The following is a 72,089-nucleotide window of genomic DNA, read 5'->3' on the forward strand; positions in this document are numbered from 1 at the left end:
CCTTCGTCTTGACAAGGAGACAGGCACAGTCTTTCTATTCATTTTTGTTCTAAAAGACATTTCAGAAAAAAAGAAAAGACAGTAAAATGTATCATTGATCATTGTTTCTAATGTTGTATTTAAATAAACACATTGTTGAATGGTGGTGTTGTCTGTTTCTAGACAAGAACATAAAAATAGAGATTTGATTCATGATGTATTAGTCAAGCTTAAGTATATGATTCATCAGATTTCTGGCAATATACATTTTGGGTGGGTTTTTGGTTGATTGAAAGGTTTTTAGTCTATAGTTCAGCTGGAAATTGCCAACAGAACAGCACAACTATTCTATATTTTACCTCAAATGTATTCAAACTTGATCACATTAGCTATTTGTTGCCATTTTCTGCAGGAAATGCATTGTGTAGTTATTATTAGTTGTAGTAGTAGAAGCCGTCGTAGTAGCAGTAGTAGTGTCATTATTTGTTCTATGGCCAAGTGCTCCAACTGCTAGAAAATGTGTAAGCAACATTACATTTTAACAAACCAGAAAGTATCTTACTTGATGAAGCGAACCCAGCAGAGGCAATTGTAGGGGATGGGCAACAGTCAAATCCAGATTCTGCAGAACACACAAAATAGAAGACGGGGACCAAGTTCCATACAGTAGCATAGGAAATCAGAAACAGGCGCGAATACCCATTAGTTGTAGGAAACGAATCCCTTCACTTGATTTTATGAAATTTAACTGCATTTTCTGCAGGAAATGCTCCAACTGCTAGAAAATGTGCAAGCAACATTACATTTTAAGAAACCAGAAAGTATCTTACTTGATTAAGCGAACAGTCAATGGGCAACAGTCAAATCCAGATGCTTCAGAACACACAAAATAGAAGATGGGGAACAAGTTCCATACAGTAGCATAGGAAATCAGAAACAGGCGCAAATACCCATTAGCTGTCTGAACCGACTTAAACAGTGATTAAAATGGCAAATTTTCATTATAAAGAGGATGGCAGATAACCACTACACATTAGACCAAACTTGCCAAAATGTTAACTTGCTGCAATCTATTTGTATGGTACACATGCCTGGAATTTCGTGATATGAGGGGCAAGCCACTTGGCCTGCATCGGGGCAATTTTTTTGAGGGCACAAAGGCCACATGCCAGGGCATCAAGGCCATAACATGATTTTGATTTCACTTAAATAGACAAATGCATTTCTCAAAGCATTAACGCCTTGTTAATAAACAGTGTAACACTTCTGCATCGTGAAGAGCCCTTTTGCGATAACTCTTCAAATCTTTTTCAAAAGGAAAAAGAGTTGAGTGAATTTGTTGAATTTTGTTAAATGTTAAAACTGTATTATTGTCTATAAGATTGGAATTTGTAATATATATCTTTTTTAATTACACATTATAATTAAGATTATTTCAAAATGATTATAACCCTACCTCTGCCGTCATGGGGGTCGCCAGTGTTGCAAGATTCCGGCCCAATCTAGCAACACTGGCGGACAGTTTGATCCTAAGCAGTTTTATTTGTGCAGCAAAAAGGTCCGCTGCGCTTGAACTTCAGAAATGCTTGAGAAAATGTGGAGATACCGAATTACTTGGTCAATAAAAGTGCTAAGCTACTCAAAAGCTATTTTATTCAGAAAAAAAATATTTGTTGATCATTTTTCGAACGCTTACATCATAAGTATAATTGACCGCTGTCCAGGACAGGGGATCTTTTGCCGTCTTTCGGATCACTCCGCAAGTACCGGTAGATTATCAACCCCAGCGTACTCGGTTGCTAGGCGACGCCAAAGACGGACTATTTCTCTGCTGATCAACACTATGCTGGTAAAAGATAAATTGTAAAAATACACACCGTGTGAAGTAATTTTTTTCGTTTTGGCAAGTAGCCATGTAATAAGCGGGATAATGTATAGAACGTCGCCGGTCATTATCGAAAATAAGCCCCTTCAGGGCGAAGCAAGACACCTCCGCTTCGCATGGGTGTCCGGTTCGCCCTGTCAGGGTTTATTTTCCCGATGATGACCTGCGTTTTATACATTATTCCTTACATAACAGCGACACATTAAAACAGACCAGGCCAGACCAAATAATAATGTGTTTTTTTAATCTGTGTGTGAGTGTTCACCGGCCCCCGGATGAGTCAAAAGCAGCGAAAGAATTTACCCCAAAAAGGGACAATGAAGGATAACTTAACTTAACTACCATAACATATTCTGCCGAAATTGCTATTCCATTTTAAATCAAATAGGCTACAGACTGACATGATAATCGCCTCTCAGCTAACTAGCCTGCTAACTAGGTAGCCTACTAGCTAGCTAGCCTGTTGCAAAAAATGATAGCCTAACTGAAAAATGATTTAGGCCTACTGCTAGTCCTAATATCAAACAACGTCATTACAATCATACGTAAATGATGATTAAAAAAACATAAAGGCCAATTTTTATTGTGAATGTCGCAATCATCAATAATAAATCATACTTACGTAACGCAACCGTGTTCCAGCAAAGAAAATCTCAACTGACATGATCGTCTCTGCTAGGCTTTCAACGTGTTGGCGCTTTCCGCGTTCGCGGATCAGACACGGGTTTGCTCAGGGTCCGCAATATATCAATAAATAATCAAATAAATAAATCAAATATAAATAATAATAATGAATCAATAATAAATCATAGCTCAATTTACATGATCGTCTCAGCTCTTGGTGTACTTCCAACAGTTAAAGGCGACACGGGTCCTCTGGGCGGCGCCAAAATGGATATGACAGTAACGCGGGTTTGGTGACTCCTATGCGGATCCGCCTAGGAGTCTCCTGCTTGTGGGAAGCGGGATAATGTATAGAAGGTCGCCGGTCATTATCGAAAATAAGCCCCTTCAGGGCGAAGCAAAACATCTTCGCTGTGCGTCGGTGTCTTGTCGGGGCTAATTTTCCCGATAGTGACCGACGTTCTATACTGTAGCGCCGGTCAGGAAGAGACGGAAGAATGAGACGGGAGACAGGTTTCAACCGCTTAGTACCACTCTCGCGCCCCTTACACCGCACGACTGCGACAGTTGGTTCTTTATTTTAACCACGAACATAACAGAAACACGGGACACCTGACCAACACACACAACACTCTCACTAATGGTCCCGATCACACAACAATGGAACAACACACAATTAATAAAGACCCCAAACCCGTTAACCGCACTTAACCCCAACAACAGAACAAATCAACAAAACCCCTTTTGTCAACTGACAACCCCAACCCCAACTCCCAGAAACCCCCGCGGCTCCGGAACATGGCGCCCACACCCGTGGTCGCCACACAGCCCCCACCTCAGGGGTCAGACGTCCCGACGACCCCATGATCCGTCACATAGTCCCTTAAGTGTTCAGGGGGCCGGCGCCGCCGGTTCGGCCGCTGAAACCCCCCAGAGGCGGCAGCCACAGGGCCAACGGCCCCACCCGGGGAGCCGGCAGGGACAGGGGAACCGCGAGGCGTTCCTCCTTCCTCACCAGCAACAACCGGGGCGAGGGGGCGGTACGGCGAGAGTCTGTCCTGGTGCAACACCACCACCCGCCCCCAAGCGCCCGGCATCCGCAGCCGGTACACCACCTCGGACACTCTGTCGAGGATTTCTCCCGGCCCCTGCCAGTGGCTCCGCAGTTTGGGGCAGACCCCCCTCTTTCTGACGGGGCAGTACACCCACACCCTGTCCCTGGGTGTGAACGCTCGTCCCCGGCAGCGAGTGTCATAGCCCCTCTTCTGCCTCACCCCTGAGGCAGCCTGAGCCTGGCGGGTGTAGTCGTGGACCACCAGCAGGCGATCCCTCAGCCTTCGGAAATAATCCATAGCCGCACCCCCGGCGAGCTCAGGCTCGGGCGGGGACCCGAACACCAAGTCCACCGGTGTCCGGAGCTCCCGCCCGAACATGAGGGCAGCCGGAGTGCAGTGACTGGATTCCTGCACCGCCGTCCGATAGGACCACAGGACCAGGTGAGGGGGGCAGGTGACGGTCCCAGTCCCGCTGGTGCTGGCTGGTGAGGATGGAGAGCTGGGTGGCCAGGGTGCGGTTAAACCGCTCCACCAACCCGTCACTTTGGGGATGGAGCGGCGTCGTCCTCGTCTTGTGCACCCCCAGCCGCCGGCAGACCTCTCCAAAGACCTGGGACTCGAAGTTCCGCCCCTGGTCGCTGTGGAGCTCAGCAGGGACCCCGAAACGGGCAAACGTCTCCTCCACCAGCCTCTCCGCGGTGGTGGCAGCGCTCTGATCCGGCACCGCATACGCCTCTGGCCATTTGGTGAAGTAGTCCATGGCCACGAGGACGTAGCGGTTGCCAGAATCGGTGACTGGAAACGGCCCCAGGACGTCGACCCCCACCCGTTCCATCGGTGCTCCCACCAGGTACTGCTGGAGCGGGGCGTGGGAACGCTGGGCAGGTCCTTTCTGCGCCGTGCAGGTGTCGCAGCAGTGGACGTGCAGCTCAACGTCCCGTCGACAGCCCGGCCAGTAGAACCGCCCCCGCAGGCGATGCAGGGTCTTGGCGTTTCCGTAGTGCCCCGCCCCCACCGAGCCGTGGACCAGCTGCAGCACCTGGGGACGAAGCACACGGGGCACCAACAGCTGCAGGATGTCGCCCTTCCCCCTAGGGTCCCGCCAGCGGCGGTGGACCACCCCGTTGTGGAGCTGGAAGCATCCCCACTGGGAGTGGTAGGCCTTCACCTCAGGCCCTCGTGCCGACACCTCCGGCCAGCTGGGGCGCTGCCCCGCTTCCAGCCAGTCCCTCACCAACGCCAGGGTCTCGTCGGCCCGCTGCTGCTGCTCCAGCTGACTCGCCGTCAGCAGGAGCCACCCCTCCGCCTCCCCGATAGTCTGGTCAGCCTCGGTGGTCTGGAGAGCCGCCACCATTGGAGACTCGTGGGCCCGCTCCTCCTGGCGCAGGCAGTAGCGACACTCCAGGACTGCACAGGGCCGTCGGGAGAGTGCGTCAGCATTGCTGTGGAGCCGCCCCGCCCGATGCTGGATCTCGAAGTCGTACTCCTGCAAAACTTCCAGCCATCGAGCCACCTGGCCCTCAGGGTTCTTAAAACTGAGGAGCCAGGTGAGGGACGCGTGGTCGGTGCGGATCAGGAAGCGCCTGCCATGCAGGTACGGCCTGAAATGCCGCACGGCCAGAACCACAGCCAACAGCTCCCGTCGGGTCACGCAGTAATTGCGCTCCGCCCGACTGAGAGTGCGGCTGAAGTAGGCGACGGGACGTTCCCCCTCCCCCACTCCCTGGGAGAGGACCGCACCGACCCCCACGTTACTGGCATCGGTGTCGAGGACGAAAGGCCGACCAGCGTCGGGGTAAGCCAGGACCGGGGCCTCGGTGAGCACCGCCTGGAGTCGGGCGAAGGCCGTGGCGCAGGCGTTGTCCCAGACGTACGGCCGGCCCGCCTCGGTTAAACGGTGGAGGGGGCTGGCGACCGTAGCAAAGTGCCGGACGAACCGGCGGTAGTACCCCGCCAGGCCCAGAAAACTCTGCAGTTCGCCGGCGTTGGTGGGGGTCGGCCAGTCCCGGACCGCAGCCGCCTTGGCCGGGTTAGTGGCTACGCCATGCTTGTTCACCACGTGCCCCAAGAACAGCGTTTCCCTGGACAGCAGGGAACATTTGGCAGGGTTCAGCCGCAACCCGGCCCGGCGGATGGCCCCAAGAACCTCCCGTAGGTTCGCCAGCGCCCCGACGAAATCGCGTGCGTGCACCAACAGGTCGTCCAGGTACACGACACAACGACTCCGGGGGACGTTCGCCAGGACCCTCTCCATCATCCGCTCGAACGTCGCCGGCGCGTTGCATAGTCCGAACGGCATGACGCGAAACTGCCACAGCCCCTGTCCGATGGTGAACGCAGTCTTAGGTCTGGCCTCGGGCGCCAACTCCACCTGCCAGTAGCCGCTACGCAGATCCAGGGAGCTGAACCAGCTAGACCCCCCGATGTAGTCCAGGGCGTCGTCGATCCGTGGAAGCGGGTACGAGTCCTTCCGAGTGACCTCGTTAAGGCGCCGGTAGTCCACACAGAATCTCCGGTTGCAGGTCGGACAGCTCCCACTCCGCCCGTTCCGCCACCTCAAGAGCCACCTCAAGGTTCGGGGGCCCGGTGAGGCGGACGTGCCGTCCCAGCCGCGGCGGGGCAAGCCCTTGGAGGAACGACTGAAGGGCTAGTTCCTCCTTAGCCGCAGCAGGGAAGTCGGAGTAGCCCCGCTGGGCGTAGAGCAGTACATCGGCTGCGTAGGCCCCCAACCGTTCCCCCTCCCGGCGGCGGCGGCTGGTCAGCAACTCCCGGCTGTGGCCCACGACCCCCCGCTGTCCGAAACGCCTCTCCAAGGCTAGGGTCAGGGCCCGGAGGTCCTGCTGGTCTGCTGGGGCCAGGTCCAGCAGAACCTGCAACGCCGTTCCCTCCAAGGCTAGGGCAAGCTGGGCGGCGGACTCGTACATAGCCCAGCCGTAGTACTGCGCGGCGATCCTCAGCTGCGCCAGGTAAGGCTCCAGCGGTGTCGCCCCGGAAAATTTGGGCAGCCTGGCCACCAGGTGGCGGCCGATCGCCGCCGATCCTGTGGCATCACCAACGGCCGCTGTGTGGCACTGCGCCGCCGTCGAGCCGGGCCATTCCGAGTCTTCCTCCTTCGGACGCTCCAGTATGAATAATGTGTTATTCTCCATAATCCCACTTCTGACACCAATGTAGCGCCGGTCAGGGAGAGACGGAAGAATGAGACGGGAGACAGGTTTCAACCGCTAAGTACCACTCTCGCGCCCCTTACACCGCACGACTGCGACAGTTGGTTCTTTATTTTAACCACGAACATAACAGAAACACGGGAAACCTGACCAACACACACAACACTCTCACTAATGGTCCCGATCACACAACAATGGAACAACACACAATTAATAAAGACCCCAAACCCGTTAACCGCACTTAACCCCAACAACAGAACAAATCAACAAAACCCCTTTTGTCAACTGACAACCCCAACCCCAACTCCCAGAAACCCCCGCGGCTCCGGAACATGGCGCCCACACCCGTGGTCGCCACAATACATTATCCCTTACTTGTTACACGGCTCTCCTCAATGCTATAGATCATGAGCGTCGCTAGCAATTGAAAACATTCGGGGCTAAAGCCCAGAAGTTAGTCTTTTTAAAAGGGGGGTTCGGGGGTTTGTCCCCTGAGAAAATTTGAAAATCGGGCTGATGAAACATGCAATTGTAACGTAGTTTGAGAAGGAAAGGAAAGACCAATCGTCATGTCGCACTCACGCCCACACACAAACACACCCACAAGCACACACACAAAACACTCCTCTGACCCAATGGGCCATAATACTACTTCCGGCCCCCACCCCCAAACCGGATGTAGGCACGGTCGCTGAAACCCCAATCAGGGATATGTGATTAACTTCTTGTAGGAATGTTGGCACAACTGTGTGAAATATTCTTTAAAGTTTGATTTGACATGAAAACCCAATTTATTTAAATTTTTCACAGTGTATGACTGCAATATATTACCTGCTCTTTGCCCTAGATTATAACCAAATCCAGTCCTTTACTTTAAAGCAGTAATTCAACCCATAAAAGGCACCTGGTTTGAGACTGTGGCCAAAGTTGAACAAAGTCATACACTTCACCGAAAGCATTTCACAATCAGGAGAGTTTCACCAATGAAAATAATACATGCCCTAGATAAGGTCACCACTTCCGCTGCCTGACAACCCAAACTCCACCTCTCAGCCCCGACCACATTTCCTTATCCTGAAGGTATGCAAAGAAAAGGAAGAGATGAAACCATAACAGGAAATGTGAAAGGTGAAGTTTGAGTTGTCAGGCCGCAGAAGTGGTGGCCTTAACTTGAAGTGGAAAATGTCTTATTTTCAATGGTGAAACTCTCACAGTATGAAAGGGGCTGTGTGTCAGGAATTAATCATTATTTGGACGTGACAACATGAGGTGTTTCTCCAGTCAACAAAATGTGGTCCTGAACTTGTCTGTATTCTGGCTCTGTTCAACCTTCTTGGTGAATGCGGCCGTAGACGAGCCCACCATGGCATGGTTCAGGGCCCTTCCTAAGAAGACAGACTGGACATATTCCAGAACCCAACGGGCCGAGGGGGTACACTTGGGCCCTCCAGATTGTCTTGTACAAACTGATCACACTGATAACTGATAACATCAGCTCTCGCACAGATGTCTCCACCTATTTCATGTTGTATATCCATGTCGAAAATGTTCATTTAATTGAATGTGCAACATCCCAGCATCTGAGTATGAGTACCAAACTTTGTCCAAATAATATTCCAACGCCACAATAACTTTCCCATGTTTTGAAATGAATCATTGACTTTTGACATTCTATAATTGTAGGTTGTACTACAATGAAATTGCAGACCGCAAGCTAGAACATCTGCAAGGACAAGCTGTCTTCGATGTCTTGATCTGGGAGTCCCATAAAGGGAATCTAAACACGGCCTACATACAGTAAGTTGTATAAAAACACATTTTTATTACAAACAGGAAAATCATACAAATAATTTATATAATTATTGCCACATGCAACATGTGTAAATAGAACAAAGAAAAGTACTAAAATAAAGTAAACTAAATGTTTTAGCTAATCAGGTCGTTCACAAAAAAAAAATATATATATAGATATTTTGCCAATAAAACCGTTCACAAAAATATATATAATTTTTGCCAATCAAATCGTTCACAAAAATATATATTTTTTCATCATATCGATATTTTGAGGCATATGACATGTGACCATACCGAGCAATAACCCGACACATAGGAGACTGCTCCTTCTCAAAATATATGGTGCTTGCAAAATATATTTTTGTCCTTGACTGTCTACATGTCTGTGTAGTGGTATGGTGTCGGCCACATGACCATGGGGTCGCTGGTTCGAATCCGTCCTCGACCAATCATGGCATGAAAGCAAATAATGATTATTATCATGTATTCATTAGGCCATAGCCATCTGTGGGGGGGGACGTGCGACGTCCGGCCTGCAGGGGGAGTATGGGCAGGTTGGGAGCGCACGGGATCGGCTGGGGGGGTTGGACCTGATTGTGAGCAGGTGTCCGCCCTCAGGCCAGTCAAGGAGTGTGTACTTATGTGCCTGCTTTGTGTTGTAGTAAGGAAGGAAAAACCCCGGAGCACGGACCCCCGAGATCCCGAGCAAGAGAAATACACCCGGATCCAAAAGAGACGATTTGGAACGGACCCTTTTTGTTATAGTTTGAGTATTTGTGTTTTCGTTAAAAACGATCTCCCGCTGAAGGACGACACCTCTGCCTGCTTGCACATCATTGGAAACCGTTACACCATCATACTGTAGGATCTATCATTGATGCTTGCAACATTATTTATTATCTTATTCCTGATAAATCATGCAAATTGGTTAATAATCACTTATAGGAGAGAATGCATGAGGTACTGTGAAGCAGAAATTATTCAATTAGAATGAAACAGGTAACTGGAAATTGTAATATAAGAATTTAGTCTTTAGAGTATAAAAAATGAATGGGACACCTGTCGTTTTTGGGGTCGGGGTCCTAATGGGCCCCTTCCCCCCTAATGTTCACTCTGTCTCGTCCCTGCTCGTGTCTCTTCCAATCTCTGCTTCTGTAGCCTCCTCTCCTTCTGTCTGTCCCATCCCTGCCGTGGGTGGAAACCTATCTTTTGGAGAGAAACACTCTTGTCTTTTGCTCAGGAAAGACGCCTCATTGTTCCTCTGATGTATTTCCATTCAGAATGCGTCTTTGTTAAAGGATAACTTCTGTATAGTCACATCATTTTCGGTCTAATGCTCTAATATGGACACATTGTCATGATGTTATTTTTAATGTAAGCGTAGTCATTGCTTGTAGCTTGTCATTGTAATGCCGCATGTCCAAAGGTGAAAAAAACAATTTGCATAAAATAACTCATTAAGACCTTTGCAGTGGCTTTGCTAGACCTGTCCTAGCCCCTGCATGGGGTCCCACCACGACCGCCGTCGAACCAGCCTCCACCTCCTTCTCGGTCTCATTCTCTGCCTACCTGAGGCTGTTATGTACAAGACCATTGCATTGGATCACGAATAGCGCACGTATTATTTAAAACCATGTTACATTGTAAAACGTTTATTTTAGCTGAAGCTTTTATGCAAAGTGTAGTAACATTCAGTACATTCAGCCAAAGATACTACCCTAATTCAAATTAAGTGCCTTAACGTTACAAGAGCTAGAAAAAGTATTAGGATATTTTTTGCATATCTTGCCCCCATCTATTTCTTAATTATATTATAGGCCTACATTAAATTGAAAACCGTAAGCATATGGTCTTCCGCTGCATCTGGCTGCTGTTTGTCACCAAGCGCTTTGGTGGTCTACCCATGGGTTATTTTATAGACATTATGCATTATTAACTTGGAGAGCTCGCTGGGGCGGCTGCTGAAACTATTTTCGAATCCACTTATTTCTGAAAGGTGGCTTAAAATAACAACGAATATTTATTTTGCTGTGCTGATGGTTACAAAGCACATTACTGCGTAATTAAATTAAATTCAGCTTCATTATTATTTTTGGCATGGGGGCAATTAACTGGTTTCTTGACATTGGTAGGGACATGTCCCTAGCCATGTCCATAAGGATATCTATTATAGTTTTGGTTATCACGGCGAGCGTACTCAAGGTTAAAGTTCGCAAGCCGAACGGCTGAAACACTTAAATAAATAATAAGACAAAGGACAATCAAAGAAAGAATGATCAGCGCGGCCACATTGAAGCGCAGAGCCCACTTGCTGTATCCCCTGGCTCTCTGCAGGTCTCCGATCACCTTCATGTCCCTTGCCTGAGACAAAGATAAAAGAAAGAAAGATAGAGGAATGAGTGAATGCTATGTTCGAATAGAGGTCTAAGGCCATGTCGTCGGATGTGTTGTGAATTTACAAACATTAGATTTTTCATTAAAGCTGCTGTAGGTAAGATTCCAGTGTTGCAAAGAAAAGAGCAGAAAAAAAATCAACCCCTCAAAACGCCCTATATGCTCCCTTCCTATGTTGCTCCACAATTGAGAAAGTGTTTGAGATTGACAGGTAAGACATATTTCTTGAATGGTTTGAACTGCACTGGGAGCGCCCTCAAATCTAAAAGACAGAGCCAGGCGCGTGTTCAACCAGAACAGACTTTATCACTGAGCATTTCACTCGCAAACATTAACATTTAAAACATAACATTTCTAACCAATTGCACTCAAAGTATAGTTCTTAAATAGTATCTATAGCATCTTTAAAGGGTAACAAAGCAAAGGCCTACCTTGATTGAGAAGATCAGGGCGACCAGTCCGAGGCAAAAGGGGTTTGCGTGGAAGAAGTTGCAGATGGACCATACCACATAGTCTCTGGGATGCTCCACAGGGTTGACGATGGTCACAACAGTGTGTTGGTCCCTGGACCAACACAGAACAATGGAAGTATCTTATATTGGAAAAGTGATCTCTATTGTATTCTTGATGAAAAAAAAAAAATTTCAAAGCCCACAAATTGGACTTTCACAAAACATCAGTATATTAGACTTTTATATTTTAATTTAATAAGTATACGTTTTCGACCAAGTTTTTTACAGGGATAACTGCAATCAACAATAGATTGTTATAAAAATAAAACCCATGTATAACACACACACATATATATATATATATATATATATATATATAAAATACATTCAATTCGATGATATACCTGTTATATTGCATTTCATGTACTTGCCGGGCTGAAGGCAGCATCTCCTCCTTATGAAGTAAATTAGGTCAGCGCAAGAAGCAGTGTGGTTTTATCATGTCTGCTTGGAGAAGAAAAACACCTACCCATGCCTACGTCACACACAAGGGCGTAGGAACCGGGGGGGACGGAGGGGACGTGTCCCCTCCAATATTGGAGACAGGCGCATTTGTCCCACTTAAAAATTATACTGGGGGGAGAAAAATATTTTATTTTATTTTGAAAGCGCAACACAGCGTCTTGTCACCGCTTCTTATTCTAAAAAACTGGATGATTGAGCAATCAAAGAATTGATTTGATATTCATCAGTTCATTACTGCCATTCAAAATGTGTTTTCCTTTACATTTACAAATGTATCTTTTTAGTAGAATAAAATATATTTGTGAATTTTTTCAGACATATTTCTGCACAAACCATTAACGGATCTGTCAGATTTCAGATATGTGTCCCCCCCAATGTTAAACTCATTCCTACGCCCCTGGTCACACATCATAAAACCCAAAATAATTAAGTGCAATTGATTGCAGCCATTCCTGACTTTCCATTCACTGTTGAGTTCTTGTTGTGGTTTTGCACGAATGTTTTATTTTTCTACATTTGATCAAATAAACAGAAAAAAGCATATCCTTTATTGAGGCATATAAGTATGAAATGTTAGGTTTAATGTTAGTAATGGATTCAGTAATTAATCATGAAATGATTTGTCATTTTGGGGTGATAAGTTTGTTTGATTACCTTAAAAATAACATTGACTAAGAGTTTTACAGTACTAAAACTCTTGTTAATCTTATTGCGACTTTGTCTGAACAATTGAATCCACTTGTTGGTCCGCCATTCTGACTTATTTTTTAACCCAGTTTCATTCGAAACTAACAAAAACCACAAAGCTACAAAAACTAACTTCCCTTCTGCTTCCCTTCAACTGGTTTATTGTCACGTTCCATCCACAGTACGACAAGTCATACCAGCCATTAGAGAGAAGAATATAATAAGAATTGTCTCAATGTTTGTTTGCCATCATATATTTTCAAAGCGGTTATCAGCTATTTTGGCTCACCCTACTTTCTCATAAATAGTGTTGTGATTGAGCCTCCCAGTTCTCCTTCATTGTGGTCTATAGCAATAGCCCGTAGTCAAAGGAACGCATGAGACCCAAACAAAACACTCGGGCTAGCAAAAACCCCTCATCAGCTCTTCAAAATGTAGACCTATAGCAAAAGGCACTGCTTTAAGGTCAGATATTCCTTGCACAGAGCAAAAGAATGTAAGACAAACATGCAATTATAATGGCATACAAGTAGAAAATGATTACAAAATATTCTTCAATGTTTTCTTTGACAGTATTGATCAGGTTTTAAGAGCTTAACCCCATCATATAGACCAATCAATTCATTTTAGTACAGGTTTAACAATGCATCCAGTGTATAAACCAAGCCATTTAAATACATCGTAGCAAATGTATTATACATAGTATTGGGGTAAGTGATACAATTTTGTTTAGGCATTTAAAATATACAACTGTAGACTGTTACCGCGGAAGCCATCTTTGGTGTGCCACCTGGTCAAGATATATGACCTCACATTTTTGCGGAGGCGTTAATAGCTTTAGGGCGGGTGTAGACGTGCACATTGGAGTTCTGGAATAACAAGACGAAGGACAAAATTGATTTTTTCATAAAAAATATAAAAATGAATAAATAAAATTGCCTACTTCCTGAGCCTCGGCATTTTGCTTGGTGAGCGGGCTCTGGAGCTGCTTTCAATAGTTGGGATGGATAGCCATCAGGTGCTGTACCTGTTCAGAGGAAGATGGGACCCAAGTCACTAGTGTTCTTGATCACTTGTTCAATGCGGATAGGCATGGCACTACAATGTTTTTAAACTTGATCAGTACAATGTACTGATCAAGATGCACCCCAAAACAGACAAGGCATAATAATAATAATGAATAATAATAATAATAATAATAATAATAATAATAATAATAGTAATTAAAGCTGAAAGCAGCATTTTACGGGTGCCAAGCCTAAAGCAGACCAATAAGACCCTGCCAGATCATTAAGACCCTGACGCAGACCATGAAGAATCTGATTGACCATTAAGACCGTGTTGCAGACAAAAAAGACCCTGACGAAGACAATTAAGACCGTTTTTGTTTGCAGTCAAGTTTGTGCTTGAAGTTTTAGTAACACACAAGTTTGTGCTTGAAGTTTTCAATTGATCGCTTTAGTGCCCCTTTTTTTCCTATTTTGATGAACTTTAGCCTGGTGAACCTTGGCCTATGCTTCTTTAAGTATGGTGATGATTGACTCAAGTTAACCTCGCCTTTAGTCACCTAACATTGATTGGGCTAATTTGGACGTCCAGCCGCCATTTTGGTACAGGTTTTGGCTACCCTAGAACCATTTGTTCAAAATGAGGAGATAAAAATGTCTACAGGATTTCATGACTGTAGGTGAAAGGGGTCAGGAAATTTGGCCGCCCAATGTATGCATTTTCAGTATACGGTAATAATGCCCAGTATGGGCCAATCTGGATACAATTTGGAGAGGTTGCATTTTCAGTTAATTGTTTTAGAGCCCCAAATAGCCCGATCTGGATACAATTTGGAGATGTTCATCTTGACCCTTGTGCCTTTGACTACACAGTTTGATTTTGATTGGGTTAAGTTAACCTCGGCTTCTGACTTAAAGTTAAATTTGGATGATTTTGAGCCTCTGGCGGCCATGTTGTTTTGTCAAGTGACTTCATTTTACTTGCGGAAATTTGTTCCCCAACAGCCACTAAGTTGGTCCCGCTCAAATCAAACATTCCGTCTATGAACTGTGGTGATTTTAGTCACAGGCCACACCCATTTCGATGCCACGCCCTAATTGAAAATGTGTTGAGTCCTCCTAAGAGTCCATTTTGATGTTGATATAAGCATTGAAGTCTTTTTGCGTTTTGAACCACCATCTCGTGTGGCAGGTTGGTCTTGAGTAAGCTTGGGCAGCAGGGTATTTTGAAATACTGATGGTATGATTCAGCTGATTGGACGCACAAAATTTGGACGGAGAAAACCCACTAACATATCGCAGACCCCCATGGCAGACCCAGACGTAGTACTGAAGGGAAATTAACATTGAGCGGAAGTACTTAGGCGGACGGAGCCAGGCTAGCTCTGCTGTGGTGGTCGATACAAATCCAACATCTCAATAGCAAATTATTTAGTTTGAAGATAGGTGATATTCAACAGATATTCACGCTGTGAAATACAGCGATGTGATGCGGGGAACTGAACATGCGGTCACCGGTACGAGTCCAATTAGAGTTGTGACGTTCACGAACGAACCAAATCTATTGAGCGGCTCTTTAACATGAACGAAGGGAACCGAGTCGCAGTGGTGAGCCGTTCTTTTTCTTTTTCGTTCTTTTCTTTTTTTTTATCGCTGTCACGTTCACAGCATGCGCACACAAGCTCCTCCTCCTCCTCCTCCTCCACTGAGACGAGAGCGTGCAGAGGGCACTCGTATGAGCCAAAGAAAGAGCAGCAGCATCTCTTTCTAAAAATATTGTTTACCAAGATTTGCACTAATGTTACAAAGGACAGTTCAGGAGTCCTCTGCAGTGTTATTCTTGAAAGAAACTTGTTTGGTAAAAGTTTTTCTATTTTAATATATTTTTTGTTAATTCTATTTTTGCATGGAAGTTCATTGTTCATTGCCTGCTTAGTTTTTATTGTGCTACAATTAAAAAGGTCATACATGATGAACAAGTGAAAAGAGCTGTATTTACACTTCGACACATTGTATACAAAGATCCAAAATAGTGATCTCAGTGTCAAAGCAGAGGGGTATAGCACCACCTTGTGGAATGTTTACAAGGAAAGCAGATCAGACGTTAAAATCTAGTTCACACATGTTAAATTAAATTATATTCAATATTTAAAATATATCAAACTCAGATATCCGATGTCTAAGTCTGAATAATTCTGATCCAAATCTTACCCTATCATTCCTCCCAGTGATTATTTCCCAGATAAAAAGGGTTACCACTAGGCTAGCTTCTTAAAAATAAATGAATGAGCCAGTCTTTTGAACGGCTCTTTGAAAAGAACGGCTCCTCAAGATCCGGCTCCCTTCAAAGAGTCATAAATCCCATCAAGGGATTTATGACTCTAGTCACATTTATGACTCTAAATTTATGACTCTAACTCCCATCAAGGGATTTATGCCTCTAAAACCCATCCCATCAAGTCCAATGTGTCTATCGGTGTATAGTGGGCAGGGATCAGCACTCCTCTTTACAGAGCCATCATTTGGTTAATACTTCTACACAATAGGCAAATTAGAAAGTAGGCCCAGCCCAATGGGGGGAAATTAACTTTGGCTTTGACTCCCTGAAGTACATGAACTGCGACATGGAGGAGAAAGGGATTGTTGTTGTCGCGATTGACCCCCCGCCGGAGCCCTGGTGCCCGCTGCCACGGGGCCCAACCGCCGGCAAAAAGCTGTGTGCGCCTCGCCATTGCGACACATCCACTGTAAACAGAACGCATGGTACCGTTGCTGCAAGTTGCTCAGGGCCACACCCCCGGCCTCCACCTTTACCCGTTTCTAAAAAAAAAAGCACGTTTGCGGAAAGCTCATTGTGGAGTGGATGTTTCTTATAGGCAACTCATCTGAGCATGTGAAGAATCAGTACATGCACAGCTTAATCAGATTAAAGCCATAGTTCGATTATGCTCCTCAATTTGACAACTGCAATTGTCTGACTATACATGGCGGTGAGAAAATCGATTCATAGTCCGAAGCAAGTCATGCCCCGGTACGATAGGTTGCACTGTACCCATTTCAACTAGTTGTAGTGGAGCTACCGGCTGACCTCTTTACGTCACAAGCAACAACCGGCGGCATTCGAGAGAGATGTTTTCAGTAGACAGCTGTCAGGTCACTTCGGGTCCATGTCATTTCTCCGACGCTCCATTGTTCCGACCTCTCGTCGTATGCGGACTCCTCCGGCGGCGGACTAGTGGGAGGAGTCGAGCCGGAGGAGTCCGCATACGACCGAGATGTCATTTGCAGTCTTTTTATAGGTAACTATATTGGCACGACACCGGCTTTCTCCATCTTCTGCGCCACCTTTTCAAATAAGGTTTCCGAAGGCGACAACCATAAACACATAAAGAAATAATTAAATATTTATATTTATAATGAAATAATAATTTATTGGCGACAACAACACGAGCACTGTCTCATTCTACTTCCGGCTCACGGCCCCCGGAAAAGATCTCAAGCATGTGCAGAGTGCGAACTCCTATATGCGATACGATGCTGGTATACATGCAGGTAGAATGCCGACTATGAACGACTTTTACATGACAAATCAAATACAGAGGGATTCTGCTCCCAGAGTAAAACATCCTTCATCTCCTTTGTCCATTTCACTTTTTCGGCCATTTCTTTCTCTGTTTTCTGTAGCGCTAATACCGTTAAACGGTTACATTCCTAAGTACAGTACAACACAGGTCGCGAGATAGAAAGTTTTGGCGCACACAGAAGTCAGCGTGTGTGTGAGTGTGTGTGTATGTGATGTACCTGTGTGTGTGTGATGTACCTATGTTTGTGTTTGATGCACCTGTGTGTGTGTGTGTGTGTGTGTGTGTGTGTGTGTGTGTGTGTGTGTGTGTGTGTGTGTGTGTGTGTGTTTGTGTGATGTACCTGTGTTTGTGTGTGTGTGTGTGTGCGTGAGGTACCTAAGTGCTGTGTGCTTGGGTGTGGCAGGCAGGGACCTTCTACAGCGAGGTTCTGAGTGAGGAGAAGCGACGGAGACTTTGTCAGAACCTGGCCTGAGCCCTCAAGGGAGCCCAGGTCTTCATCCAGGAACGCATAGTGGGGCCACACATATTTTTGTCCCACTTATAACTTGAGTGTGGATGGAAAGTTACAATAAACCACTTGAAGAGAAGCAGAAGTGTTCTGTTTTTGTAGCTTTGTGTTTTTTGTCACAAAGTCCCTAAAGGTATCTATTCAACACCGTATAGACAGGCCACTGTAGCAATATACTTGCTGCCCCACTTTGTGTGGATTTAATCGTGTTTTGCTTTTCTCAAAATGCATGAGGACTGAGAATCAAGTGCCACTTCAATCAAAACACAATTTAATTATAACAAATTGCGGTGAGCAAAAGTAGCTGATAACCGCTTTAAAATACATAATGGCAAACAAACTTTAGTGAGACAATGTTATTCTGATTATTGTCTGTAACATGTTCAGTAACCTGCTGTACTGTGTTTGGGAAGTTACAATAAGAGAAGAACACTTGTTTTTTAGGTTTTTGTTTCCAGCCAAGTTCCCTTTTAACTTCTTAGGAACCCCGATGACGAGTGAACTAAGTCCCATAACTCAACCATGAAGGAATTTCATCTAACCAAAGTGGTTGGTGCAACAATTGCTAATAACACCTTTACAAATATATGGGGGCAGACATAAAACATTTGACAATTCCTACTCAGATAATCAAATACTTCTAACAAGCCCAGTACAACTTGATGTAAGGAGGTGACAATAAAAAGAGTACTTTAGGTATGCTTTGAGATTATTTTTCTGTTTATTATTGAATGGAAAGGCAGGAATGGTGGCAATCAATTGCACTTAATTATTTTGGATTTTATGATGTGTGACGTGGTCCATTTCACTTTTTCGGCCATTTCTTTCTCTGTTTTCTGTAGCGCTAATACCGTTAAATGGCTACAATTCCTAAGTACAGTACAACACAGGTTGCGAGATAGAATGTATTTGCGCACGCACAAGTCAGCATATGTGTTTTTGATTTTTCGTTTGTGTTTGTGTGTGCGTCGCTATGCATGAGGACTGAGAATCAAGTGCCACTTCAATCAAAACACAATTTAATTATAACAAATTGCGGTGAGCAAAAGTAGCTGATAACCGCTTTAAAATACATAATGGCAAACAAACTTTAGTGAGACAATGTTATTCTGATTATTGTCTGTAACATGTTCAGTAACCTGCTGTACTGTGTTTGGGAAGTTACAATAAGAGAAGAACACTTGTTTTTTAGGTTTTTGTTTCCAGCCAAGTTCCCTTTTAACTTCTTAGGAACCCCGATGACGAGTGAACTAAGTCCCATAACTCAACCATGAAGGAATTTCATCTAACCAAAGTGGTTGGTGCAACAATTGCTAATAACACCTTTACAAATATATGGTGGCAGACATAAAACATTTGACAATTCCTACTCAGATAATCAAATACTTCTAACAAGCCCAGTACAACTTGATGTAAGGAGGTGACAATAAAAAGAGTACTTTAGGTATGCTTTGAGATTATTTTTCTGTTTATTATTGAATGGAAAGGCAGGAATGGTGGCAATCAATTGCACTTAATTATTTTGGATTTTATGATGTGTGACGTGGTCCATTTCACTTTTTCGGCCATTTCTTTCTCTGTTTTCTGTAGCGCTAATACCGTTAAATGGCTACAATTCCTAAGTACAGTACAACACAGGTTGCGAGATAGAATGTATTTGCGCACGCACAAGTCAGCATATGTGTTTTTGATTTTTCGTTTGTGTTTGTGTGTGCGTCGCTATTATGTTTACTACACACTGTTGAGTGAGCCAAAGGCTCACTCGACATTCTGAAAATATCTATCATGTTGGATAACCCGGATTTTGCGATCGGGTGCTCTTGGAGCTGATGAGATTCTATTTTCGAACACGACGGCAGACAGGATAATCTTGGCAGATTTTCATCCAGATTTGGCTGCCATGGGAACGCCGCCCCGATTGTCACAAGGGGAAAATCGGGCCAAATATCGGGCCCTTTCTCTTGTAGTGTGGGGTGGGCTTAAGACATGGAAAGCTTAGACCCTCCTTGTCAAGTCTGTGGAACTGTACTGAACAGTCTTCCTTCTAAAGATATTCCCTAATTAATATATATAGTATTTATTTAATGCAAAGAAAGACGCCCTTTATTTAAAAATGCATATTATTCTAAATAAAAAGGTATGCAGTGTTTAGTTTAATCAATTATATGCATTACACAATTATTTGTCTACTAACAAGCCTATGCCTTAGATAAGAAAATCATCATTGATTATAATAACAATCGCTTTGACTATAATACCTACAATGTTTAAACAATTATTTTAAAAAAATGCTGATGGGTTGTGTGCCTTACACTTTATGCATCTCTCACATGCATTTCTGCGATTCTGCAATTTTTTTACAGCCTTAAAAGGGTTTCACTTCTTTATTCACCATAATGTGTTCGTCATTACTTGGTAAATTGTGTAATAATAAGAAAGAAAAGGGTTAAAGGTTGTCTGCCCTTTGGACCACAACCTGGCACTGTCTCTGTGACTTCCTCATGGCTTCTAACATCTTAGTGCTTTGAAGCTTTTGCTTTTTGTTTCACTACTTTAGTCACGAGTGTTTGTCATTACTTGACAAATTGTGTAATAACCAGAAAGAAAACCACAAATAAAGGTTAAGTTTGACTATTGCAGGCCACGATTAAAATGGGAGATGTTAAAGAATTACAGCAGAGCGTAGTAGAAGAAATCTGTTTTACAGTAGTTTAACAGTGGCCTTTTGGGGTTAAATCAATCTTCTAGCTGACTTAAGCCTTGCATTTTTGACAATCTGATGAATCTTTATTGGTCATTATTTTTAAATAGTTGTTTCCAGGCAGCATTTCTACTTGCAATCAATTGAATATCCTCTTAAGGGGTCTGGGCAGTAGTGTGTGTTGACCCTAAATTTCAGTGGGGCAGAAACTACTGGCGTATGACCACACCCACAATTTATGTTTTTTTAATATGTATATATTATAGACATTTATGAAATTTAGGGCTGTCAAAAGATTACATTTTTTTATCAGATTAATCACAGGGTAACTGTGGATTAATCACGATTAATCATGATTAATTACCATTCGTAAATATGCCCGGAACCTCTCAATTTCTCTGTATATTGTTGTAGGAATGGAAAGATAAATGACAGAAGGTGGATATATAGGCAGCCACCCTGGACCAACAGCAGCACAAACCCATTATGCTGACACCACCAGAATGGGACAAGCTGCAAAGACTTGAGACTCTTCTAGAGCCCTGTCGGTAAGTAATCCACATATTAACGTGTTAATTCCACAAATTAATCACCCTGCGTTTAAGCGTTAATTTTGACAGCCCTAATAATATTGCATTATATATTATTCTATATATACTTCACATCACTCACATCCGTGGTCCATATACAGTGGGGCAAAAAAGTATTTAGTCAGCCTCCAATTGTGCAAGTTCTCCCACTTAAAAAGATGAGAGAGGCCTGTAATTTTCATCATAGGTATACCTCAGCTATGAGAGACAAAATGAAAAAAAAAAATCTAGAAAATCACATTGTCTGATTTTTAAAGAATTTATTTGCAAATTATGGTGGAAAATAAGTATTTGGTCAATAACCAAAGGTCATCTCAATACTTTGTTACATGCCCTTTGTTGGCAATGACAGAGGTCAAACGTTTTCTGTAAGTCTTTACAAGTTTTTCACACACTGCTGCTGGTATTTTGGCCCATTCCTCCATGCAGATCTCCTCTAGAGCAGTGATGTTTTTGGGCCACACAGACTTTCAACTCCCTCCAAAGATTTTCTATGGGGTTGAGATCTGGAGACTGGCTAGGCCACTCCAGGACCTTGAAATGCTTCTTACGAAGCCACTCCTTCGTTGCCCGGGCAGTGTGTTTGGGGTCATTGTCATGCTGAAAGACCCAGCCACGTTTCATCTTCAGTGCCCTTGCTGATGGAAGGAGGTTTTCACTCAAAATCTCACGATACATGGCCCCATTCATTCTTTCCGTCATACGGATCAGGCGTCCTGGTCCCTTGGCAGAAAAACAGCCCCAAAACATGATGTTTCCACCCCCATGCTTCACTGTAGGTATGGTGTTCTTTGGATGCAACCCAGCATTCTTTCTCCTCCAAACACGACGAGTTGAGTTTTTACCAAAAAGTTATATTTTGGTTTCATCTGACCATATGACATTCTCCCAATCCTCTTCTGGATCATCCAAATGCTCTCTAGCAAACTTCTAACGGGCCCGGACATACACTGGCTTTAGCAGGGGGACACGTCTGGCACTGCAGGATTTGAGTCCCTGGCGGCGTAGTGTGTTAGTGATGGTAGCCTTTGTTACTTTGGTCCCAGCTCTCTGGAGGTCATTCACTAGGTCCCCCCGTGTGGTTCTGGGATTTTTGTTCACCGTTCTTGTGATCATTTTGACCCCACAGGGTGAGATCTTGCGTGGAGCCCCAGATCGAGGGAGATTATCAGTGGTCTTGTATGTATTCCATTTCCTAATAATTGCTCCCACAGTTGATTTCTTCACACCAAGCTGCTTACCTATTGCAGATTCAGACTTCCCAGCCTGGTGCAGGTCTACAATTGTGTTTCTGGTGTCCTTTGACAGCTCTTTGGTCTTGGTCATAGTGGAGTTTGGAGTGTGACTGTTTGAGGTTGTGGACAGGTGTCTTTTATACTGATAAGGAGTTCAAACAAGTGCCATTAATACAGGTAACAAGTGGAGGACAGAGGAGCCTCTTAAAGAAGAAGTTACAGGTCTGTGACAGCCAGAAATCTTGCTGGTTTGTAGGTGACCAAATACTTATTTTCCACCATAATTTGCAAATAAATTCTTAAAAAATCAGAAAATGTGATTTTCTGGATTTTTTTTTTCATTTTGTCTCTCATAGCTGAGGTTTACCAATGATGAAAATTACAGGCCTCTCTCGTCTTTTTAAGTGGGAGAACTTGCACAATTGGTGGCTGACTAAATACTTTTTTGCCCCACTGTATCCCCTTGTCCTGTGCACACACTTGCTCGAAAAAGTAGACATGGGAAACAAAACACAGCGTTTCTCTTTGAGCAACCACATTTTCTTTTCATACAATTCTTGGGGGAAAGTTATACTGTAAGTTTTCCCCCTATCCTTCGTTTGTTGGATAATGTTTATGTCCGGTCTGTCTGGGCCAAGTTGTTTGATGGCTGACTTCTCTTCCAATTTTAACCTCTCAAATGTTTTCTTTAACAGAAACTCACAACTGTTAATCACAGGTGCAACACCACTTGCCATATCTGCATCTGATATAGAAACAACGAAAGATACTGGCGGAATAAATTGAGGGGAACAAAATTTTAACATCCCTCTGCAGAGGTATGGCAGGAAACATCTATACAAAACTGGTGAAACACTACATAATAATTTTTTTCTTGTAAAATGTTGTCACATGATGTATTGATGAGTATTACATTTAGTATTTTCCAGACTTTATGAGTAGATCCAGGCAGTAGTGTGAGTGTCTCCCATACCATTTAACAGGGGACTTCTATCATGTTGTACAATCCAAGTGGGAACCATATTTTAGATTTTAGATCACAAAGTTTGTCTGTTCTTTGAATGTGAACTTATTTAACGGACAGTTTTTTCTAAATTATCTTTTTCCACAATAACATGACTTCAGTTTTAACTACCACAATTTATCACTGTTCAATCAGTCAACAATCACTGTTCCCTGCACTTAAACAACCTTAAAGCTATCATCTGTTTTTTTGATGGAGTTACAAACAACATATGTCAGAACCTGCACAATAGTATACAGACCTTCAAAGAAGGTTTAATGTGTAGAATTTTGTTTTTAACTTTGTGCTGTTAAACAGAAAAGATGGTTCCCACTTGGATTGTACAGAATGACAGATGTCCCCTCTTTGCCTGAACAAAATGACACTGGTCCACTGTTAAATGGTATGGAGCGACACTTACACTCCAGCATTTATGTTTTCATTAGGTTAGAAAAAAAAGTTTACTGCTTCCTCTATAGTAGAAATAAATAATTTGCCATAGAGCCTTAAGACAGTTCTTCAAAGTTCATAAGAGACATTTTGTCATGAGAAAAAAATATATAACATGGTTAACTAGGGCTGTCAATCAATTACAATATTGAGTCGTGAGTATTCACATGATTGTCCATAGTTTACTCGCAAATTCAAATGAATCGCACAATATTTAACTGGTCTAAATATATCTTAAAATGATGTTTTTCAAGTTTGTAATATTCTTATAAACATGGGAGTGGACAATATGCTTGCTTTATAAAAAAATAAACTGTACAGGTTGAGGAAACATTTCTAACAATTGTGGGATCTGTGATTCACATCAATAGAATATTTTTTCTCTTCAAGATAGATTCCAGAGCATTTCTTTTAATACACAATTTAAATTTCACTACTATACTCATATGCTTCAATAATGGAGGCGGTCCATGAAATGTCACGTCGTGATGTACAGCTAAGGCAGGGGTGTCCAAACTACAGCCCGCGGGCCAACTGCGGCCCACGGCCCACTTTCGATTGGCCCGCAGCACATTTTAAAAATATTATGTTTTTTTTTAGTCTTTTTTTATCATTTTTGTTTTTTGTTTTTTGCTTGACTTTATTGCATTTCTTAGTAAACCCACTAGGTGGAGCTATTGTTCAAACAAGTCAGGTGACTCCCCATTACAAGAGCAATCAAAGAAAAAAATTCCCGCCCGTAAGAAAAGATGGCAGAACCAAAGAAACGGAGGATCGAAAGTGAGTGTAGAAAATTTCAGCCACGGTGGGAAAATGAATACTTCTTCACAGAAGTCAATGGGAAGTGTGTCTGTTTAATTTGTAAGGAAAGTGTTGCCGTGATGAAGGATTACAATGTAAGAAGACACTATAAAACTAAACATCAGAGCAGCTACATGTCCTACACTGGTGCAGAGCGACAAATTAAAGTGAAACAGATGGCAGCAAGCTTGCAAACTCAACAACAGTTTTTTAGCCGGGCCAACAAAACACAAGAAAGTGCCACAATGGCTAGCTATGGGGTAGCAAAACTGATTGCACAACATGGGAAACCTTTCTCCGATGGTGAATTTGTAAAGCAGTGTCTCACAAAAGTTGCTGAAATAATGTGCCCTGAGAAAATGCAGGAATTTAACAATGTTAGCATGTCCAGGAACACAGTTGTGCGGAGAATTGAAGACCTATCAGCAAATGTAAGACACCAAGTGTTGGAAAAAGCCTGTGCTTTGGTTGATTTTTGATTTTTATTCAATTGCATGTGACGAGAGCACAGATGCCACCGACACCGCTCAGCTATTGATATTTATAAGGGGAGTTGACGACAACTTTTGCACTACGGAGGAGCTGCTTGATCTGAGGAGTTTAAAGGGCACAACAACGGGAACTGACATGTTTGAAGCTGTGTCAGATGCAATTGAGAAGACCGGACTTAAATGGGACAAGATGTGTGGAGTAACAACTGATGGGGCTCCGGCTATGACAGGCGAGCGTAAAGGAATGGCCTCTTTGGTGTGCGAAAAGGTCCGAGAGTGTGGAGGCGCCGCTATTAAAATGCACTGTATCGTCCACCAGGAAGCCTTCTGTGCCAAGACAGTCCAGCTTGGCGATGTGATGAACACGGTTGTGAAAACCGTCAACATTATTAGAGCACGAGGGCTCTACCACAGAGAATTCCAAGCTTTCCTGTCAAATGTAGATGCTGAATACGGGGACCTACTCTACCATTCGGAAGTGCGCTGGCTTAGTCGCGGCGCCGTGCTGAAGCGGTTTTATTCACTAAGGTCAACCAGTTTTTGAAAGAGAAGGACCGACCTCTTCCTGAGCTGAATGACCCTCTTTGGTTGGCAGACCTGGCTTTTTTAGTCAATGTTACAGCCCATTTCAACACACTGAACAAGAGCCTACAAGGAAAAGACCAACCAACTTGTGCCACAACTGTATGCGCACATGAAATCGTTCTGTGTCAAGCTCCGTCTCTTTGAGACACAACTACGTAACTTCAATGTTGCACATTTCCCCACGCTGTCAGAAATCAATGCTGCTTTTCCAGAGGCAAATATTTCTGCTAAAAAGGATAAATACGTGTCTGTGATCGCAACTCTCATGACAGAGTTCAGTCGGCGTTTCCAAGATTTTCTAACATTGAAAAAGAAATAAAGCTGTTCTCGACTCCCTTCCTGATGGCCGCAGAAGACGTGCAAGAGAGTCTGCAGATGGAACTGATTGAAATGCAGTGTGATGACCATCTGAAGAATCAGCACCAGCTTCTCTCCCTACCCGACTTCTACCGGAGCTTGGAAAGCCCAAGTTTCCTATGATGACGCGCCACGCAAAAAGATTGATGAGCCGGTTCAACATATATATGGGAGACGGACAGCCATCTCTGTGATGTCCTTCGCATCTCAACCACCAATCTTACGCCGTACCTGCCAGCCATCCTTCAGTCCAAAGCGCAGCATCACTGCGCTTTGGACTGAAAAGCGCAGTGATGCTGTTCCCACTATAGGCAAGTTAAAAATATATTACACGGCATTCATGTTAATACAGTATGAGACAAAAAAATAGAAAAAATGAAAAGAAAGAAAAAATTAGAAAAAAAAGGTGGAAATTACACACGAATCGTACATGTCTACATGTAATATTTATTTTATTTCTTTGCATTTCATTTGAGTTTGTATAGTAATACTTACATGTTACATTTGCTTTTACTTAACAAGTATAGAAAACAATAAGACTGTTGAGTTCACTTTTGAAGTTGTATATTTTCTGCCTTTAATACTTTCTTTTCGAAAACAATGTACCTATGTAAATACTGTTGAAAGAGAATTATTTACTTCTCCCCTTTTCAGGGTGTTACAGAGACAGACAGAAAAGCCCTGAACTGGTTAAAAATAATAAATACGTCATCTATAAACAAAGATATAAATGCATCAAGTTATTGTGGTTTCATATGGTTAAAAATGTGTTATTTTTGCCAAGTGGCCCGGCCCTTCGTAGATTTTTCTGCATGTGGCCCTCAGTGAAAAAAGTTTGGACACCCCTGAACTAAGGTTTGCAATAAATTGCCACAAAGTCTCCACTGTAGCAATATACTTGCCGCCCCACTTTGTGTGGATTTAATCGTGTTTTGCTTATCCCAAAATGCATGAGGACTGAGACTCAAGTGCTACTTCAAACAAAACACCATTTAATTATAACAAATTGCGGTGAGCAAAAGTAGCTGATAACCGCTTTAAAATACATAATGGCAAATGTAGCATCCCCACCGATGAATGGTCAAGACTTAAACTGATGGTTTTCTTGATTGATTGAAATCCTTTCGTAGTCAACCAATAAACCACCGTAAGAGCTATAGGCAGAACAGAAATACAATGCATTTACTACCTTGCCAGTGTCATGTATTAACCTAGCATAACATTGAGTAGAATTACTTGGTATATGAACTTAGCACATGTAAGAAATGTCTTATTACCGTACAAAATCATTTCAAATGACATTAACACATGTTAACCGTATATTATTACATGAACAATGACCTTGTGCCTCTTCGGCGGGTGCTAAAACAATTAAATATTTAAACTGTATCGCTATCTTTGTGTATTTGTTAACGTTTCTCTTGCGTTCTGTTCTTCTCTTTCATTCGCGCCAGGAACTCGCTCTCAATACGGCACATTATTTCAACATAAAAGTCCTTCCAACAAGGCATAATATAAGGCATTATAAATTCACCAAAAAATAAAAGCTAATAATAATAATAATTATAGCTCATGAATACTCGATAGTGCTGTGTTTTCTTGAGAACTCATTTAGAAATTGTGTCCTTTACAGCAAACGAACATTAGTGAGACAATGTTATTCTGATTATTGTCTGTAACATGATCAGTAACCTTCTGTACTGTGCTTAGGAAGTTACAATAAGAGAAGAACACCTGCTTTTGAGGTTTTTGTTTCCAGCAAAGTTCCCCTTTAACTTCTTAGGAACACCGGTGGCGAGTGAACTAAGACTCATCCATGAAGGAAGTTTATCTAACCAAAGTGGGTGGAGCAACAATTGCTCATAACACCTTTAAAAATAGATGGTGGCGGACATAAAACATTTGACAATTACTACTCAGATAATCAAATACTTAATAAATAATAGCCCAGTACAACTTGATGCATGGAAGTGACAATAAAAAAGAGTACCAAAAGAGTTGGTATGCTGAGATTTTTATTCCTGTTTATTATTGAATGGAAAGGCAGGAATGATGGTTAATTCTTTTGTATCTTTTTTTTTTCTTCTCCAAACGGACATGATAAAAGCACACTGCTTCTTGCGCCGCCCTACTTTACTTCATGAAGAGGAGAGGCATGGCTGCACCGCCACCAGCCTAGCCTCAACTACGCGAAATGCAATATAACAGGTATATTGTTGTTTTGAATGTATTTGTATATATATATAAATAAATAATTGTTTATAGATGGGTTTTCTTTCTTACAACAATCTATTGTTGATTGCAGTTATCCCTGTCAAAAACTTGGTCGAAAAACAAATGTTTATTAAATTAAAATGTAGAAGTCAAATATTCAGATTCTTGTGAACATCCAATTTGTGGGCCGTGAATTTTTTTTGTCATCGTTCAATTCATCAAGAATACAATGGAGATTACTTTCCAATATAAGACACTTCCATTGTTCTGTGTTGTTCCAGCGACCAAGAGACTGTTGTGACCATCGTCAACCCTGTGGAGCATCCCAGCGACTATGTGGTATGGTCCATCTGTCACTTCTTCCAAGGAAACCCGTTCGGGTTGGAAGTGCTGATCTACTCAATCAAGGTAGGCCTTTGCTTTGTTACGCTTTAAAGATGCTGTAGATACGATTTAAGAACTATACTTTGAGTGCAATTGGTTAGAAATGCTATGTTTTAAATGTTAATGTTTGCGAGTGAAATGCTCAGTGATAAAGTCTGTTCTGCTTGACTACGCGCCTGGCTCTGTCATTTAGATTTGAGGGCGCTCCCGGTGCACTTCAAACCATTCAGGAAATACGTCTTACCTGTCAATCTCAAACACTTTCTCAATTGTGGAGAAACATAGGAAGGGAGCATATAGGGTGTTTTGAGGGGTTGATTATTTTCAAAATCTTGAAAATAAAATCTTCAAACACTGGAATCTTACCTACAGCAGCTTTAATGAAAAATCAAATGTCTGTAAATTCACATCACATTTCAGACGACATGGCCGTAGACCTCTATTTGAACATAGCATTCACTCGTTCATCTTTCTTTCTGTTCTCTTTGTCGCAGGCAAAAGACAAAAAAATGATCGGAGACCAGCAGAGAGCCAGGGGATACACCAAATGTGCTCTGGGCTTCAACATGGTCGCGGTGATCAGTACTTTCATTGTCCTTCCTCTTTTCATTTTATTTTTTTACCGGTAAGGACATGTCCCTACCAATGTCAAGGAACCAGTTAATGCACTAATACCAAAATTCATAATGAAGCTGAATTGATTTGAGCAGTGCATCAACAGTCATTTAAAGCATCGGTAGTAATAACACAACTGGACGGTGTAGAAAGTCCCGTCAGTTAAAAATAGTAAACCAGTTTTTAGATCCATGATAAAATCGGCAGGATATAGAGCTAGTTAGCTTTAAAAAAAAAAAGTAGCAAACAGTGTCAAATGTGATGTGTTCAGGTCGGCTCAGTAATATGATTGATGTGTTCAAATGCAACACAAAAAAAAATAAATGAGATTTTGGTGAAAACTTGTTTTCCCAGCAATAGAAAATAGATAATACAGATGGAATTATGACCTGTTTAACGTCCTATCTTGTGCTATGATCATCTTATCAGCAATTAAAGCCATAATACAAGTTCTATTCCAACAAAATAATAGAAAAGGTTAAAGTTAAGGAGTCTCGAAAATGGCATCAATATCAATAAAAAATATAACCGCAAGCGGTTATTTACGGGGTCCGAGCAAAATGAAAAGTCAAGAACACACTAATGGAAGATAAGTAAATATGACAGATAATTATGAAGGAAAGATGTTGATGTTCCCCTTAATGCCATACTGTGCCTCGCCTTTCAGGTATTCAGCATTGTCTAATCGGGATTCAAACTCTCAAACTAAGGATCGCCAGTACAAGGCATTATCCCATTGAGCCACTGACAAACCTGAAATGTTGCCTCATTCACATGGAAAATGTCTATTGATAAGAACACAACATCCAGAAAACTCCAAGCAAACATTTCTCAAATGAATTAAGGGCTTTCTTAAAAGCAAATATCTGAAAAACCTTTGAAATTCTGGGGAAATTAAACATTTGTTGTCAAGAATACTAACAGAAGAAATATTTATATGACAGAGTTCATTATGAAGGAAAAATGGTTAACGAAGAAGTTCCCCAGAAGACCAGGGTGAAAAAGGTGCATCTGTACCAACCCTGTAAAAGGGGTAAAATTATCATTAAATGAATTAATAATCAGACGACGCTGTGTCTCTTCTTCATAACATGAGTTGATCTATTTATATAACAAATTCACCATGGCAATAACACATTCACAATCAATTTTACATTCTTCCATATACATTCAATTATTTAGCAGCATCATGTCAACAACACTACTGTAATAACCCGGTTTCCATTTTATCATCAACTATTCCAAAATAACATTCATCAGAAAATATCCGTAGCCTCAATTAAATGAACTGTACAACGTGCCATTGACACTATAACTCTGGCATCATACTCATGAACATTAATAAAGGCACTAGCCCATTAAAGAAGGCACTTATGTATAGGTTCAACACTGCAAGTGTTACAATACCAGAACAAAATAATTAAGTGCAGCAAATGTTCTTAAATGCAATGGCATCTGTCAACATCATGTATTGTTCCATTTTAACTGTAATATTATAAATGCATTCCTAAAAACTGTTTTTATCCCTTTTAAATGCAACAGTGCTGAATGCAACTTTTAGCTTCCACTTGTGACAAATGTATTTAGCTTGTAGCTTACTCATAACCTTCACATTGTATTTATACACAACCAAAATGGATTAAATGCATGTTAACCAGGCCTACACGCCATGGAGCGACGCACCACACTGTATTGCGAAAGATGGCGCCGGCCGCCATGTGGTTCTTCAACAAGCATCTTTTGAGCTGAATAAACCCTCTAACATGACCATTTCAACATGCTGATGCACTTCAATACATTCCCCATTATGCCCAACACATATATAATCGACCGTGAACCATCTGTTATCAGTATTTACCTGTAAAAGGGGTGAAATTATCATTAAATTAATTAATGATCAGACGACGCTGTGTCTCTTCTTCATAACATAAGTTGATCTGAAGAGCAAACACACTGCGCCCCCTACAGACCTGATGCAGACCAGAGCAATTGGTCGCCGGCTCACCAAAATACACTGATCACAGGAGGATAGATTAATCATGTACTGTTTTAGACCATAGAATCCTGTAAACCAGGGGTCTGCAACCTTTTCAACATGCAGTGCCAGTTTGACATTTTCTCGTTAATGAGTGTGCCTTAAGCAACAATATATTAAAAATAAAGCTGAATTATGACACGGCGACCAAAAACATTTCCAGAAGACCTGAAATTGTACTATTTCCATATAGTCCACAATCATGCATCAACATTTTAAATGTTTTTTGGGTTGTTATATTTGCAACATGGGCTTACAAATTATAACTACATATCAGAAACATTCAGAAACTCATTCAAAAAACATATTTGCACTGTGAGAAATGTAAAAAATGAGAATATATGAGAATGTTGGAACCATCCACATCAATATCTTTAAGACATGTACAGCTTTGCAAAACCATGTGAAGGCAATGCATACAGGCCACTTGCAACAATATTTTAAATATTTTCTTCTCTATTACCCACAACATAGGTTTAAAAACTATTAATTGATCCCATTTCAGAACACTGCTTTCTGTAACTAATTTAAACATATGTGCACTGGGAGGAAATGCCCAAAACAGAATAAAGTGCAAAAAAAATGGTAGCAATGATTATGCTGCCGCATTGTGCTGTGAATTTTTGTAATAATAATAATAATAATAATAATAATAATAATAATAATAATAATAATAATGAAAACAAATTAAAAAATATTTTTTCCAAGTGTGCCAATGATTATGCTGCCCCATGCCAGTGGTGGCACGCGTGCCTAGGGTTGCCGACCCCTGCTGTACACTGTTAGAAAACGATGTCACAATGATACACAAAATAGGGAAATACTGAGAATGGCTTATGACCAAAATAAACACAATAAATAAATACCTTTGACTCAAAATAATAGCTTGTAAACCGTTGTTTTTTTGCATCAATCAATATTATTATACAAATCAAAATATATTCAGCCTACTACACATCTGATTTTAGAGATTAATATGATTTTGAGTCCAGGTCAATCTCGTGAAAAATAAGGCTAGTTCGTATTTTTTTTAAAATAGCGCCACCTTTGGGTGCAGTACCAAAATGTAGGTTTATTAGTAGTGGGGGGTATGGTATCCACCTAATAATAGTCGTATGTTTTTTTATACAAAATGGTCATATAAGAAAAATGGGCTTACTGCTCCAACTTTATTGGCCAACATTTCTCAAATGGAACAAAGTAAAACAATTTCTGTTGGATGATTTTGTGAGGCTTGGTCTAAAGATTTTATGTGGCGATTTTGGTGAATTTTTGATTATTTTTGTAGCCTGTGAATCTTTTTATCATGTTTAGCTTTAGTATGAAATTGTGGGAAAAGTATACATTTTTAGGGCATAATTTATGGCAGGATTTTATAAATGCGTCTGATTCTGCTATGGAACAGGACGTGGGGACCCAAGTGCTGATCACAGGGAGGCAGAGACGGGGTAAAGGAAACGGGATTTATTGGTAGGCAGGCGGGTATTCAGACAGTCAAGGGCTCGACGACAGGCGGGTAGTCAGGCAGGCAGGGGTCCGATAACAGGCAGGCAGGGGTTCGGTGGCAGGGGGAGAACTAGAGAAGAGGAGAGATGGTTACCACGGTGACAGGCTATGAAACACAGATGTTCAAGAATGCTGGTAGGACCGATACTAACTGGGTAGACTTAACGCCGAACTGGCGCCGGCTGATAGGAGATACCCGGCTGAAGTAGGGAATGGTGATTGGTGATTGTAGACTGGTGTGTCGGGAGTAGGACCACTGGCGTCAAGTAGCCACTAGATGGAGGTATTGGACCGCGTAGCAGGACGCGGCGTGACAGTACCCCCAGGAGGCGACGGACTGTCCACGCCGGGTGGTTGTCGATGACCCAGGGTGGAGGTGGGGGCGGAGCGGGGGGAGACAACGGGCTGGTGGAGACGGGCTTGACCTGGGAGACGTGGATGTACACGGAGGGATGGGGGAAGTCGGAGACGAACGGCACAGGGGTTGATAATAGTCTCAATTTCAAAAGGTCCAATGAAACGGGGGGAGATCTTGGGAGAAATTCCCTTCAAGAGAAGGTCCTTCGCCCGAAACCACACCCTCTGTCCAGGAGCGTGCTGGGGGGCAGGTAGACGGCGCCTTGAGACCTTCGAAAATAGGGAGAATTCCCAAACTAAAGCGGGGGTCTGGGGCTCCCCCCCCCAGAAAATTTTCAGCTTTAAAGACATTGTTTCCCGCATTCTGGTGACTTTAAAATAATAAAACCAACAAAAAATTAAGTAAATTGAAACGTCAATTTTATGTTAAATACTTTCATTTAATTTACATTTCATGTTATTACATTTCATTTCATATTATTATTACATATCAATAGAATTCATATCATTACATTTCATATTATTACATATCATTACATTTCATATTATTACATATCAATAGATTTCATTTCAATAGATTTCATTTTACTGACGCTTTTATCTTAGCAACTTCCAATAAGTCTTATGTTATCACGCAAATACACTAGCTTCTAATAAACAAAATTACAAAGTACTACATCATGTAAGTGCTACATGTAGGTTATCATGTAAGTGCATTATTTCTTTTATCTCTTAGCTATGCTTATTGTAGTTAAAAGTGCAATGCCTTGCAGCCTGTAACACCTTCCTTGAGGGAACGTAGGTGTGGGCCTGTCCTGGAAAATTTAGTTTGCAGGACAGGAGTGAGCTGAGGGTGGTGTTGTCCATCCTCATTCTGTTGTCTGTGACTATTTTTCTGACCATGCTGAAAACCCTGCACAGCAATGCCTTCATCAATTTACAGAGATTCCTGAACCTAGCATCTTTGCCCATGATGGCCCAAAACCTGTCAATTCTTGCTTCCTCGGGAAGTTCTGCCCTGTCAACCACCTGGTACTCTACAACTTCTTCCCTGAGGCTAGCCATGTCCAAGCTGAGCTGTGGCAGTCCTTTCCCTAGCTCTATCACTGCAAATACAAACATTTTTAAAACTCAACACAACTGAACTGGATATTTATTTTTCTGTTAAAAAACCTCTGTAAGCAACTATGAATTTATTTGTTATTATTTATATGATTACCATACCTGATTTTGGGGCAAACTGATCAGTTTGTGCCAAAATCAGGTATGGATGCCTTGACGCTGGGTCCAGCGCTGTCAGGTTCTGGAGCATGATGTTGTCCAGCGGAAATGCTGACATCATCTTGGTGGCAACAGCTACAAAGAAGTGTCTTACTGCCCTATGACACATGAACAGATGCAATTACAACCAATGTATGATGGGATTTCAGCTTTTTCTTCATGGGGTTTACTTATTTGAATTACACATTAAAGCTTACTTAAGAAGCTCTGGGACTGAAGAGGAAAGGTCATCAATGTTGTCCTCTAAGAACATTTGTGCTTCCTCTCCAAGACAGAGGTCATCGTTTCCCAACTGGAGGCTTGTGTCCTTGAAACTTATGTCCTTCAGTGGGACATCAGCGATAAGGTGAGCGGGGAGAAATCTTCCAAGCCACCTTCTTACCAGGTTGGTCATCTCCTTGTGAAGCTACCTGAATATCACATCCTTTAAGTTATCTACAATTCTTAGCAATATTTAGATTAACTGGTGATAAGAGTAAACACATATCTCATGATTAGAGCGGCCTACAATGAATTATTTCTATTAAGAATACGTTTGTTAATTGTCTATACAATGTTAAAACATGCATCAGTGTTTCCCAAAGCCCCAAATGACTTGCACTGCTCACAAACCAAAGATATTCAGTTTACACTCAGGATTATAGAAACCATTTCCATTTCCATTACTTATACCAATACATTGGTTATCAAAATAGTTGGTGATTAACTGAATAATCAATTCTTATGATAGACTCACCTGAAATGCAACATTGAAATCAGCCAGTGGTTTCAACGCTTGGGAGAGGAAAAGGAAGAAGAACTTGGTCTTCTTGCTGGCTAAATGCCCTGCCAGCATCTTAACCTTGCCAGGCTTTTCCACTTCCTCATGACTCTCGAAATACGCTTGCAGCGCATTCCACTGATTCAGGACTCGCTTGATGCAGGTCAGCAGGCTGAGCCACCTTGTTGCACAGTACCTTAGCAGCTTCAAACTTTCTGAGTCCGTGAACTCCACAAACTCTTTGTATATTTCATATCATTTGGCACTAAAGTTGAGGTCAAATAAAGGAAAAAAATAGGAGAACGGTTAAAAAGTCTTATCTAAGGAGACCAAAATGACACCCAATATCTGTCTAACTGTGCCACAGAGACAACACAACACCCTCATTTGTAAGTGCAATGTGCTGATATGGATGTTCTTACCTGATGAGCATATATGCTGCTCAGGACCTCTTCAATTGGCTGGCGGAGAGATTTAACTCCACACCCTGTTGCCATCTGCACCAGAGGACATATACAGCCAGCGTCGATAAGGCCTGGTTGAACTGCCTTAATCCTGCTGGCCACAGAGTTGTGCCTCCCCTTCATGACATGTTGTCACTATTGAAAGCCACCACTTTTTGCCATTCAATGTTTCTCTTGCTAAAAATCAAAACACAACCTTACAAGTCAGTGGTCAACCTTTAAAGAGTATTGTCATTTATATGGACAGTAGTGATTTTTTATTTATTTACCTTAGCACTGTTTCCAGGGACCTGAACAGGTTCTCTGCGGTGCCTATACTACACACTGGCATGTGCAGGAACCTAGTAACTACCTCTCCAGTCTGTTCGTCGAAAACTCTGGCCAACATAACAAATTCCTTGTCAGCGCTCCTGGTTGTGCCCTCATCACACAGTAGACCAAAGGGGTTTTGGCACAGACGTGAGACTTCATTGTCTAGTTCTGGGGCAATGGCACCTGTTAAGTAAAAATACAGCTTTTAAGTCAAACTCTTACCATCACTGCAAATGGGCTGTGAAATTAGCCTATCCCATGTACGCATAGTAAATAGAAAGCTTGGAACATTATCCTTACAAGGATTGTTTTTATCATTTTCATTACGAAAAAATAAATGTTTATATGTTTCTTAGGGTATGTTAATGGCTTACCTTTCACTATCTGTGTGGCTTTGGTCCTCCCACAGGCATACTTCTTTGCTACATCCGAGTCAGGAAACATGACTTATTTATTTCTTCAGTAAAGCTCAGAGGAATATTATTCTTTGCCACCAACATTGCCATTTTTGTTTCGGCATATATGACTGCATCTGGTCTCCCTTTCCCCAGCAAACCAGCGATGCTTGGCTGAGACTCTGAAGCAGCTACTGCCTTCTTAAGTTTGTCTGTATTGGCATGGTGTTTTATATCCGTCCGACCGCCGTGCTCCACGGAAAAATCTACCCGGCAAAATTTACAAAGGGCATAGCCAGTACCTTTAAAACTTGTAGTAAGAAAAGCAAACTCCGATTTCCATTCTTGATTGAATTTACAAGTGTATTTTTTTCTTTTCGGCTCCATTTTCTCGTCTTCTTTGTTGTCTTTTTAAATACTCCCAAGTTCATTCGCGAGCGCGGGTAGAATAACAGAAGAAAGAATACTAGAGTAGTGTCAGAGAGACGTCTCTGATTGGTCGAGTCCGCTGTTACCACGGAGTGGCGGCAAACGTCTCCGTGGTAACAGCGGGCTCGCTCAACCAATATCCTTTTCCGAAGAACAGGTTGTTGTGATGATAAAGAAAGTGGGGAGAAAGGGAGACATGAAATCTTGTCAGAAATCAGGAGAATCGCGGGAGATTTTTAACCGCGGGAGGAAAACGGGAGAGGATAGTGAATATCGGGAGTCTCCCGGGAAAATCGGGAGGGTTGGCAAGTATGCTTACGGTATAGGCTGCAGTATGACTTTTACAGAATATGAGGGGAAACAAACACGTTACAGAAACAATAATTAACGATCTCCTGTCATCTGAGAGAAATTAAGATCATTTAATTTATTTTTAACCGCTAGTATTTACCGGTTAAAGATCTTATCGGTTAACCGGTTAACCATGGACATCCATTATATACTGTATATATATAAATGCATATCATACATTGTATGTGTAAGGTTGATAATTAGACAGGCCACCATGTGGCGCTGTTTACCGCGATTTTAATATTATGTCCCTTGTGCGCCACCGTAGTTCACGTGTGTGCGCCAACGTAGTTTGTGTGGGTGCCATATTGTTTCGTGTTTGACCCTCATGGATACAAGATACAAGATACAAGGCTATATTGAAGACTTTCCACTGTTGGGGAATAAATTGCCAAGCGTCTCCCACAATCCCGAACAACTGTGTCCCGTGGTCCTTCTCTACCCATCATACCAAACAACCAAACACAACGCAGAGTCCAGGGTCATAGAGAGACAGCAGGACATTTGGGTTACATATGTTTTATTGGTGTTATCCCAGTTATGTTTTTTTTTGATCATTAATCATTTAATATTACATTTAATAGTTCCGGGACGTTGGAGCAATAACCTGGTGTTACACTTCAGTCTGCACTATCAATTTGAAGTAATGTTCAGTTTTTGAATAAAGATGCGGCAATTACAAATGTTTATTTTTTTTATCCGATTCATCGATTAATCGAAAAAGAAAATCGACCAATTAATTGATTATTAAAATAATCGTTAGTCGCAACCCTAATGTCTGTGAAATAACCCATGAAAAGCGCTTGGTGACAGACAGCAGTCCAGATGCAGCGGAAGACCATATGCTTACGGTTTTCAATTTAATGTAGGCCTATATTATAATTGAGAAATAGATGGGGGCAAGATATGCAAAAAATAGCCTATTACATTTTTCTAGCTCTTGTAACGTTAAGGCACTTAATTTGAATTAGGGTAATATCTTTGCCTGAATGTACTGAATATAACTACACTTTGCATGAAAGCTTCAGCTAAAATAAACGTTTTACAATGTAACATGGTTTTAAACAATACATGCGCTATTCGTGATCCAATGCAATGGTCTTGTACATAACAGCCTCAGGTAGGCAGAGAATGAGACTGAGAAGGAGGTGGAGGCTGGTTCGACGGCGGTCGTGGCGGGACCGAGTGGGTAACGGCTGCGGCCTGCTGCAATACAATCGTCTGCAGCGGGAGGCGGGGCTTGACCGTCCAGCAGGTCAAGCCCCGCCCATGACACACGCGTCACACGCCAAGCTCTGCGTAGAAGTTCAGGGACAGTCGGGATTTCGGAAACTCAGTAGAAACAGCGCCTGGGGAGGATTTTCCCCTACTACTACCCTATAAAAACTGTCTTTGCAATGTCTTTTGCAGCGACATATTGTGTTTTTGCTATTAATAGATAGGTTTGTCATTGTTTGTCATTAACGGAAACCCGAGAACAGCAAAATGCAGAGAAGTGAGTGATTATTTTATAGGCTACATCAATTGTATAGGCTATAAAAATTAGACTGTACAACAATCAAAGAAAGCATTATATAATTTTTCTATAATTTTACTATCTTCCAATGATGTAGGTCTGCATCAGTCTAAAAAACATACCTTGAAAAACTTTTTTTCACCCCTTCTCACCTATACAGCATCATGACCTGTATTGATGTGTCACTGCCTTTGTTACTGTATGTGCCCGTTTATGTGGAGTGTATTTTGGGACTTGTCCAGGTAATCAAGGGCAGTGGTTCTCAGTTGACTGGTTAAGTAAAAAAGTGCAACCCTTTTCATGGAATATCATAATGATAGATGATTGGAAAAAGCCAGTGATAGCAAATAATGCAAATCATTACCAAAAGAAATGTTTCAGTAGGTCAGGCAAAAAAAATAAAATATACATCTATATATATATATGTATACACACATATAATATTGGTGCAGCATTCATGCAGACCAAGTTATTTCAATGCCTTTTTTCTTGATCCATAAAGATGTTATGAAGTGGATGATCCTGGTGGTTGTTCTGAATGGCCTCTCATCTTCAGTGTACATCTCTCCACCACCAAGTAGTTTTCCCAGTTTTTTTGCCTTGCATCCTTGTGTCTGATGCCACCTCACCAGCAGAATGAGAAAAGAAAACGACAATCTTGCCACCACAGACTGAAAAATCATCTGCAGCATCTAACTACAGATAAAATGACTCAAGGACTCAAGAAAATTATTTTCATTTATTGGCCTGTTAAACATATCAACATATAACTGACCAATATAAGCAGTAGAAAACAAATAAATGAAGCATGAATGATGAGAGAGGGTCATGTCCTGTCATCTCTGTCCCTCCTGAAAGGAAAGCATAACATGTTACTCGATTTGCCGTAGCATATTCTTGAGCATGGTTGCACAGCACAGGCATCCTTGAGCATAGCTGCAGCAGGTTTGGCGACAGGCTCTGCCTTGGTTATTCGTTCCTTTAATGATCTGCTTTGCAGACCCATCCATCGGGAAACATAAAAACAGAGCCCACAGGTGGATGCTAGGTAGGAGGTGGGTTTCCAAAACCCCATAGGAGCAGCAGCAGCAAGATCTAAGCAGCAGCAGCATAGCCTGGGATGAGCAGGTAAGCTGGGGGGGGGGTTTAAATAGCACGCCTTATTTGAATGAGGAGAGCATGTGACTGATCAGTTCATCACGATGGGCGCAGCATGAGTCGTCTGCCTGAACTAGCCTTGCAGGCTTCGTATCATGAAGGATGAAAAAAATCAAATATTGTCAGAGCTTTGAAAAATGTTTTGAGATAAGACACACTCACCGATAAATTCACAACTCTACTCAGGGAAGCACATCTGGCTCGGAAATGGGTCGGATGCTGAACAAAAACAGAAGACCAAGTGACCATTAGATTCAAGATACACAAGGCATATTAGCATTAATATTATTATAAGTCTCAAGTCTTTAAAAGTATATCTATAAAAGTCATATGTTTCTTCTAGTTGTAATGAGCCTTCTCTCATATGCCTTTTTTCCTAAGAATACTGCACAGCTATATCTTAAGAAAAATTCAAAGCATTTACTGTGGTATTGTCACTCCTTTATCTATTAGCATATAGTATCAGTGCTGATTAGTTGTTTGCTGCATATATGATCGCTTTAAACAGGCTATTGCAATGCAATATGAAGAAAACACAATGAATGTTTCCTTTAAAGGAAACTGTATTATTGATCATGAACATACAGTTACAGAATAGCTTGCCCCCTATTGTACAGGCTTAGTGGGAAAGAACAAATACAGAAAATGGTGCACCTCACCCAGTCAAATATATTGTAATTAACATCATTGCAACAGGGTATCTGCAAGGTTTCAGCAAGTCAAATGTAAGACTTTTTAAGACCTTTTTAATACCACCTTGAATGAAATTTAAGACCTAAAACACGCGATGGTGGGGGTTGGCAACAGACGCGAGCCAACTCCGGAAACGGACGTCTTCCAGCCAACTGTCCTTGAATTTGCACCTACCCATTGTCGCAGACTAGCTAGCAAGCACGCAGATAATCGTTTATATATGCAGCTAGCAAGAAAGAAGCCTCTCTACATGTCCTTCCTGAAAAGTCCCACGAGAAAAATAAAAAAATATAGTCCTGCCCCGACAAATTTAAGACCTTGAGCAACAGTATTTAAGACCAGCATATGACATTTGTAACAAATTTAAGACTTTTTAAGGATGCGCGGACACCCTGGACAATTAGTGCAAAACATCCCACTAGAGACATTTCACTGCATGTCAGACGTTTCAAATGAAAACATAGTGATTGTTCACGAGTCGAGTCGAGAGATGTGAATAAAGTTTTTCATTTAATGCATTTATTGTAGCAACGTAATTTCACTCACCGACATCATTTCTCCTTGATGAAATCTACCTATTTAATACTTGCAAAAACACAATATCCTCCATCCTGAGTTTCCGAAATCCCGACTGTCCCTGAACTTCTACGCAGAGCTTGGCATGTGACGCGTGTGTCATGGGCGGGGCAAGCGTGTGTCATGGGCGGGGCTTGACCTGCTGGACGGTCAAGCCCCGCCTCCCATTGCATTGCAGCAGGCCGCAGCCGTTAGTACTTGCAAATTTGAGTGTACATACGATGTTGCCTACATGTTACTCCCGTATACCACAATGCAATGCAATCGTGTTTTTCCGGAGAAGAAGAAGCTGAATAACCGCGAAAAAGAATGCATTTAATGATGGAGACTCCGGCTTTCGTTTAGAAATGTCGACAATTTATTTGGGATTTAAAATAGATAATGTAACATTCAAAATTAATTTAAAAAAAAACTTGATCAAGGAAATGTAACATTGTAGTGACTACATTATGGGTTCGTGTTCCCCTCTTACTGTGAGTGATCGAGTGGGAGGGAACTGGCTATGAGACACGGGGGTCTAGGGAGGGTTTTGTCTGTTGCACGAGTGTTTCTAGACATACACTGAGAGTGATTGTTCTGCTGTCGTTTCGGATTAAAACAGTTATTATTACGTTGCCTACGTCCTCCTTTTCCTCCGGCTCTACAACATCAATACAACCTCCAGCTTTCCTCGTGGGTGCCCGGTTTGCTTACATGATGTTGGCGCATCTGTCTGCGTCACACAAATACCCGGCGCATTTACTGACGCAAATGACGTTTAAAAATGTTCAGCGTAGTGTCCGAATTCTCGTTTGTTCGCTCCCTATACAGTGCACTATATCATAAACACTATATAGGGAATAGTGAGTGAGTGAATAGGGAACGATTTCGAACACAGCTTTTGACTTTGTGTCTTCGTGTTTTTTTTTCTGTTACTTTTTGTGGTTTATTTTTTCTCACGTCGCGCCCCCCCTGAAGAACTCTGGTGCCCCCCAGGGGAGGCGCGCCTCACAGTTTGAAAACCACTGATTTAAGGTAATCAAACAAACAAACTTATCACCCCAAAATGACCAAAAAAATCATGATTAATTACTGAATCAATTACTAACATAACATTAAACCTAACATTTCATACTCATATGCTTCAATGGAGGCGGTCATTGAAATGTCCCGTTGTGATGTGCAACTAAGGTTTGCCATAATTCTCACAAAGTCTAAGAAGTAGTGCTGTCAGTTTAACGCGTTATTAACGGTGTTAACGCAAAGCAATTTTAACAGCGTTAATTTTTTATTGTGCGATTAATGCTCTTTTGGCTTGGCAAACGTTGTCGTTTTTTCACCTGCTGTCTAGCAACAACTAGTCACGTTAGAAAAACTACAACACCATACCGGATCTAGCTACACCGGAAACAAAACAACAAGTATGCCGCACAAACCGTGTGTGTGTGTGTCACTCTGTTCGAGCCTGCACAAGACTTCAACGCTGTTACGTCTTTCTGACCATTTGCAGTTCAAGACCCACCTGGGCTGTACCACTTCGGGAGGGGCCGCGCAGTTACTCCCCTCTAGACAAAATCGACTTGGTTGCGACGTTGCGTCTGTTGAGTGAGTGTGAGGTTGCGGGCGCACAGCTCAGGCTGCCGGACGGCGCTGCAAGGAACTTTTATAAACGCAATATTGTTATCCCGTAGTAATCAGCCCGACAGCCCTGAAGCGTTAACGGCCCACCGGAAATTCTCCAGACTCTCCCGATTACCACTCCGCCACCGTGTGTGTGTGTGTGTGTGTAGGCGTTATTCGATATCCTGGTAATGTGTATAGGCCTATGTACGGTAGGAATATTCACACTGGTTTAAATAATAAATATTATAGTATTTCCCATCTTTGCTGAGCAAGAGTTTTGTTCGAAAGTAGTGATTGAAACAAATAAAAGGCTGGGCTATTGAAGTTTTACGGTAGGCCTACCACTGTCATGCACCTACCCGATTGTAAAGTTACTACATTAATCAGAAAGTTACTTTAGAAACAGATGGTTTTATTGTTGTAACTCCGTCAGCTAGTAACTCCAGCGTGGCTTATCATTGTCTTATTCTAACACATATATATAGTTAGTATACAATTGGTTACATGTGCCGCCACCTAGTGGTTAGTGGTAGTCTTTATCTTAATATTAATTGTGTACTCATATCATTACATCCCCTTTTCTTTAGATGTACGCTACCAAACTCATGAACTAGATTATTCCTATAACAACTTAATATTGACAATCTGCATCAGCACTCGTTTGCAGTACAAACATGAACATAACATAAACATTGTTATCACCACATAAGGACCAGTATGTCCATGTTTCAATTCAATTATATTCTTCAATTCAATATTTTTTTTTTAAAAGATACAGGTAAGTCCATTATCATTAAAGGTTCAGTCTGTCTGGCGGTTTGACACTGCGTGTGGACCTTCTCAACACAGGCAAGCCATTCTGCTCAGCTGGTTCGCTGCTGTCTGTTGCAGGCGGTGCTTCAGCTGATGCGGTGTCAGCTGAATCTACCATAGCTAGTTTCATTTGGTTGTTCTTGCAGTCTCTCTTGTGTTTTCAGTAAACTCCTTCGATTCCTTCTCAGGATTTGGCCATCCTCTGTTCTGACGTTGTAGGACCTTGGACTTACTTCCTCCAGAACAGTCGCTCTCTTTGTCCAAGTGTTGGAATCTTGGATTGTCACTGCATCATGTCTTGCCAGTGGCCCTAGGCTTCTTGTGCACTTGTCGTAGTTTGCTTTTTGTCTCTTTTGTAGAAGGCTTTGTTGCAGTTTCACTCTGTTCTGCTTTCGTTCTGCAGTGTATGGAACCGTGGTGCGTAGCCTACGTCCCATAAGAAGTTCAGCAGGGGACATGCCATGTTCCAGTGGTGATGCTCGATAACTCAATAAAGCTAAATATGGATCTGAATTACTGTCTTGTGCTTTCTTGAGCAACTGTTTGACTATGTGAACTCCTTTCTCTGCCTTACCGTTTGATTGGGCATACAGAGGGCTTGAAGTCACATGTTTAAAGTCATATTCTTCTGCAAAACACTGGAATTCTTTACAACTATATCATGGACCATTGTCACTGTAGACAATCTGGGGAATTCCATGTCTCGCAAAGATGGACTTCATGTGCTTGATTACACAGGTCGCAGACATGCTGGAAAGTAGTGCTATCTCTGGGTAGTTTGACAGATAATCTATTACCAGAAGGTAATTCTTTCCATCTAAGTGAAATAGGTCTGTCCCGACTTTTTGCCATGGTTCATCAGGCAAGTCTGTGATTTTCATGGGCTCTTTTGGCTGTTTCGATTGATGTTTTAGACAAGTGTTACAGCTTGAGACCATCCTGTCTATGTCTGCGTTGATTCCTGGCCAATAGATGGCTGTGCGGGCTCTCCTCTTGCATTTTTCCATACCCAGGTGCCCCTCGTGTAGTCTCTTCAGCATCTCTGGTCTCAATGACTGAGGAATGATGATTCTGTTCTTCCTAAGAAGCAGCCCATTGACAACACTCAGGTCGCCTCTGATGTTGTAGTACTGTTGTCACTCACCTCTTGGCCAACCTTCATTCAAGAGCTTGATGACTCTCTGTAAACCTGCATCTTTCTGTGTTTCTGCAGTGATCTGCTTGGATTTCCCATCAGACACAGGCAGTGACTGTGTGATCAGGTTGACATGGAGAGTGACGTCCATTTCTGTGAGACAATCACCCTGCTCTTCAAACTGTATTGTTGCTCTAGACAGAGCATCAGCTAGCACTATGTGTTTGCCAGGTGTGTACATCAAGTCAAAATCATAGCGTTGTAACTTCATCATCAATCTTTGAATGTGTGGTGACATCTCGCTGAGGTTTTTCTTTATGATGGATATCAACGGCTTGTGGTCTGTCTCAGCCACGAACTTTGGAAGGCCATAAACGTATCCGTGAAACTTCTGGAATCCATACACCAGTCCTAGGCACTCTTTTTCTATTTTTGCATAGCGGCATTCCGTGGCGGTCATCGTTCTTGATGCATAAGCGACTGGCTTCCAATCTTCTCCTGTAGCCTGTAGTAATACAGCTCCGATGCCATCCTTGGAAGAGTCAGTGGATATTTTGATCTTTTTGGAGGGATCAAAGAATGTCAACACGGGCTCCGTTGTCAGAGTGGTTTTCAGACGTGCCCACTCCTCTTCATGATCAGCAGTCCACTTAAACTCACACTTGTCACGCAACAGCTCTCTAAGATGCACAGTCTTAAATGATAAATTAGGAATGAATTTTCCAATGAAATTGATCATCCCTAACGCTCTTAACACACCTTTTTTATCTTCAGGCCTTGGCATTTCCACTATTGCTTTTACCTTGCTCTTGTCTGGCTCCACACCAGCTTCTGACAACTTGTCCCCAAGAAAGGTGATTTCCTTCACGCAAAACTCTCTGGATTCTTTGAAGTACTCTGATGAGCCTTTCATTGTGCTGGTCAAGTGTAGCTCCCCAGAGAACAATGTCGTCTACGTACACACGTATGCCTTCCACGCCTTCTATCATGTGCTCCATGGCCCGGTGGTACACTTCCGGAGCAGAGCATATTCCGAAAGGCAACCTTTGGAAACTGTAACGGCCATACGGTGTATTGAATGTGCAGTACTTTGTACTATCCTCATGCAGTTTCAACTGCCAAAACCCTTGAGAGGCGTCCAGCTTGCTAAAATACTTTGCACCGGCCATCTCACTTGTCATCTCATCTCTGGTTGGGATTTGATAATGTTCTCTTTTAATGTTGTTGTTCAGATCTTTTGGATCCATGCAAACGCGTAAATCTCCATTTGGTTTTCTGACACACACCATCAAATTCACCCATTCTGTGGGCTCCTCCACTTTTTTTATGACCCCAAGTGATGTCATACGTTGAAGTTCTTCTCTTAGCTTTTCACGCAGAGGTGCTGGTAAGCGCCTAGGAGCATGAACGACCGGTTGTGCATCATCCTTCAGTTGTATTTTGTAGGTGAATGGTAAGACCCCAAACCCGTGGAAGATGTCTGAATACTGATTCACAAATGACTCTGCATTATGTTGTGCACTGATGTTGTTTATACAGTTTAATTGTGTTTTGATCAGTCTTATGCTTTTCCCAAAATGCATGAGGACTGAGACCCAAGTGCAACTTCAATAATAAGTGGTGGCAGTCATAAAACGTAAGACAATTCCTACTCAGATAATCAAAGCCCAGTACAACTTAATGCATGGAAGTAGTAGTAGTTTTGGTATGCTTTGAGTTTTTTTTTTCTGTTTATTTGATCAAATGAAAGAAAATAAAACATTGATGCAAAACCACAACAAGAACTTAACAGTTGAATGGAAAGGCAAGATTGGCAACAATCAATTGCACGTAATTCTCTTGGATTTTCTGATGTGTGACATGGACATGGGCGTTTTTCTTGTCCAAACGGACATGATAAAAGCACATTGCTTCTTGTGCCGGCCTACATTACTTCATAAAGAGGAGATGCTGTCAACACCGCCTCATCAGCCTATCAGCAAACACACTAAATGCAATATAACAGGTAAATCATCGTAGGCTATTGAAAGTATTTGCATATATATATACACAGTATATATTTATATATAATTGTTTATAGATGTTTTTTATTTTTTACAACCATCTATTGTTGGTTGCGGTTATCCCTGTAAAAAATGTGGTCGAAATTGTATACTTATTAAATTAAAATGTAAAAGTCAAATATGCAGATGTTTTGTGAAAATCCTATTTGTGGGCTCTGAATTTTTTATTCATCGTTCAATTCATCAAGAATACAATAGAGATTACTTTCCAATATAAGATACTTCCATTGTTCTGTGTTGGTCCAGGGACCAACACACTGTTGTGACCATCGTCAACCCTGCGGAGCATCCCAGAGACTATGTGGTATGGTCCGTCTGCAGCCTCTTCCACGCAAACCCCTTTTGCCTCGGACTGGCGGTGCTGATCTTCTCAATCAAGGTAGGCCTTTGCTTTGTTATGCTTTAAAGATGCTTTAGATACGATTTAAGAACTATACTTTGAGTGCATTCGGTTAGAAATGTTATGTTTTAAATGTTAATGTTTGCAAGTGAAATGCTCAGTGATAAAGTCTGTTCTGGTTGAACACGCGCCTGGCTCTGTCTTTTAGATTTGAGGCCGCTCCCGGTGCACTTCAAACCATTCAGGAAATGCGTCTCACCTGTCGATCTCAATAACTTTCTTAATTGTGGAGAAACATAGGAAGGGAGCTTGTAGGGCGATTTGAGGGGTTGATTATTTTAAAAATCTTGAACTTTTCTGCTATTTTCTTTGCAACACTGGAATCTTACCGACAGCAGCTTTAAGGAAAAATTCTGAAAAATCTGTAAATTCACATCACATTTCCGACGACATGGCCTCTATTCGAACATAGCATTCACTCGTTCATCTTTCTTTCTTTTGTCTTTGTCGCAGGCAAGAGACATGAAGTTGACCAGAGACCTGGAGACTGCCAGGGAATACAGCAAGTGGGCTCTGGGCTTCAATGTGGCTACAGACAGCAGTCCAGATACAGCAGAAGACAATTATGGTTACGGTTTTCAATTTAATGTAGGCCTATATTATAATTAAAAAATAGATGGGGGCAAGATATTCAAAAAATAGCCTAATACTTTTTCTAGCTCTTGCAACGTTAAGGCACTTCATTTGAATTAGGGTAGTATCTTTGGCTGAATGTACTGAATGTTACTACACTTTGCATAAAAAATTCAGCTAAAATAAACGTTTTACAATGTAGCATGGTTTTAAATAACACATGCTGTAATGGGCTCGCTAGCCAAGCAAGCTAACTATCCACTCAGTTAAACATTTCCCAAAAAACTCCACAGCGTGTTGAGGACTACTCATGTAGTTTAATGGTAATTTCGTGAAACTGTAAACACAATACAAACATAAAGTATTAATAAAGCTAAACAGTAAGCATAAAGAAGTAAATCTATAATCCAACACATGGAAAATAAAGATAATACTTACAGACGTTGCTTTAACAAACAAGAAGATGTAGAACTGCATCTTAATGGAAGAGCTGATCAAGCTGTCGATCCTGCATGCTCTCTATGTGAATAACGTGCTTGTGACTTCCGGTCACCTAACTAGCAGCCCCTCCCTTAGAGCATTCCCTCTTAAAGGTACAGGCACCTATGCCACATACATTACAAAAAACACACTTTCAATGCCAGGGGCAGAACACTCCCCACTTAGGGTCTTACAAGACTCTACATTAATTAACAGAATCAGTCTTAGGAGACAGAAGCAGAACAACTTCTGTAACAGGACGAAAGAACGTCTTCTTGGTTCCACCTTTGACGACTTCCACTTCAACTTTCCGAACCAATCCATCTTCTCCTGGAAAGGTCTTGGTGAGAATGCCCATGGGCCATTCATCTCTCTTTGCTTGACTATCTTTTAAGAGAATGATGTCCCCTTCTTGGAGACAAGGCTTCTTTCCTTGCCACTTGTGACGTAGCTGCAGGGTTTTGAGATATTCACGCCTCCATCTGCTCCAAAAGATGTCAGCTAGGCTTTGAACTTGCTTCCATTCCTCTTTGAAGAGATCTGCCTCATCAAAGTGGCCAGGAGGAGGAGGAGGAGTAGAACCTGTTTTGAGGGTCAGGAGCATTGCTTGGGTGAGGATTAGAGGCGACTCCGGATCTGATGACACTGGGATGAGTGGTCTCGCGTTCATGACAGCAGTTACCTCGGACATGAATGTTGTGAGAACTTCATGGGTCAGACGAGATTTATTTTCTTCCAACAGCATACAATCCAGTATACGGCGAGCGATGCCAATCATACGTTCCCACGCTCCCCCCATGTGGGATGCGTGGGGCGGATTAAACACCCAGGTGCAACTCTGAGTGCTCAGGTACTTTTCCACTTTCTGGAAAGTAGGACTTGTCTTGTCCACCTCCAGCTCTCGGGAAGCGCCGACGAAGTTCGTGCCACAGTCGGACTGAATCTGTTTTGCGGGGCCCCTGATGGCAAAGAACCTTCTCAAAGCGTTGATGAAGCTGCTGGTGCTCATTGCCTCGATCACTTCAATATGAACTGCCCTTGAACTCATGCATGAGAACATCACAGTCCATCGTTTAGAGTTAGCGTGTCCTCCTCTTGTGCGGCGTGAGACGACTTCCCATGGCCCAAAAACATCAACACCTACGTAGGTGAATGGAGGTGCTACTTGGAGTCGTTCTGCTGGCAGATCGGCCATCTGTTGATATTCGGTTTTTCCTCGCAGTTTCCTTCAGGTGACGCATCTGTACAGCAGACTGCCGATACAGCGTTTTGCTCCCACCAGCCAGAAACCAGCAGCCCGTATTGCACCTTCAGTAAGATGTCTTCCCTGGTGTTTCACAGCCTCGTGATAGTGACACACCAGCAGAGTCGCCAGATGATACTGGCCAGGGATGATGATGGGGTGTGTTTCATTCATGTTTAAACCTGCTTGTGCTGTGCGTCCTCCTACTCTTAGGAGTTGATCTGGGTCTTGGAGAGGATGCAACTTCCAGAGGCTACTGGAGGATGGAATGGGGAACCCTTTGGCTATGCACTTCAGCTCTTCTGCATAACAATGGTTCTGAACACTCCTCATGATGCACACTTTAGCTCTCGCCAGCTCTTCCTCTGTAGGACGACAGATGTGCCACCCTTGGCACTCGCCTTGCACAGGGCGGATGAAGGAGTGTGCTACATGGATCAGGTGTGCAACTGCTGTGACGAGAGTGCTGAACTTAGAGAAGCGTTCAAAGCGTTGAGGATGAACCATACCTATGGCTGCATGTGTGATACTTGTGGTCACCTGAGGACGTACTTCAGAGTCAGAGGAAGGATCGATGAGGTCGTAGCTCTCTTCAGTTTCAGGCGCGGACAAGGATTCACTCTTAAGAAAGTCTGGCCCGGTGAGCCATGTTGTGCTGCGTAGGAGGGCTGGAGTAGCTGTTCTTGTTCCAACGTCGGCTGGATTAAGGTCTGTACGGACGTACTTCCACTGGCCGAGACAGGGTGATTCACGGATACGTTGAACCCTGTTATGCACGAACACATAGAATCTCCTCGACTGGTTCTGGATGTATCCCAAGACAACCTTGCTATCTGTGTAGTATGTGATGTTGTTGAATGTGACATCCATCTCTTCAACTATCAGCTCGGCTATCTCCACAGCAAGTACAGCAGCGCACAACTCTAGTCTTGGGATAGTGAGGTCAGGCTGAGGCGCCAGCTTTGCCTTCTCGAAGACAAAGCCAACCTCGGGTTGGTTTTCGTGGTTCGTCACCTTAATGTAGGCCACAGCTGCGACAGCTTTCACCGATGCATCTGCAAAAACACAGAGTTCTCTTACTTGTGCACCTGGGGTAGAGAGGGACGTGTAAGGACGAGGTATCTGGAGGTCCTGTAAGTCCTGAAGCGACTCTTTCCATCTTGTCCACTCGATCTCCATGTTTTTTGGGAGTGGTGAGTCCCAATCCTCTGCCTGCGTGGTGAGCTCTCTGAGTATCAGCCTTCCATGAACAGAGACCGGTGCAACAAACCCTAGAGGGTCATATAGACTGTTTACGGTTGACAGCACCCCTCTGTGAGTGAATGGCTTTTTGTCGTTTTCAATCTGGAATGTGAAGGTGTCTGCTCGCATGTTCCAAGACAATCCAAGACTACGTTGGACTGGCAGGTCATCGACAAAGAGATCCAAGTTGTTGACGTCTTTGGAGTGATCTTGAGGTGGGAATGTGTGAATGACTGCTGGTCGATTTGATGCAATCTTGTGCAACCTGAGGTTAGAGGCTGAAAGCATCTTCTGTGTTCTTCCAAGAACGCTGATGGCCTCTTCCTCAGTAGCGAACGACTTCAAAGCATCGTCAACATAGAACTCACGTTCAATGAGTCTTCTTGCGTCACTGCCATACTCTGCCTCTGCTTCTTTCGCCGCTCTTCTCAGACCGTACACGGCCACAGCAGGAGAAGGACTGTTCCCAAAAAGGTGCACTCGCATCCGGTAGTCCACGAGATTGCAGGTAGGATCATTGTCCCTGTACCATAGGAAGCGGAGATAGTCCCTGTGGTCTTCCTTCACTACGAAGCAGTGGAACATGTGTTCGATGTCAGCCGTAATGGCTACTTGCTCCTTCCTGAACCTCATAAGGACGCCTAGCAGGCTGTTGTTCAGGTCCGGACCGGTGAGCAGGACATCGTTGAGTGAGACTCCTTCATGTGATGCGCTGCTGTCGAAGACCACTCGGATCTTGTCCGGCTTTTTGGGATGGTACACGCCGAACAGGGGTAAGTACCAACATTCCTTCCCTACTTGCAGGGGTGGAGCTATCTCTGCATGTCCTCTGCTAAGCATGTTCTGCATGAACTCTAGAAAGTGGGCCTTCATCTGCGGTCGTTTTTCCAGAGTGCGGCGGAGAGAGAGGAGGCGGTCATGCGCTTGTCTCCTGTTGTTGGGCAGCCGTTGTCTTGGGGATCGGAAAGGCAGAGGTCCGACCCAGCTTTTGGAGCTGTCTTGGTGGAACTCAGCATCCATGATGTGAAGGAACTCTAGATCCTCCATAGAAGGTGCAAGTCTGTGATCATCGGCAGTACGAGTGAAGATGGCTTGGCCTAAGCTGTCTTCTGCTAGCTTTCCTAAGCTATATGCGAAGGTAGGTACTGGATGGTTTTGATATGTAGGTGCTTGACTGAAAACCTCTTTCACTTTGATTTGGTTGTTGCATGGCTGTAGATGGGTAGCACGACCGTTCTCTAGGATGGATGTTTTATAGCTGTTCACCTGTGGTGATCTGTGTGCACCTCCAAGGCAAACGTCACCGATGACGACGCACCCTAGGTCCAGTCTTTGGGCAAAGGGTGCATTGCCTGGACCATTAATCTGATCCCTGACCTTGTGTAACCTCAGAATGTCTCTTCCCAGAAGGAGGAGTACGTTAGCATCAGGATCGAGAGGTGGTATTTCATCTGCAATACGTTTCAGGTGAGTATGGTGGCGTGCGGCGTCCGGGGTAGGTATCTCAGCTCGATTGTCAGGGACTTCGTTGCATTCGAGAAGCGTAGGTAGAGGAAAGCTAAGTTTCTTGTCCAGTGACTCGATAGTGTAACCGATGGCTCTTCTCCCCACTGTCTCTTTAAGCCCTGCACATGTCTTGAGAGTGTATTTGTAGGAGCACCCAGAGATCTTAAAGACATCAAAGAACTCTGAACGTGCAAGGGAGCGGTTACTTTGATCATCGAGTATTGCGTACATCCTCTTGGACTCCTGTCTGCGTCCAGTGGGGTACACACTGACGAGGCAGATTTTAGCACAGGCTCTCGCACTTAATCCTTCGCCACACACTTGAGTGCACCTCGAAGTGACCTCCTGGGCCTCCGCTTTGTCCTCCTCCCCGCTATGCTCTGAAGCGGGAGGGGACGAATTGGACTTCCAGGTTGCTGGTCTAGGGTGTAGTGCTGTCGTGTGGTTGGTGCTCTCACATTCCATACATTTGACATCGGCGGAGCAGTTCCTGGCGAGATGCTCTGTGGAAGAGCAACAGCGAAAGCAGATGTAGTGTTCTTTGAGTAACTGTTTGCGTTCCTCTAAACTCTTTTCTCGAAAGCCTCTGCATTTCATCAGGGGGTGAGGCTTTCCATGTAGGGGGCAGTGTTTGCTTGGGTCCGCTGGTTTGTTACCTACTCTTGACTCAGGCTTGTCCACTGAAGAGACTTGGGTCTTGTGAACGTATACAGGCACCTTCATAGGCCTCTCCCACTTGTTCTTTTTCTCTGCTGGAACTTGTGTGAAGAGGTTGAAGCTTGGGTCTGTACGTGCTTTTGCTTCATTGCGAATGAAGTCGACAAACACAGAGAAAGGAGGGAAACTGACCGAATGGTCACGTTTGTATCGTGATCCGAAGTAGATCCACTTTTCCTGAATGTTGTGTGGGAGTTTCTCAATTATAGGATTGACTCCTCTTGAAGTGTCCAAGTATGAAAGACCGGTGAAGTAGCCATCTTGTTTAGCTGCTTCCAGCTCTGACAACAGATCTGCTAAATCTCAAAGTCTCTGTGGATCCTTTGTTGTGATTTTGGGGAAGTTTTCCAGTTTACCAAAGAGGGCCTCTTCGACGGCCTCCGGTGAGCCGTATAGCTCGTCGAGCCGCTCCCATGCCATAGTCAATCCAGTAGGCGGGTGTCTGATATTGACCGATTTAATCCGTTTAACCTGTTCTGCTGACTCTTTTCCGAGATACTTGGTGAGAAGGTCGAGCTGTTCTCCAGCAGACAAGTCCAGGTTGTCAATAGCACTATGGAACGACATTTTCCATGACCAGTAGTTCATTGGTTGTTCATCGTATACAGTGAGTCCTGATGTCACGAGGTGGCTGCGGGCCAGATATTTAGCGAGGTCATTGGTGGTTTGACGGTGGTCGCATCCAACTCTACAGGGCGCTCCATGGACAGGCTGATGTACAGGGGATGGCAAATGCTTATTTAGGCTATAATGTGGCGACGCTTTATATGATGAGGGACTTGCGGTGTGTAGTCAGGTGTAGTCTCTCTATAATGCGACACTTGAGATGCGTAGAATGACGTACTCTCATCAGGAGTGGTGTCTTGGGCTTGGCTGATGCTTTGTGGGTTTGGTAATGTGGGATTGTCACCATTTATATTGGCTGGCGAATTAACTGCAGTTATACTGGCTTGCTCTGCCACGTAAGCAGCAGTACGCTCTTCTTTGCTTTTTTTTGATACTTTACTGGCAGCCTCACTGACCACTTCGATCCACTGTTCTCTCATACCAGCAATCAGAGAATCAGCCTCCGCTATGGCAGCATCTTTTTCTTTCTCTTCGTTTAATGCATCAAGATTGGCATTAATCCGTGCTTGCTCTACCTTTAATTCAATTTCCCTTTTTGAATGTGCCGCTCTAGCTTGCGCTGCTTCAGCTTTTGCTTTGGCCATGGCCACAGCCATAGACATCTTTGAGCTGGACGATGTACCGGAAGAGCGAGAGCTCACAGACTTAATATCTCCATTTTCTTTGTTTTTACTGTTAGCTGCTGACATAATGACGGTGCGTTTTTAATACCAGCAACAGATATGATGGCGTACAGGCTGTATGGATGTCTTTCCGTTAGCCGGTTAGCAATTTAGCTCTGTAAGATGGCTGTCTTCGGCTATCTTGTTAGCTGTGTTGCCGTCTTTTCACTGTAATGGGCTCGCTAGCCAAGCAAGCTAACTATCCACTCAGTTAAACATTTCCCAAAAAACTCCACAGCGTGTTGAGGACTACTCATGTAGTTTAATGGTAATTTCGTGAAACTGTAAACACAATACAAACATAAAGTATTAATAAAGCTAAACAGTAAGCATAAAGAAGTAAATCTATAATCCAACACATGGAAAATAAAGATAATACTTACAGACGTTGCTTTAACAAACAAGAAGATGTAGAACTGCATCTTAATGGAAGAGCTGATCAAGCTGTCGATCCTGCATGCTCTCTATGTGAATAACGTGCTTGTGACTTCCGGTCACCTAACTAGCAGCCCCTCCCTTAGAGCATTCCCTCTTAAAGGTACAGGCACCTATGCCACATACATTACAAAAAACACACTTTCAATGCCAGGGGCAGAACACATGCGCTATTTGTGATCCAATGCAATGGTCTTGTTCATAACAGCTTCAGTTGAGGCAGAGAATGAGACCGGGAAGGAGATGGAGGCTGGTTCAACAGCGGAGGGGGCGGGGCTAGGATAGGTCTGGTGTTCTTAAGGTGCATTCACACCAAACACGAAGGGATGTGAACACACCTTTACCACAGATGCATAGGCCGCAGCCGCTTGGGGCCTCCATAGTAGGGGGGGCCCCCAACCAACCAAAAAAAAAAAAGATTATCATACGTATTTTTTTCTTTCTTTTAATGCATGCCAAAATTCTCTCTCTCTCTCTCTCTCTCTCTCTCTCTCTCTCTCTCTCTCTCTCTCTCTCTCTCTCATACATAGGTTTGTTTGTAGAATATTTGAAATGTTCAATCTGAACTGTAATGTCAATTCACTAGCAATATCCTGTATCTTGTACATGGGTTTGTTTGTAGAATGATTGGAATGTCAATCTCAAGTGCAATGCAAATTGCAACCTCACTCACACATACAAAGTAAATTATTCATCTTGGCAATTTTTATTTGGTAAGTATAGGGCTGTTTGTGATGTAGTGACATGTAGACAGTCAAGGGCAGATTAGACCATATATTTTGAAAAGGAGCAGTCTTCCATGTGTCGGGTTATTGGTAGGTTTGGTCACGTCATTTGTATGCCTCAAAAAATCGATATGATAGGCAAAAATATTTATATTTTTGTGAACGATTTGCTTTGCAAAAAATATATATTTTTTGTGAACGATCTTATTGGCAAAAAATATTTATATATTTTTGTGAATGACCTGATCAGCTAAAACATTTATTTCACTTTGTCGAAAGTCGAAAATGTCGAAAGTCAATGATTCATTTCAAAACATGGGAAAGTTATTGTGGTGTTGGAATTGTATTAGGTCAATGTTTGTTACTCATACTCAGATGCTGGGATGTTGCACATTCAATTAAATAAAATATTTCTACATGCATATACAGCATGAAATAGGTGGAGACATCTGTGCTGTTGCTTGGACATAACACGTGTTTTTCCCCAAATCTCCATGTCCAGCCTCAAGCAAGAGCTGATGTTAAAGATCAGTTTGTACAAGACAATCTGTGGGGCCCACTTGCTCCCTCTCGGCCCGTTGGGTTCTGGGCTCTGTCCAGTCTGTCTTCTCAGGAAGGGCCCTGAACCATGCCATGGTGGGCTCGTCTATGGCCGCATTCACCAGCAAGGTTAGACAGAGCCAGAATACAGACAAGTTCAGGAACACATTGTGTTTACTGTAGAAACACCTCATATTGTCACGTCCAAATAATGATTCATTCCTGATACACAGCCCCTTTAACTGTTTCAAATATAATTTTGTCCTTCTGGCAAGGCGACCAGGATGTTGCTGGCAGAAAGGGGATAGACGGCGACGGTGGTAGTCGTAAGGTTAGCTCCCTGCGACACTGGAGCCGGTTGTCAATCCAAATGGCTAAGGCGATTAGCTGGTCGAAGTTCGGATGATGCTCCCGGGACACCAGCTCATCTTTGTGGTCAAAGATGTATATGACCTGCTCTGTGCCCTGGATTATAACCAATCCAGTATTTTACTCTTTCCCAGTTTAGGTCTTTAAAGCAGTAATACATCCCCTACAGTCAGCGCTCACACTGACTGGGCAAAGTAATCTCCTGCCTTGGTTGGTCCCGGGTTTTTTTTTAGAAGTAGTGCGATTCAGTAGTAGTTGGTTTACCTTGCAAATGCCTTTATGACCCTGATCATAATGGGAAGAGGAGAAAAGAAAGAGATGAAACCATAACAGGAAATGTGGTTGGGCTTAGAGATTAAGTTTGAGTTGTCAGGCAGCAGTAGTTGTGGCCATAACTAAGGCATGTATTTTTTTAAATAGTGAAACTCTCACGCTATGTACTGATTGTGAAATGCTTTCGGTGAAGTGCACGACTTTGGTCAACTTTGGCCACAGTCTCAAACCAGGTGCCTTTTATGGGTTGAATTATTGCTTTAAAGATATAAACTGCATTAAAGTAAAGGACTGGATTTGGTTATAATCTAGGGCACAGAGCAGGTAATATAATGCAGTCATAAGGATAATTGCACAACAGGTAATTTCTTTATTTTGCATAGTACCCATCCGTAAATCATGTTAAATACAGACTAGTAACCAAACATGGCCCTAAACAAGGATATTATTACCTTAGAAAGGTAAATTGGGGGGCTGACAAATTAATTCAAAAGTTTACAATTGAATTGCACTTCAAATGCAAGTGCACTTGGATTTTACTGAAGGTGGGCCACTCCTGTGTGACGTGCGCATCATGTGATGGAGTTCTGCTGGCGGTTTATGGAAGGCCATTTGAGCAAATAACATCCTCGATAGGTGTGTTTACGAGACATTAAAATGTGTGTGAACGCCCAGAGGCTTTTCTTCGCAGAACCGACATGATAAAAGCATACTGATTCTTGCGCCTGCATACAATTATCCAGAAAGTCAAGATGGCAGAACCAGCCCAAGAGTTGCAGCCACCCAGTTGAATGCAAGAGAGCTGGTAAATGATCGTATTTAATGTAATTGTAGGCCTGCGTTGTATTTTTAACAACAAAACAAACAATACAATCAGATAACATTCTGATTCAGGAGCCTTTATCACATTTGTTCTTGCCAGGAACCCACACACCTCTGTGAACATTGTCTACCCTGCGGAGTGTCCTCGAGACTATCTGGTATGGCCCATCTGGAGCCTAGTTTACTCAAACCCCTGTTGCCTTGGGCTTGTGGCCCTGTACTACACAGTCATGGTAGGCCTCTGCTTTGTAACAAGTTAAAGATGCTTTAAGTAGTAGGATGTAATCCTTTGTTTATTAAGTGAGAGGATAGTTGTGGAATAACGGTGTTGTATGAATAATATTGCCTACAAAGCGATTCAAAGTTAAAAGCAATTGGCACTCCTGTAGACTGGGGTGGTTTGCAAGTAATGATGTCCAGAAAACGATATTTGTGACAAAATTGCAAATAAATGAGTGGTTGTGCACCCTGTGGTCTCGCTGTGTCCCTACCAAGGCTGAGCCCAGCCACGCCCACTTCCCATCGTCCCTATTAGGTATTGATATTATATCAGACTCAGCATGCACTTGGAAACCTTTATTTTATGTCTTTGCTTGAAAGTGTAACATTTTAAGTCAGAATTTTGCCTTATAGACACACATTTTTTGTTCATGGTTTAATAAAATGCCTTTTCTATTTTTCTTTGGAAACTTTTAATTGCAGACCAAAAAGAAAAACATTTCATCAACAACAATTATGAACAATTTACAAACACATTAACACAATAACACAGAATAAGACACGCACACAACAAATAAAACTTACATTTTCTTTAATCAAAGGGCTATGCGTTTCTATTCAGCAGAACAAGGGAATAGTCAAAAGTAGGGCCTATCCATCCACACCCAGGTGGTGGCAGCAGAGTGTCATCTGAGAGAGGGGTGCACTGCCCAAACTTTGTCGGCTTGCGAGCTACTTTAAAAATGAGCAGGTCCAGAATTGTCCATGAGCCCTGGACGAAAGCTCATATCAGCTTGTTTTATAAATATCTCATCCTCTACTGCAGACGTGTTTTTGTCACGCGATCTTTCCGTACTACCTGATCGTCTTCTTCTTTAGACTTCTATATATACGTCACCGCATTCTTGTCGTATCTTTTTAATTTTGAATCTTACATGGTGCCAAGTGGGGCCGTTTATAACTCCAGAACTTTAGTGTTATTTGCATCGAGTTTGAACCAGTAGCTCAACATCCCTGGCACCTGGAAAACCTAGTCGACAAAATGATAATGGAGTCCACTCGACATCGCGTCCAGTTCAAAGTGGATGGGAGACATTGCCACTCGCTTGACATCGCGTCTGCTGGCTGTAAGGTAACAAAAAATCTATATTTTGTCTTTGTCACTTAAATCCCCTTTCTAGGCAAAATTGAATTCAACGTACTGAGATAGGTAGAGATAAGTAGAATAACGGCCGCTGGTATCCATGGAACAGCAGAGTGGCGCAGCGGAAGCGTGCTGGGCCCATAACCCAGAGGTCGATGGATCGAAACCATCCTCTGCTATCTTTTTTGTTCTTTTTTCGTAAAGCTGCGCATTAATTTCAATAGACGCAAAGGTTGCTGCTAATGCTTTCTACATTCGTGGCGGGTACAACGTTACCGCCACAAATGCCGTCGACAGAATCGGTACATCGAAGCGATTTTGACAAATGCAATTGGAACGGAGGTTTTAGTGAACCCAGCAGAGACTGATAACGACGGCTTTATCAACCAGTCAATCCTCATGTCTGGATGATTAGGCCTAATCCTGACAACGGGATCAGTTAACGCTGGACTTTTTTCTAGAGTAAGATATAACTCAGTTGCAATATGTGTATTTGTTGAAAGGGTGATTGCCAGAAGAGGGCAGTGTTGTAAATCCGGTGCTATTCTGTACATTTATCTAGCGTCTCACCCTGCTGACTGATCACTTAACATCACTACATGCGTAGGATAGGATTTCCCCTGACTCAATGAGTTTTTATTTTATCTTTTATTTTTTACTTTTGTGTTATATGTGTTCATGCATTTCACCTCATTCTTGTGTTCATTTAATTTGTATTGGTTTCATGTACAAAAGTAAACCAAATGGATTTATTCCTAGATAAATAAAGAAACTTTTACATACAAACACACACACACACACACACACACACACACACACACACACACACACACACACACACACACACACTTCATGGGCCCTTCATCATAAGCATTTGCGATAAAGACTACGTTTTCCAACCTTTCTCTCTCTCTCTGTTTCACCTTCTTAATTTAACATTATTTCCATCTTTCCTCCATGTTCTTGCTCCCTTCCTCCGTCCCTGTCCTCTTCCCTAAATCCCTCCTTCCTTCTTTGCTTCCAACCTTCCTCCACCTCACCCATCCTCCCTTTCCCTTGGTCTCCCAGCATGTTCATAGTCTATCTACGGACTAACCACATAATGACAGACCTGCTCTGTCCACTCCCAGGCACCACCCTTTCCATCGGGGCATATAAATCTCTTGGGATAGGGCCCCCCCACCTATCCCACCATTCTCCTCAAGACAACCATCCACGGGCAATACTACAGGGCCAAGTCCTTCTCGAACCAAGCCATCCGAAGTCACACGTCAAAGCCGCCGGGCGCTATGGATAACCACTCGTACAACTATCCCTCGGACTGCACCCCGCTCACCAAGTCGGCCCGCAAGCCGCCCGGCTCCACGGTTGTGAACATGGGTGGCGCGGAGGGAAAGTGTGCGCCCCGGGACTATCTGGTGTGGTCGCTGTGTAACACCCTCTACGTCAACTTCTGCTGCCTGGGCTTCATGGCACTCATCTACTCCATCAAGGTGAGGTATGGGTTAGAGACACCTTGTGGCGGTGGATTATCCATCAGCACTTCATCACCCACGACTAGAGAGAAAATAGATCGTCTGATGATTTCTAATGGCACTGTGTGCTTCTTAAAACACAGCCATGTGTGCCGTTGGATTTCTGTCGCATCTTTGTATAGTTGTAGTTAATTGTGTTCTGTAGCATCACAATATGTGGTTCTGCGGGAGAGTCTGCCACTAGTGAACTGGAGACAGCTTACTGCCAACGGAGCCCTGCTTTTAACTTTGGAAGTCTACGGTAGTAACGCCTCTGTTGGTCTCGCTGTCTCTCCTGCTTTTGCCTCGGACAAAACAGTCCTCATGCCAAACCAATTTGAGTCCCTAGCCATGCATGTTTATCTTCAAAAAAAAAAAAGCAGAATCATATACCCATTTTTAACCAATTGAGAATTAAATATAATTAAAACAAACTTTTTTTGGGGGAATAAATAATTAAGTTTAAGAGTGCATATCGCCGTGTTGCCCCACTTTTCAACGCTCATCAGTAACTGACTTGTCTGTTTTGTTTACAAACTATTGTTAAAATATCTACATTTGAATAAAAAAATGTGCATAAATTCATTAGTATAAATAAGCATTTAGTTTGGCATTTCCTGCTTACACTTTTTCCAGCCTATACCTCAGCCAGGTCTAAAACTGTCCTGGCACAACTTTGTGAGCCAAGGTTTCCACTGTTTACAAGAGTGATGGAATTGGACTCAGACATTAAAAAAAAAAAGCCCTTAAATTAACATTGCTAAAGATATATCATTTAGCGCAGCAAAGCCTATTATTTTCTCCTTTTTTGGGTGGGGGACAATATTCATATTAGTAGACTTGGTCTAGGACACACAGAGAAGGAAGCTGCTGTTGTCCAAGCCACAGGAATGGCCCCATGTAACCAAGGGGAAAACACACTGAAAATAAGCGACTTCAAAAGAAGATGCTTTAAAAAAGGACGCTTCGCTTCAAGGGAAGAGCTGTGAGTGTCGTGTTTAAGGGTGCGAGTCTGCTCCCAATACTGCATATGGGCGCTGCACCTGAAAGACAAAGTTACAAGAACATAATGTTACCGCAGATGGGTGTGTTCGACCTCGGACAGGACCCATTGAAGGGCCCTACATGTGGTCCAGTTGGGGATCACAGGCCTTGTAATAGCATGGTGCTCAAATTAGAGGCAGGAGCCAAGTTAAAATGGTGTAATTGGTGTCTACCTAATGGGCGAGTACTCTAGAGGAAATTAGAGATTGCTAGCTGGTCCCTCTGCGTATAGCCACTGTAAAATATACACATATAGGTGGGGCTTGGAAAGAGATGTAATGTAAGTGCAGCCTTACATTGGTTTTTCACAAGAACGTCTGGCCGAAACGGGCAGGGCTAGAACCGGTGTGTTGGTGTCACATTTTCTTCAAACAGCTCGCTGTATATGTCCATTCTGTGTTTATATTTAGCTTTATCATTTCTTTGTAGATCTGTGTGTGTGTGTGTGTGTGTGTGTGTGTGTGTTTGCGTGTGTGCGTGCGTGTGTGTGTGTTTCTGAGAGAGTGCGTGTGAGTGTGTGTGTGTCCATCTGTATGTGTGTGTGTGAGTGCGTGTGTGTGTGCATGCATGTATATCCTTGTGTTCGTGCATGCATGTATGCATGTATTATTTGTCCATGTATGTTTGTGCGTGTGTCTACTCACGTGTCTGTGCACCCATCCAGGCCAGAGACCAAAAGACCCAGGGCAATCTGCAGCTGGCCCAGGAGTGCTCAGACAAGGCCAAGTGGTACAACATCCTGGCTGCGGGCTGGAACATGCTGGTCCCCCTTCTGGCAGTGGTGCTGCTGGTGCTGCTCCTGGTTCACCTGGGAACCTCCCAGGGCTCCTTCGATTTCTTCGGGGAGGACGGCTTCAAGAGCTTCATGAAGCTCTTCAGCTGGTAGACCAGAGCCGGAGCTAGAGAGAGAGAGGCTGGGGAGAGGCCTAGAGAGAGAGGGAGAGGGAGTAGGTGAGATACATATGGGGGAAAGAAAGAGAATTCACATACAAGATCCAAACCATTGATGACAGTGTTGATATGAGATATGTGTTACAGGGTGTTGATATTTGATGCTTCAACAGATAAGTGAAGTTAAACAAGGGGAAGATGTTCGTACAGAAATGCTAAGACCCATGCTAAGAACTTAGCTGAGGTTCCTACCTTTACCTACCTATTATATGTGTATCCATATTGATGTTTAGTAATTGATTAATATCTATGATACAATATTAATATCATTGAAATAGAAATAAAGGGATGGAATTTAATAAAAACAGGTATGAAAATCTATTATCTGAAGTATTATCTGATATATTTAGTCACACATCATAGTCGAGGATGTTCATGTAGATAATAATCATGTGTTTTGTCAGTATTGTTTAAACTTGCAATATGTCACTATTTTACTGTAGCCATAATCTTTATTGAACATAATTTGAAATGATGAGAACCCAACCTATTCAAGTGAAGAGCAGGAAGGATATGAAGAGCCACTACCTTTTAAAGAATCCATTGTAGTGGATGGGTTGTGTCATCGTTGTTAATATTAATACTTTAGATCATTAACAAGGATTCAAGTTTAACGAAAAAAACAAGCAAGCAGCTGCTTTATTTGTTATTTATTTATATTTATGTTGAGGATACATTTGGATAGGGGAGATATCTGTAGAAAGGAACCAAAGTGGGAACAGTGGGAATCCAGGACGGCAAGGAGAAATGTTAATTATTATAATCACTCAGCTCATTTAGATTTTTGTTATTATGATTACTGGCCGCTTATTTGATTTGTCCGTTTAACAGTCCTTGTCTTAATGTCAGTACTTTGTGAAGTCGGTTTGGGCTAAATAAATTGAATATAATGACAAATGTGTACAATTTAAATTTATTGGAAATGCACCAAAATATGTCACGTTAGAATAAGTAAGTCTCTGCTGCCCCTAAATGGAAACATTCTGTTACACTCATATGTTTTTTCCATCTGTCCTTCTTGTAAGGCTGACACTGAGAACATGATGTACACGTTCCAAAATGGCCGTCGTGGTGGGCGGCCATACCACACAAACAACATCAAACGGGTGACTTTGGACTTGAAGCTTCGTGAAGGCTCTGTTCCCGAGGCAGGTCTGCGGAGAGCTGGTGAGACGGGGCGGAATTCTTGTTCTCCTGGTTTGCGAAGGCTGCGCTGCTCTGCTGCCTATAAACAGAACGTCTTATTTTGGGAGGCTGTATAATTGAGCGCCGAGTTCTGCTAGGAAGGCAAACCACAGCTCTCGAAAAGAGGGAAGGAGGAAGAGAAGAGAGGAGCGAATGGTGAGGAGGAGGAGAGTAGAGGAGGAAGGGAGGAGGAAAGGAAGAGAAGAGGGGAGGTGAGAGGAGGGCGAGAGAGGAGGGAATGGTGAGAGTAGAGGAGGAAGGGAGGAGGGGAGGAGTAAAGGAAGAGAATGGGAGGAGGATAGAAAGAAGCCCATGAGATTAGGGGAGTAGAGGAGACTGGGCGGAGTCGAGGAGAAAGTAAATGAGCGGAGGAGAGGAGCAGGAAAAGGAGTAGAAAGATGGGAGCAGGATACAGATAAGAGGAAGGGAGGAGGAGAGCAGGAGAGAGGGGAGTTAGATTCTCATAGGAATAGGAATTCTCATCGGCTTTGGGTTTTAATCACTGCAATTCAGAGATTTGCAGTTAATCAGAGAGATTGGACAGGGTCTTATCAGCCTCACACCTTGGCCTCGCAGGTTTCAATCCAGAGAGAGGAGGAAATTGTAATTTGGGGTAATGTAGGAAAACAACAGATGTCTGATAGATATTTTCCTCTTTAACACTTCACCAGTGCCTGTAGTGTTGCTCCAAATTTGCTGCATCTACCACCAACATTTGTTTTAATAAAAAACGTTGTTGTTTGGCATCTTTAAATGACCATGACAATCTTTAAATGTATATCATTCAATATATGATATATATAAACACCCATTCATTAACATGCATAAGCCGAAATGGCTACCTCATGTCAAGCAGTCTATTTTCTCTCTGATGTCTGGAAGAAACACTGTGCGTGTGCGTGCGTGTGTGTGTGTGTGTGTGTGTGTGTGTGTGTGTGTGTGTGTGTGTGTGTGGAGTCAGAGGTTACGGAGGATAGGAGAAAGCAAGATGTAGTTTCAAAAGCAGCAGATAGGGGCACTGAAGCTACACACACGTTACTTACACAGGCGCAATAACGCCTACACACACATACACACACACGCACATAGATACACATACAGTTAACAATTCATATAATCTGTCACTTAAATCTAACAATTCATCGCAATCCTATCAATGTTCACATTTTTTTACTTAGTTCAATATTATGCACGCAATGACCAATAAATGATTCCAGAATCCAAAACCAACAATCGAGATGTAGTCTACATTTCCTGATTGATACTGTGGATATGGCTGGAATTTTACAAACGCTCCTCAAGTGCATGAAATTGAAATCTATGAATGAATCTGTGTATGGTTCTAAGTCAGTTCTCTTTGGTTTTAACATCTAACTTTAGGAAGTTTTTAAAGCCTCTGTCTGGGTGTGTTAGTGGTAGCGTGTGGGGAAGTCGGTGGCAGCATGGGAGGGGTTTTGATAAGCGTTCTTTCTTTAATCCCAACATCGATGGATTAAGCAGCTTCTTATATTTCATGTAATCATAGTAACCCAAAAAGCTGGTTTCCTGTCCTGTGTTGCTTGCTTCATACAAAGCCCCACTTTTAATTCCCTGCAAGTTCAGACAATAGACTGCAGGTACAGAACAGAAGCATAGCCTTGCTGCTGGGAAGGCGCTCAAGAGTTGAGTTGACGTAATCAGCATCGTCCGATCATTCGTGGAGCGAATATAGAAGTATTGCAACAGGCAACATGCGTGTGTTCTATGATGAGATTGAATGTGTTGTCTTGATGCACCATTTCCCATAGGGGTGGATCCTCTCTGATCTTAGTCACTGGATTAGGGCTCAGGAGACCTCAGACCTGTGGCAACACATAGCTTCCAGGACAACAGAAAATGTGTTTCTGGTTGCTCCTGGTTCACTTATTATCTTTAACTGCATTTGCACGCAATAGCTTAACATATGTCACAAACAACCAATCAAACGCATGGAAAAATCTATGGTTGGAGAACAAATGGGGCACATTTAGATTATACTTGTTCAAACCATTCTCTGTAAATATATATTTATATTACATTTCTGTCAATAAACAGAGTTTTTTATCTAAAGCGACTTACAATTAGTACCTTTTGTCGACAGTAAGTGAACCAACTATTCATTCCTGTGATTGTAAGATAACCCTTCAATAAGATCAAGTGCTCTTAGTAGTTACAATGCTAGATGATAGATGTATTTTCCTTGTTTTACAAAGGGTTTAACCTTAGCCAGGCCATACAACAATGACAGCAATCATATCGAATTAATACAGGGTTAGTAATACACAGCTGTTAAAATAAATTAATAATATGTACCCAAAAGAAAAATTGTACTCGGTATCGGCCGATGCTTAAGTTCCGGTATCGGAATCGCTATCGATGAGAAGGAATTGTATTGGAACATCTCTAATTGATATAAGATGTAGGACTATATTATGATGTTTTAAAATATTACAAACAGTCAGGCAAATGGAGTTTATGATTATTGTTAGCACGATCTCAAGGTCCTGATGACGTAAAGTACACACAGTGTGTGTGGACACTGCTAGCAGCCGACAAAGAATAATTCAAGACACTCAAATTAAATGGTCATATCATTTTCTGCGTCAGTTTAAAAATCAGGTCAGAACGGCACGCAGCACGAGACGGAGGAAAGCACGACTCGTACGGCTAAGAAGAGGAAGTGCAGCTACAATAAAGAATGGGAAATCTCTCCCTGTGTGAAACCATTGCAATGCGAGTCTGGTAACGTTTTGTGTGAAGTTTGCTTGAGTCATTTTTCCATTTCGCACGGAGGTGAATACGACGTGAAACGACACAAACAATGCGTGACTCACAAAAAACGTTATTATTTTATGTAGTGCCTATTGCCTAATTGTATACACAGGTGTGCCTTTAGTTGGCATTGTCCAATAAAAGAAGATCATTTTCACACACACACACACACACACACACTTTTGTGTAGTTAATCTATGTGATTCTGAGCTGAGTGAGTTTGTACTCCATGTAGCCCAATCCAGTGCATGTTCTACTTGAATATGTGGTTCAGTATATTGTTCAACTAGAGCAAACACTTTAAGGTGGTGTTTTGAGTTTTGCTGGGGTTAGGTTGTTGCTCTCTGTTGTTGGAGAAAAGGCACATTAAAGTACAATACTTGAAATAACAATTGTAGCCCTGACTGTCTGTTGAGTTTGATTGTATACAGTCAGGTGTGTTAACTTGAGGCACTGTGAAATAGCATGAAAGCTCCATGCCTACTATGTTTTCTCATGTGAGAGTACTTGGGAAAGTTCCATTTAAATAAGATATATTTGTTAAGTTTGAATTTGCAGGCTGTTATGTGATACTGAATCAACCAGATGGCAAAGCATAGTAATGTTATAAGCAAAGGGGCAGAATAGAAATGTTTATTTTTTCTTAAGTTATTTTAGACTACCTCGTTGCATTGGTATCCCACATTGTCCCACACAAACGTAGTCTTTGTCCCACATCTGGTGAATTGTGATCTGGTCACCCTATTCATATCAGAGATCAGGTGGAGGTGTGGCAGGTGCCTGTTCAGGGCCTGATAATGTTAGATCACCTTTAAAGGAGGAAAATGATTATATCAGTAGCTTTTGTTCACTGACCTCTGTCCATACGATGAATGAATAAAGAAATGTTCTTTATATTAAAAGTTTGATTCATTTTGATTATGCATATTTATTCTGGCAGAATTTAGCATGATGACCAACTTAATTATTTCCCGGATTTTGTATTGGTTACCGTAGTCCCTAAATGTATGTAGAAATTCAAAATGGTATTCATATCGCAATTTTTTTCGGGGGGGGGGGGGGGGGTTCCCCCAGCCCCCCCGGATTATTGTGTCTCCCCCCCCACACTTCTCAAACCAAAGTTACGCCCTGCACCTAAGGCTGGTTCAATGGCCGACAAGACATGCAGAAGTGGTATTTTCGTCGATATTTTTCTGTTGAATGGTTGGCAGGGCTTTCCTCCAGACTCCCAGCTGCACTAGCAGTGTCTGATCCACCTCTGTGTTTTGCTGTTGTCATCATCAGTACAGAATGAGAACAAAACCCTTCTCTCAGGGAATGTCTTAGCAGGCTCGGCAGACAGTTTTGCATATGCCACTACCACTGAGGTGAAATATTACATATCCCGTAACTTCTTAAGCAAATTTCACGGCAGTTGGTGCTGTCCGGAATATTTCCCAACGCTCCGAGTGAATCCAGATGAATTGGGTTCTACACGCCTGGTGTTACACATGGCGTAAATAAGCAGGATCATCTTGTCCCCTAGCACCCCCGTTCCCCCTACAGAACACTTTGTACCCCATGATGAGGAAAACATCAGGCATTGAGTGGATGTGTATATGGCTGACAAAGGATTACATTTTTTAATTGCATAGTATTGATGAGTCAACTCACGATTAATCAAAAAATGTAAATTCTATTTGAAATCCACTCAATTTAAGTTAAATGACATTATCAAATGGAATGACACATTATCATTCGTACCAAATGTACTTAATAAGCAAAAGAGGACGAATTGTAAGCACAGGGTATGCAATCAAACTCAGTGTATGATTGCGATAATACATACATTTTAATTAATCCTAATAATTACAGATTGTATAAGAGCAGCGCAGACAGGCGCAGACAAGCTGAGGATGACAGACACAAACATTGAGTGTGTTTTATGGAACACACCCATGGGAAGATACACAACCATAAAGCAGAACTCCTGCCTACAAGAATCTAATAAAGCCTGCAAAGGAAGAAAACACCAACAAGTGTGTGGAGCAGTAAGACAAAGAACCGAGGCACAGGGGGAGGGGAGCGAGGATATGGGACGGGTCGTAGCGGGTTCTCGTTTAACGAGCCGTTAATTGTTAGCCTTATTGCTTAGGTTGGGTAGGGAACATGTTCATACTGCTGTCAGCACCACAGTTCCTGTTTGAATTATTTAGGATTGAGACAATTCAGCAAATGGTGAGCTATATTGGTATAATTAGATGCATCGATACCTGGTTGTTCCGATTAGCTTTCAATAAATGTCAATAATTGCGTCTTTAATATTCAAAGAGGTCGTACATGATGAACTTGCTCTTCCGGAATGGGGGAAACTCCAACCCCCGAGGCCTCATATTAGACACGCCCACAGAGACGGCAATGACACCGCCGGGGGGGTTGGCAATTACCGGGTGTTTCCACGCACCGGCTGCACTGAGCTGGTTGGGAAGGAGTTCACCTTGGATCATTATAGACCAACCACGCTTGTTTAAGCAAAGCAGGAACCTTTCAGTCAACATGAGCAGGTAACGTCTGAACTGTATTTAATAAGGATAACATGGATGCGCATGCCTTTGCAACTTTTTTATAGCCATGCTTTACCGATTGTTTATTTTTATTTTTATTTATTTAGCCAATGTTTGCGAAGATGAACAAGCCTACTAGTAGGCTAAAGCTTTAGCGAATAAATCTAATGGAGACAACTATTGGCTATTCGAGAGGTTTAATCGAGGGGTCTAACCGAATTAATTGAACCAAATGATGGTGAGATGACGAGATCTAGTTATATAAAATCACACACCACTATAGCATATGTGATGAGAAGGATATTGGGGTGTTTAACTAAGTTGAATAATCAAACTTGTCATGTTAAAATAATGGGCAGCGTCTTCCGGGAGGCCGCAACACTTCCAAATATGATTTATATCTAATATATATATATATATATATATAAACTTCAGAAGGGTCTTGTTTTTTTATATTTGCCTATTAATTTAGAGATTTTGATTTTGTGTCAAGCTGCGTCTTTCTCTACATGCTGCGCGCACATCAGAACAGGCGAAGGCCTTTTGATTGAGAACGCCTGCAGTAGCCTACTGAGATGTCATCATTTATGTAACGTTTTTGACGAGTAAACTAAATGTGAAGATCCACCAAATTTATGTAATTCTGGATATATTTCCTATTTGGAAGAAATGGATTAGGCCTATCTGCTAGAATTTTTATGAAATAATATTTTGATAACTTATTGCTTGTTTACTCACTTTTGGTTGGAATGGGGGGTTGAAATAACTTAACATAGGCCTACAACATTGCACAATATGCATATGGTCTTTGCGTCTGCGGTTACTCGTTGACTTGAGGTAGAACATTCATTCAGTCTATTGCCTTGGATTATATTAATATTTAAAAAAAGGTTTGAGGCCTCAGTCAGAGATTTTCCATTGTGTTTGTTTGTTTTCTTTTTTATGATTCAGTAATTTCAGCCATTGGGCTGGTGTGGAGGTGATGTTTCTTCTTGCCCAATTCCATAACCATGCCCCTTGAGTCTTAACATATTGATATGCACGGGGTCTTTAAAATTGAATTTGCACCGTCCTCTACCGTTGTAGTTCTAAAAACTAACGTTTTAATAATACAAATATAAATAAATGTTCTTTCAAAAAGTCTCTTGCATTCCATAAAGTCCACCATACAAATGTTTTTCGTCTATACATAGATGCACCAGATTTGATAAGATAACACTGTATTAATCGCCAAAGGATTTTTTTTATGTTACAGCACAGCAGCAGTCAAGGAAGAGATACAAGATACAACACAATGCAATACAAAGTAGTGCTAAAGTAATGCTAAGTAAATGCTGAAATAAATGTTAGTTTGCACTCACCACCTTGCGGTCAGAAGTCACCATGCCTCTTTCCTAGCCCATCAAGGGAAAATCGGACTAGGGTTGTTATCCTCCTGTTCCTGCAGACGTACGGACACAGGCACCATGACTGTGTTCTCCGGTACGAGCCAACCACACAACATGAGGCAGCCATCTTCTCGATTAGCTGCCCTGGCAGTTAACAAGGTTACCTATTAAGGGCTTAAGTAACTTGGATTTGACAGTTGTTTAAGAACCAAAGTTAATTTTTTTCATATTGTCTCTGTTCTGAGATTGGGCAGTTGGATATCCTGTGACTTACATTATATTCCAAACGAGGGTTCATAAGCAGCTCCCATTTGTATTATTGTGAAACCCAGGTAAGGCTAAACTGCCCAGGTAGCATTCCAACTGCAGTGCCAGCTAACTATATTCAGTGTTCACACACCACTGTGCATTCTCACAGACTTAGAGATTGAGGCCCCCCTTTAGAAGATCATGGCTGCATTATATAGATAATATAAAAGATAGTTCTGAATTCTAAATGCAGAGCAACTTTCCAATACTTTGAGACGCACAGTTAGAAGAGAAAAGGCTATCTAGCCATGGCAGTATGGATGCACTTACTTAGGTTGGACAAAATAAAGATACAGCTATGGGAGCTGTTAAAGACTTGGTTGTGATATAATGGATGTCAATGGATGGCCAACAGAAACATTTGAAACGTGTCTACACCGCGGGAGGAGGGGAGTTGAACAAACACCAAGAGCTGATTTACATCTTCACATAGACAATGTGAATAATTAACCTGGGGACTTAATTAAAACCTGCTTAATCCTATAACCAGGGTCAATCTATCAATCAATTGATCACTGAATGTCGCTGGTCCAATCGCATAGCCTCACCGGTTTAGCCATTTGCACCATGTTTAACAAAGTTTAACTTTGGTCCCGCCCTGTTTCTGTCAGGAGGCGAGTATCAGGTGTATAACGAGCAGTGTGCAATATACAGTAAGAAGTGATTTGAAATTTAGGAGATTATCACACTTTAAGGCTATTACCCAACAAACTGAAATAAATTGATACCCCTTGGTGGGGGATAGCTGTTGAATCAGTGTTGTTATGCGCACTGTTATGGCTAAAGAAAAACGGCTATTTTGCACAAATGCTTTTTGTTCTATTGGGGATTCAATTAGGTTTTGAACAGTCTGGCTTACTGTTTTTTTGCAAATCATAACTGTAGTCCAGTATCACACAAATGGCAAACTCTTGGTGGAGACTAGAGACCGAAACAATTAAAGATGTTTTGGACGTTTGCAACCAGAACACTCAGTTACCAAGCACAAGGCACTGGGGCATCCATCTGGATGTGATTGTGGTACATTCCATCCCTTTTAACTAGCTTCTTCTGCATTACGGAAGGAGACGTACCAACACCAAAACAAAGGAAATGCAGAAGAACCATTTTATTACTACATTGGCCTTTTAAAACAGTCCATAATATTATCGTTCTTGATATTTTGTTCTTTGTTTTGTTTCGCATCTCTGACAATCAAAATCATAGCGATGGGCTGAGCCATTAGCCATCTCTCTAAATGGCTCTTGGGGTGGGTACTCAGCGGCTGGCATACCTTGTCGCTGATGGGTTGCATATTCTGCCCTGGCACTTCACAAGGAGGTTTTTAGGTTACGTTTTAGGATGATAGGGTACAAGACGGCTACCATGGAACCTTCGGTTGAGATTAGGCTTCGTTATACCTCAAACGTCAACCAGGCTATCAATAACATGGCTCTTTTTGTAGTGTAGAGCCATGGATTTAATTAAATTTGTACAGGTTTTTGTCTATTTATATGCTTAGATATTTTATCGTTTGTAATGAAAACACATGGATGTTTTGAGTGTCTACAGATCTACAGATCGGTTTTCATTCGTCATCATCGGGGGGGGGCAAGGTTCCCTCAAGTGGACCATGTGCTTCAAATGTCTCGATCTTTACTATTTAACAATTCTAATATGGACGTAGTTTTCTGGGATTGGCACTATTTATCGTTTTTTTATTTTTATTTCGTACACATAAACATTTTATGTGTACGAAAAAGAGACCTTTTGGAAGACATTGATTAACCTTTTTGACAAAATGCAGCAGTCCCGTCCCTATAAAATGACTGATGATGGATTTTGAAATTCAGTTTGTAATTTTTTGCTTAGGAAC

At 42.5% G+C, this 72,089-nt stretch overlaps 2 protein-coding genes and 1 long non-coding RNA gene across 3 annotated transcripts in view; all 3 read left to right on the plus strand.

The window, feature by feature from the left end:
* The first annotated feature begins 28,016 nt into the window (after positions 1–28,016).
* On the plus strand, positions 28,017–30,990 carry LOC307081029. Its single transcript, XR_013812116.1, has 3 exons — positions 28,017–28,082; positions 28,370–28,496; positions 28,967–30,990. It is a non-coding gene; the product is annotated as an uncharacterized lncRNA (long non-coding RNA).
* Positions 30,991–58,094: 27,104 nt separating this feature from the next.
* On the plus strand, positions 58,095–62,830 carry ifitm5 (interferon induced transmembrane protein 5). Its single transcript, XM_079743102.1, has 3 exons — positions 58,095–58,498; positions 59,641–60,003; positions 61,733–62,830. The coding sequence occupies exons 2-3, from the start codon at positions 59,800–59,802 to the stop codon at positions 61,952–61,954; spliced, it is 426 nt and encodes a 141-aa protein (XP_079599228.1). The 5' UTR covers positions 58,095–58,498; positions 59,641–59,799; the 3' UTR covers positions 61,955–62,830.
* Positions 62,831–70,003: 7,173 nt separating this feature from the next.
* LOC307080145 (putative oxidoreductase YjmC) overlaps positions 70,004–72,089 on the plus strand; it is a gene marked incomplete at both ends in the record, with an annotated part of 6,285 nt that continues 4,199 nt past the window's right edge. The window contains 2 exons of the mRNA XM_079742776.1: positions 70,004–70,019; positions 70,258–70,276. Of these exons, the coding sequence (XP_079598902.1) occupies positions 70,004–70,019; positions 70,258–70,276 (35 nt within the window). The remainder of the gene's footprint in view (positions 70,020–70,257; positions 70,277–72,089) is intronic.

The sequence above is a fragment of the Pollachius pollachius genome (genome assembly GCF_949987615.1).
Source record: "Pollachius pollachius genome assembly, chromosome: 9".
Taxonomy (NCBI): Eukaryota; Metazoa; Chordata; class Actinopteri; order Gadiformes; family Gadidae; genus Pollachius; species Pollachius pollachius.

Coding starts and splice junctions, on each gene's coding strand:
- ifitm5 (XM_079743102.1), top strand. CDS start 59,800: ATGGATAACCACTCGTACAACTATCCCTCGGACTGCACCCCGCTCACC. Junction 60,004..61,732: donor CACTCATCTACTCCATCAAG/GTGAGGTATGGG, acceptor GCACCCATCCAG/GCCAGAGACCAAAAGACCCA.